The sequence below is a fragment of the Phascolarctos cinereus genome, unplaced genomic scaffold (assembly GCF_003287225.1).
Source record: "Phascolarctos cinereus isolate Bilbo 61053 unplaced genomic scaffold, phaCin_HiC Scaffold_726;HRSCAF=1367, whole genome shotgun sequence".
Lineage (NCBI taxonomy): Eukaryota > Metazoa > Chordata > Mammalia > Diprotodontia > Phascolarctidae > Phascolarctos > Phascolarctos cinereus.
Genome location: NW_027556098.1, coordinates 387,892,929 through 387,965,017, shown reverse-complemented (window position 1 = coordinate 387,965,017; position 72,089 = coordinate 387,892,929). Strand labels below are relative to the sequence as shown.

Below are 72,089 nucleotides of genomic sequence, written 5' to 3'. Positions count from 1 at the left end.
ATGAAGTTAGTGATTTTGATAGTATCTCAAAGCATAACATCTAACTCTGATGATATTTTTCTTGGCCACAAGTGTCTCCCAAAGGGTCATGTAGTGAGTAAAAGTGATATATTCATTGCTACCAGCTTTAACTTTTGCTACAAATCTGACATTCTTGCCCATCATTGCTCCAGCACTGTCTTTACAGACTCTAGTACAATTTTCCCACTGTAAACCTTCATTTGTGAAAAATTCATTGACTTTAAGATACATATCTTCCCCTCTTGTGGGCCTTTCCAAAGGGCAACAAAACAGTTATTCCTCATGTATGCTTCCTTCGTAAGCATATCTTACGTAAAGTAAAAACTGTGCCGTATTAGAAATATCAGTTATTTCATCTAACTGAATTGCAAACATTGGGCTGCCCTTAAGCCTGGTAATAAACTGCTGGAATTGGTCATTACTAATTTCAGAAATTCTTTTGGAAACCATATCATTTGATAAAGGAATTTTACAAATTTCATCCCCATACTTTTCCCCATGAACTATTTCTGCCATTTTAATAGCAGCAGGTAACAAAAGGTCTTTTCCTATCATTTAGGGCTTTTTAGTTTTTGAAATTAAATAAGAGGTTTTGTAAGATGCAAGTAAATACTTTTCATTGACAGTAACAAATTTCTCAAAATGTTGTTTTTTCTTTATTTGAAGATTTTAAAAGTCATTCAAAACAAATCTTTTGTTTATTGCAGTACACTGCATGCTTGGTATTAAGATGTCATTTTAGTTTGACTGGTTTCATGCTCTCAACAGCCAAAACTTCACTGTAAGTTAAGCAAAGAGGTTTTTCCACACCATCATCATTATTAGAAGTAAATCCACATTGCAAAAGTGATTCAATATGTTTTCTTTTTCTTGTCAATTTAGGTGTACTACAACCTGGTAGCAAAGGTTCTGCTTCATTGTCATCAGTATTGTTACCTCTTCTGTCTAAATTACACATACAGCAGTGATAGTAGAAAAATGTTATTAGTTTTCATCTTTACTTGCTGCAAATTAAACACTTATGTTTCCATAAAAGGAGATAATAGCAATTTTAAAAATCAAACATTCTAACACAATACAATTCAAAGACATACTAATTTGATACTTATATGCTGAGGAATGATGGTAGAAAAATATTTAAAATTTTTATTTTCTGTAATTAAACTGTTATGTTTCTGTAAGAGCAGAAAACTTTTTACATACAGTAAAAACACTGCAATTCATAACACACAATAATCCTGAATCTGATCTGAGGTGTTTCTGGCAGTGTTTGTTGGCATTGCATGGCATGATGGCATGTACAGTGCAAAGCACCCATGTTGTGTGTGCAGAGCCAAGGCTGCAGTGAAGTCGTGTGATGCAACATAGACGAGCACTGCCAGAAACACCTTGTATTCATTATATATTGGATTTTAATTAATTTTTAGTTGTTAAACATTCAGAAACCTCTTACTGTTGCCAAATTTTTTGCAGCCTCCACATTCAGTTGTGTGACCCCATATGGGGTCACAACCTACAGTTTAAGAAGCGCTGATTTACTGTATCCAGGGCCATCACCAGCTGTCCAGACCTTTGTCTTGCTGCTCGACTTTGATGACTGCGAGAGTGAAGCTGATGACTTTGTGCCACTGTGCCTCACTTAAAACCAACTCACTCACAAGTCGTGACATCACCCCATGATGTCATTGGTCCTCTTCAAGAACAAAGGATGATTACTAGTTGGGTGACTCTGGGCAAGTCACTTAACCCCAACTGCCTCACCAAAAAGAAAATAAAAGAACACAGGATGAATAACAGCACTCCTGGAAAGGGTAGATCTGTGCTCTGTAACTCTGTTGATTACCTCCAATTTATCTTGTCTTGTTTATATATAGTTGCTGGCCTGTTTTTCTCTCCCATTAGACCGTGAGCTCCTTGAAAGCAGGGACTACTTTTTGCTTTTCTGTGTATCTCCAGTGCATAGTCCCTGGAATATAATGGGAGCTCAATAAATGGTTATTGACTGACTCCACTCACCATCCTGGTGACTTTCCTGACCAAAACGCTCTTCCCTGGCCCTTATTCCATTAGATATGTTGTCTTCCTCTAATAAATCTCTCAACTTTGAGAACCTGGGAAGTCTGCTTCTAGGAGAAAGGGGATAAGTACCTCAGAAAGTCAGACTGTGGAGAATGTGTAGACCTTCTATAATTGCTTCTAGTCAACTAACCAAGTGTTGAAGGATAACTCTTTGATTGCCTTGTGAGGCATTTGAAAAGGGCTATCAGTTTCAGTTCCTGCCTCAGCAGCTTTTGAGGGAGCTTGGTGAGTTAGTGAAGGGAGTGCTGCCTCTAATCTTATGAGTTCAAAAGGTCCAGAGAGCCCCTTCACACGCTGTCACACCAGAATCAAGATCTGCAACCAGTGCCACATTGATACCTCAAGGGGTGAGAAGTCATCCTTGAGACCCAGTCCAGTGGTAACTGGAGTGAGGATTCATCTGGCATTCATGCCACCTATGTGCATGAACTTGGTGGGACTAATGCTATGGAGGAAAAGAACTACGTTTTGAGCGTACTCCTCCAGAGACAGAGGCAGTACAGAGAAGAGGATGTTCCTGAGCTGTTGGGGAAAATATTTGTACTTTGTTTTTGCTAGACCTTTGGAATAAATCTCTTTGTGAAAGCTAATTGATTTTAGGAGGTTAAATGGAATTGTAGTGTTAGTCATAAGCTTCTCACGTTAAGAAGAACGAAGCTGGAAAGGGCTTGACCTGATGGTTGTAGAGAGATACCACAACCCCTGGAACTCACCCCCTGGAACTGTGAGGGGCAAATGGAGCAGCCTGGCTCTGGGAGAGAGGGAACCAGGGCATACACACCAAAGAACCATAGATCTGCCCCTGGAAGGGATCTCAGAGGCCATTTAGCACAATCCCTTTTTTTTTTTTACAGAGGAGAGGCCCAAAGTAGAATGGACCTGCTCTCTTGGGTCATAAGTATGAGAGGTTCTCTGACTGTAAATTGTAAAGTTGTAACCTGTAAAATTCTTTCCCTGATATTGCAAGGGGTTGATACCCAGACATGCGTTTCATTTAGTGGGTTATCTATAATATGATCATCTGAGGGGTTAGAGGAGTGCTTTGACATTTTAAAGTAGTCCGTGTCTAATGCCTCCGATTTATGGATAACAGAACTAAGACTTAGTGAGATTAAGCAACATGACAAGTTCATACAACTTGGACTAGAACCCAGGTCTCCTGACCACCAAGAGAGCATCCTTCCTGCTTCACTGGGGTGTTAAAAGAGGGGAAAACGTCAAATCGCTTCCCCCCAGGCTCCAAACCCAAAGGGCCCTTTTCAGAACACTCTGATGCACGATGTGCAGAGAGACCCAGCGTTTTCCACTGCCAAATTTCCTGTATCGAAATGCAGCTGGCAGAGGTGGGGGTATTGGGTCACCAACAGAAAAGCTGTTTTCTTCCAACTTTATTAACTTTTGAGCCATTTCCTGTTTTCCTGTTGGGGCCAAAACCACCCTCCTGGCTGATTGGAAAACCTGAAAACTTGAATCAGATTCCTGACTGTGGAGTCACCCAGATCCATAGCCCAGAAAAGGAAGTTCTCCAATGGCAGTCAGGGCAGAATTATGTGGAAATAAACAGGAGAGAAAGCTACCTAATGCACATCCTCATCCTAGTCTGAGCATTGGGATCTTTGAGCCTCCTGAGGAAGGGCAGCTTTTGGGAAGTACTCCCTTCCTCCACATCTTGGACTTTCTGAATCTTTCTTGTCCTTCAAGGCTCAACTCAAGTGTCCCCTGTTTCTTGAGTCTTCCTTGATCCCTGAAAACACACACACTCTCTCTCTGTCTCTCTTTCTCTCTCTCTTTCTCTTCTTGCCTTTCTATCTCTGACTTTTTGTCTCTGTCTCTCCCCCTCTATCTCTCTTCCTATCTACTTTTCTTTCTGTGTGTGTGTGTCTCCTTCCCTCTCTCTGTCTCTCTCTCCTTCCTTACCTCTCTATCTGTCTTTCTGTGTCTCTGTCACCTTCCCTCTATCTCTCTTCCTCTCTACTTCTCTGTCTCTGTCTTTCTGTGCATGTGTCCCTCTGTCTCCTTCCCTCCCTCAGTCTCTGTCTCTTTCTCCTCCCTTACTTCTCTATCCCTGTCTTTCTGTGTCTTTGTCTCTCTCTCTTTCCTTACCCCTCTATCTCTCTTTCTGTGTCTCTATCTCTCTCTGTTTCTCTCTGTGTGTCTCTCCCTATCTGCCCTTCTGCCTTTCTGTCTCTATCTTTCTAGTGAGAAATGGATGCCTTTATTATCCCCATTGTCCAGACAAGGAAACTCAAACTCGGAGAGATAGAGTGATATGCCCAGGTTTCCCAAGCAGTCTTAGAGCCCTCAGCCTGCCTTTCACTCCACCCCCTGCCTGATGTTTGTCTAGTCCATTCCACATCCCCCTCAGTAAAGTGTAAGCTCCTTGAGGGCAAAGACTTTCATTTTGGTCTTTCTCTGCAGCCCCTAACACAGAGACTGCCACCTAGTAGGTGCTTAAACAATGGTTGCTGAATTAGATCAGGGTTGGCTATTAGGCTGGGAGGATAAGCTCAAGCTGCTGTCAACTCCAGGGAGTTTTTGGCATTGGGCTTATTCTGTCCTGTGATGCTGCCAGACTCAAATTTCAAATATTTCATGTGGAGTTTTCAAAACACCAACAATCTAGCATATATGCACAGAATATAAACCCATAACATAATGGTCCTGGACCAGATTTTTACAGTTCTAGCACAGGCTGCATGTTCAGAGACCACCCACCCTTTCCCTACCCCCCAGCCTTAGATCCAGGAGGGTGCCATGTAGCTCCTGGACACATACTGGCCATATGATCCTGGGCAGGTCACTTAAGTTTTCAATTCTTCAGGAATATTCTCAGATTATAAATTGCAGAGAAGGTGTCAGCCAGCACTGGTAGAGGGAATTTCCCTTCCTGGGAGTTTCCTACACCAATGAGATCCTAGGTCCAGTCCCTATCCTGTATGCCAGTGACATGCCAGCACATACACACACACACACACACACACACACACACACACACACACATACAGCTCCCACAAAGGTTTTCCAAGGTCTGCCTTTCTCTTGAGGTAAGCTGAGGTCCAAGAATGTATTCAGGACCATGGCACCCTGACTGGAAGATGGATGGCAAGGTTGCTTGGCCTCCTCACTTCAGGTATGAACCTCCAGACACCTTCTCCCTGTCTCAGTCTCTCTTTTCCTCTCTCTCTCTCTCTCTCTGTCCCTACTTGACTTTTCAAAGCTCCTTCCACACTGGGCGGCATTCATTCAGATTGTTTTCTGAGGCAGAAGGCCGGGTCTTCCTAATGAAGGGGCTTTCTGAGAATACCCATGAAAGGGCCCTTCTGTGTGCAATGGGGCCTCCATGGCCTGAACTGGGAAAAAGAGCCACCTCCCCCAACCTTGGTTTATCCATCTCATGCTCAACCTGGATAAAAATGATTCCACAACTCCCCAGCCCCTTGGAGTCCCAGGGGCCCTGTTAGGTGTCACCATTTGCATGAATTGACCCAAACAATAGTTCATTTGGTGGTAGGGAAAGCTAGAGTGATCTGGTGTCACATCGACAAAGTGATTTCAATAGACCCAGGGCCTTAGAAACAGGAGCCCCCGCCCGCCCCCCATCCTTCATGCAGGCCCAGATATGACCCTGGGTGAGAAAAGGCTATTCCAACAGACCCCAAGCTCTCACACAGCGGAAAGGCTTCAGATACAGGCCTGATGACTGAGTGTGGCTATCATTAGAAGACAAACTTAAATAATAATATTTTAAAAGCCCACATTATGTGATCTTGGACAAATTCCTTCCCCTCTGGGCCTCAATTGTCTCATCTGTAGGATAGGCAGATTGGATTAAATGGCCTAGGTCCCTTTCCAGTACAAGATCTTGGATCCTATTATTATTTATTGATTACTTTCCTTTCAATCTAATCAAGTATTTATTAAATGCCTACTAGGCAAAATTGAAACAGTTGCCAACTTTAATGAAGTTACATTGAACTGTTTGGTGATTTACATTTGATCACCAGAACAATTCTGTGAGGGAGGTAGTAATGGTGTTGTCATGCCCATTTTACAGATGAGGAAACTGGAGGTCAAACAGGTAAAGTCATTAACCTTGTTCAGTCCCTCATTTCTCCTCACCTGCCTGCCTCTAGTCTCTCCCCTCTCCAACTCATCCTCCAGACAGCTATCAATAATCTTCCTAAAGCACAGGTCTGACCATACCCTGCTCTTCCTCAAAAATCTTTAGCTGGGGCAGCTTGGTGGTTCAGTGGATAGAGCCCTGGCTCTGGAGTCAGGAGTACCTGGGTTCAGATCCAGCCTCAGATACTTGACACTTACTAGCTGTGTGACCCTGGGCAAGTCATTTTGCCTTGTTTGCCTCAGTTTCCTCATCTGTAAAATGAGCTGGAGAAGGAAATAGTTTAAAAAAAGTGTCTTTGCCAAGAAAACCCCAAATGGGGTCTTAAAGAGTCAGTCATGACTGAAACAACTAAATAACACCATCTCTGTGACCAAGGGTAAGTCATTTTATCTCATGTATCTCAACTACCTCATCTAGAAAATGAGGGATTTCTAATAGATGACCTCTAATGTCCCTTCCAGCTCAAAGGTAGATGATCCTATGATCCCAATCCCTCCCATCATTCATGGTACTGTATTTGTAGGAGACGATGCACATAGTAGGGAACAGACTCATACTCTCCATTCAGACACTGATACAGACAGTATTCAAGAAACTCCAAAGAGTGAGACCTCGAGGCAGCTAGGTGGCACAGTGGATACAGCACCAGCCCCGAAATCAGGAGGACCTGAGTTCAAATCTGGATTCAGACCAAACACTTGACACTAATTAGCTGTGTGACCCTGGGCAAATCACTTAACCCCAATTGCCTAAAAAAAAAACCCTCAAAGAGTGAGACCTCTGGTAGCAAAGAAGAGAGCTAGCTGTGGACTCAAGAGGGAGCTATGCCGGGCAATCAGGAATAGAGATTGGGGGGGGGGGCAGACTCTGAGAGCCCTGCTGGATAAACCACTCAGCAGAGGACCTTTGTCAAGATTTCAATAGAAAAGAAAAAGGACATGGGGATACAGAGTGGCAAGTTGCTTTGGCCACATGTATTCTGTGTATCTATCTATATATCTATCTATCTATATCTATATCTATATCTATATCTATATCTATATCTATATCTATATCTATCATCTATATCTATATCTACATCTATATCTATATCTATATCTATATCTATATCTATATCTATATCTATATCTATATCTATCTATCTGTATCTATATCTATGTCTATATCTATATCTATATATGCTTTACTGTCATTTTACTATTTGTACTTACTCTTGTCATGGATGCTGTGTGTAATTGTAGCAAAATGTGCCCTGGGTTTTTGGTGGGAATAGTTTGTAGCTACCGTTCTATGATGTTTTAGTAAATGTTTTTTGCCATGAGCTAAATGTGTTTATCAGCATTACTATTAATGGGAAGCACACCAGTGGGGACTTGTGAATTACGGTTTAGGAATATAGCTTCATAGGCTACACTTTGAATCTAAGGGAGTAGAAACTGCCCTCTAGACTCAACCTGCACGTGTGGGTGCAAATTGGGGGAGTACCACAGAGGGTCACTACCAGTACCCCTGAAAACACAATCCATAGGTGAATACCAACTCTACTTATATGTGGCCATTGCTGCTGCTTGTGTATAGAAATGAGCAGCTAATCAATGAAACAGCTTCAGAGGTAACTAGGTGGGATGGTCAAGAATGTTCCAAGAAGCATGCTGCAGTGAGGTAGAGAAAAGAATACTGACCCAAGAATCAAGACACCTTAGTTCTAGACCTAGCTCTGCTCTAACTAACCTTGGATAAGACCCTACCCCAGGTCTCAGTTTCCTAATCTGTAAAAGAAGGGAGTTGTTGTACCACATGCTTTTTATGTAGAAGTTACCTCAAAGATAATCTATTTCAACCCATTTTACAGATGAGGAAACTGAGACTGCAAGAAGTAAAATCAAGTTAACAAGTATTTGTTAAATACCTGCTATGTGACAAGCCCTGTGCTAAGCATTGGGGATACAAAGAAAGGCAAACACAGTCCCTGCTATCAAGGACCTCATGGTCGAACAGAGGGAAATGGCATACAAACAGCTATGTGCAAACAAGCTACGTACAGGGTAAATTGAAAATAACAGAGAGAAGGGACTAGTATTAATGAAGATCAGGAAAGGCTTCCTATAGAAGGAGGGATTTTAGATGGGGCTTGAAGGAAGCTGAGGAAGCCAGGAGGTGTAGATGAGGAGAAAGCATTCCAGGCACAGGGGACAGCCAGCTGGAGGAAATGCCCAGAGTAGGGTCGTGTAGATGATAAGTACGAGAGAGTGGATTGAAACCCAGATATTCTGGGTCTAAATCCAGTACTCCTTCAACTGAGCTACTGAATTTTCCACCCAGAGGCACCTTATGATGCTAGGTATCCTTGTTATTAGGCGTTTGACCATGTGGTATCTTAGCTCTAGGACTAATTCCTAGAGAGAGCAGGAAGAAGATAGTAGGAATTCAGAATGCACACTGAATTTGGAGTCAGATGTGAGACAGTTTCTGTTCTAAGAGAGCTTACGTTCCCAGCAAGCTGGGGAGGATGGACCCTGCCATAGATTTTTACACCTGTCCTCTGAGGACTGACAAGTTTGGAAAGGTCTATCAGCAGGTTGGGTGCCAGGTGATTGATTTCTCGGCCCAGTGCTATCCTTTTTTTTTTTTTAATAATACCCTCACTTCCCAAGGATTGATCCTTGCCCAAATAGATTGTAACAAAGAGGTACAACTAAATGAAGGAGGCTGCTAGGTGGCTCAGTGGATAGAGCACCGTGCCTGGAATCAGGGAGACCTGAGTTCAAATCTAGACTCCTACACTTCCTAACTGTGTGACCCAGGGCAAATGACTTAATCCCAGTCCCATCTGTAAAATGAGCATAATGATAGTACCTACCTCCCAAGGTTGTTGTGAAGATCACATGAGATAATACTGGAAAGTGATTAGCACAATGCCTGGCACAAAGTGGGTGCTATATAAATGTTAGCTATTATTGTTATATACCAGTAGTCTTCTACCTCTAAACTGAAAAGGTGTTATTTTGCTGAAGTCATAATTAGTCACTGAACTGATCAAAATTCTTTAATGTTCCCCACAATTCTTGACAGTCATCTATTGTCATAAGTGGCACAGTGGATAAAGAGTTGGACCTGGAGTTATGAAGGCCTGAGTGCAAAACCTGCCCCCGTCACTTACCAGCTGTGTGACTCTGGGCAAGACACTTAACCTCTCTTTGCCTCAATTTCCTCATTTGTAAAATGGGAATACTAATAACATCTCCCTCCAAGGTTGTTGTGAGAATAAAATTAGATAATATTTGAAAAGCATAAACCTTAAAGTATTACATAAATAAAAAAGCATTTTAAAGCATTATGTAAATCCTAGCTATTATTGTTATTATTATAAATAGGCTGCATTGACAGAAAGAGAACCGTATTGACAAAATCACTAAATGTTGAAGTGAGTACCTACTTACCAGGGTTGTCGCAAAACTCAAATGAGATAATAATGGACATGAAACCCAGGGTCCAAGGCTCCCCTTATCCAAGATTCTGGTGTCATATGAACCAGATTAAATCCTGGGCAATGATTCAAAAGGTCAGTTTGTCTCTGGCTTCTTGTCCCTGCTCAGAGTTTACTCCCAAGGAATTTCCAAAACGGTTTGCGTCTAGGTTTCCACAGACGTCGGCAGTAAGAGCCTCATCTCTCATCCAAGCATGCAAGATAACAAATGGGCACGAGTGTAGGACAGCCTTTATCTTTACAAATCCACAGAGAATGCCAAAGATTGAAACGATTCACAGAAGCCCAATAAGTATATATGGAAAGCTCCTGAGGTGCTTGTGATAGCTACCTACCTGCTACAGAATTTGGTGAAAATTTGGTGACACTATGGTGAAAACCTTCTTTCCCATGCATTCCTTCTCAGACTAGCAGGGCCATTCTGTGACATAGACTCTCTCTGGGAGGCAAACCCATTCTGGGACTGCTGAACACACAATCCTCTTCCCCTCAGACTCATATTGTTCAAATAAACCCTCTGCAACAGCCAGGGATAAAAAGGTCCCACCACCACCCTTCCCCACTCCACCCCCCAAGTTATGACTTGAACCTTTACTGCTTTTCCTCCAGGTTCAGGAAGGAAGGAAGGAAATGAGCATTTGTTAAGTATCTACTATGTGCCAGGTGCTGTGCTAAGTGATTTACAAATATTATCTCATTTGATCCTCACAACGATCCTGGGAGGCAGGTTCTGTTATTCTCCTCAATATACAGTTGAAGAAACTGAGGCCAAAAGAGGTTAAGTGACTTGCCCAGGGTCACACAGCTAGTAAAGTGTCTGAGATCAGATTGGAACTCAGGGTTCTTGACCCCAGGCCTATTTCTCCAATAGTCACGTTACTTTCATCCCTGAACACTTATAAGATAACCCCGGGCTAGCCCTGCTTAAAGGATCTTGCAGCTCTGGCTAGAAGGATAGATGCTGGGAATCCATTGCCTGGAAAATCAAAGAACGTATCCCCTTCTCACCAGAAGTTGAGGCTCAGATAGACTATTCAGAAAGTCTCCTCTCAGGTGGGTGGTCTTTGCCACGTGCTTTTATAGAAACTACCTTCGCAGGGACTGCTTCTATCTTCTGAGCTTGGAAAGTCTGGTCTCAAAAAAAAAAATTTAAAAAAAATTAAAGAAAGTCTGATCTCCAGCCTCTGACCTAATAACAATAACAATGGCAATAATAGCTAGCATTGAAATCAGGCTTTCTGTGTGATCTCATTTGGTCTTTAACAACCTGTGAGGTAAATGTGATTCTTATATGCCCATTTTACAGATGAGGAAACTGAAGCAGAGAGAGGGGATGTGACTTGCCCAGGGTCACACAGCTAGCCACTATCTGCTTCCATCCCCAATGCTATCCACTAGGCCACCTAACTGTCTTTCCTAGCTGCCCTTGTTGCCATCATGAGATTTTTCTCAATATTCTTATTGATGAGGGGCAGCTAGGTGGTGCAGTGGATAGAGCATCGGTCCTGGAGTCAGGAGGACCTGAGTTCAAATCTGGATTCAGACACATGATACTCACTAACTGTGTGACCCTGGGCAAGTCACTTAACCCTGACTGCCTTGCCAAAAAAAAAAATTCTTATTGATGATCTGGGGTAAATTAGCTTAGCTGCCCTTCAGTCTGACCTATGAATAGGGAAATGGAAGGGAGAGGAGGAGTGGCTGAACCTGGGATTAAACCAGTCTAGGGAACTCCCAGGTGGGAAATCTCCTTCTACCGATGCAGGTTGGCACCTTGCCTAGAGTCAGATTGCTATCTGAGCACTGAGAGGATGAATGCCTTGTTGGGGCCACACAGGAGGTGTGAGAGGCAAGACTTGAGCCCAGATCTTTAGTCTATGCCATGGAGAAGAAAAGAAAAAAAAGGGGAGCAAAGTGATTGGGTCTGTCTCCTCTCTTATAGGTCAGCAGAGAGAGGTGCTTATGTTGCCCACAATTTTCCTTAGGATCCCAGCAAACCAGTCATTTTAGAAGCAGCCCTGATCCCTAAAACCCAATTGGGTGATGCCTCTGTCCTTCCCACAATGCCCATTATCTTGTAAACAGGCAAGGCTTCGTACCCTGTCAGGGTGAGGGTTGTCCATCCAATGCCCCAAAGGCTCGCCACCCAGGAAGCTCATCCAGTGGATGGAGGTATTCTCTAGATTGGCTGGGAATTCTGCTGGCCCCCCCCCCACAGGCACACAGCTCTTTACAAACTTTCAAGCTCCCTATCAATGTCAGTTACTATCTAGTCCAATCCCCTCAATTTTGCAGAGAAGGAAACTGAGGCAGCAGGATGTGGTAGAAAGAGTACTAATTCTGGATTCCAGGGATGTGGGTTCAACTCCTGCTTCTGATGTTTACTACTTGTGTGACCTTGTGCCAGTTTCATAACCTCTCTGAGCCTCACTTTCCTCACCTGTAAGATGAAGGGGTTGGATTATATAAGCTTGGACATCCCTCTAGGTTTAGGCTCCTATGAGGCTCAGAAAGGAAAAATGACTTGCCCATAGTAATAAAGGCAGTAAGTATATCCTGTTTCCCCTTTATTTCTTCTTTTTTTCTTTTCTTTGGTCATGTACAATCATATACCCCGTGTCTGCCCCATCCCCTGCAATTTTGATGCTCTCATTTGCTGCCTTCTCTCTCTCTGATAACTTCTAGCAAATCTGCTCTCAGGAAAGGCTCTGCTATAAGTCATTTACACCTTAGTATGAATTTTGGTTCACATGCAAGCCAAGCCCCCATCCCCACCCTTTGTCAGTTAAGGATGTCTTATAATAGGAATTGTAGAATCTCAAAGTAGAAAGACCACTGCACTTTAGGATTTGCACTGCCCATCAGTAGGACAAAGGAGGCTGACCACTCTTTGAAAGCTCTGGCCATTATAGAACCCAGGAGTTTTTCGGAGCTCTTCAGAGCTGACTCTTAGAAACAGTTCATGCCAGAACTCAGCTATTCCTGAATCCAGACAAATACTCATTTAGCAGGGTAAGAGTCTGGCAGTTTGCCCATAAGCCCACCCAAATGCTTAGAGCAAACAACTCAAATTTTTTTTTAAAGAAGCTCTAAAATACATATGAAATTTACCAGCAAAAGCAATGCCAGGTTTTGAAATTGTGTTCACAGGATCACAGTCCTTAGAGGTCACATCTAGTAGGTCCTTCTCATTTTGCAAATGAGGAAACTGAGGTTTAGAGAGGGTCAGAAACTTACCAAAAGTCACATAGGGAACAAGTATTAGAGATGCGAGGTGAACCAGTACTCTTCGTCCACACCCACCAGCCCATCCACGTCCACGGTAGCATTCTTTCATCCAAAAGCCAGGCCCTCACTCTTCTACGTAATTGGAAAAGCCAGAACAGCCTTCATTCTTCATCTGTAAAAATGAAGGGTTTTTTTTTTGGGGGGGGCACCAGACCTCTGATATCATTGCTATAGTCCAAATCGCTCTACCAACCCTTAGCCTTCGAAAGCCGAGGAGAGGTAGTTAATTATAATCATAATCATAATCATAATGATGATGATGATGATGATGATGATGATGATGATAAAACAAGTGCTTCCCCTAGCCCACACGACCTTTCCTGACACCCCTAGACAAATCAAAACAAATCCTCCCAAATCTAAGGGCCCTAGGCTCACTTCAGACCCACGCAGTGCAGCTGCAGCCCTGTAACTTTAAACCTGCTCTGAGCTCATAGTTTTCCACACTGGCCAAACAGAAGAGAGGGCGGTCCCAGTGTTCTTCCCTCCCGGAGACCACCTTATGCATCACTGCTCCCTCCCCTCGCTGGAAAGAAGCTCTGCGCCGCTTGCTGACTGGAACTTTTCTTTAGAAAGTTTGGTCCCCAGTTCGGATCTGCCTTCGCTCTCTCGTTTTCTCTCTGTGGGAGGCAGAGACCCACCCATCAGGGGAATCCTCAGAGGCTGGACGCTCTCTGACTCCCCCCCATTCTTGCCTTCCCTCCCCCTCAGCTGGTAGGATTTGGACTAATCCGAGCTGGAGACGAGGCCAGTTTGCGGTTCTCCTGAAAGAAAGCATCCCCCTGGCCTGCACTATTCAGGCAGAAGAAGATGTGGCACTTTCAAATCCTGCTACTGGTCTTAGGGAGCTCGCCCCTCTGGGTGATCACAGAAGGTAAGGGTCTGATATGGCCAGGCGCTCAGAAGCAGAGACTTGCCTTACTGAGGGGGAATTGTTTGTGTCTGGCTGTTTGGAGCCGCGCTTGTGATCGATGCGGAGCTGGAGGAGGGAATGTTTAAGGGTCTGAACACTTTAAGGTGGAGGAAGAAGAGCCTGGGGTCAGGGAGAACCTCATTCCTGCGTGAGAAGGTTGCTAGAACCTTACAAAGGCTTTGAATCCTCGGAGTGCCTGGCAGAAGAGATAGCTGGGAACGGTGAGTGGGTGGGCTGAGGGTAGCCTTGGAGGAGCATCTCTTCAGGCAGCCTTGTGTGACCTCCTCTGTTGGGTGAACAAAACGGTTCAGAATCTGATAATAAGATGGTGGCCTCCTCATCGACCCAGGCATCCTAGCTCTTCCACGAGGCAGAGACTGGAAGATAAACAGCCCCATTAATAATGATAGGGTTGGAGAGAGGGAGGTTAGATTGGAGCCAGAATTCATCCAGGTACCAGAGATCAGTCTAATTTCTTCTGGCTTTGGGCAGGCTTTACCTTCTCTGAGTTCATGAATTTGAAGTCAGAGGAGACAGGTTCAAATTTTACCATTGCTATTTATTACCTGTGCAACTATGAGCCAGTCACTTCATTTCTCTGGGCCTTGGTCTCCTCATCTGGAAAATGGACGAGTTAAACCAAATGGTCTCTGAGATCTTTCCAGCTTCTTGTCTGTGATTGGGGCATCTTCTCAGGGTCCTCCAGATTTCTCACCATACCTGAGATAGTCTGTGGAGTTAGCCATGGGATTGCTAGAAGGCCTCTTTCACTGTATAACAACAACAACAACAACAACAACAACAATAATAATAATAATAATTATTATTATTATTATTATTATTATTATTATGAAAGGAGGAAACTCCTCTTGAGTGTGGGGAACTTGAGGGGCAAGGAGGGATATAGAAAAGTCAGGGGCAGTATCTATACTGGCAGAGCAAAGGGAAGAGTTGAGGTAATTATCCACATAATTAAGGTTAAAAAATTATTTCAGGGAAAAAGAGAGTTGCTCTGGGACTTCATTTTATCCAAGCTGGTTGTCTTCAGTGACTGAATAATCATATAATTGTTCAACCACATTGCTGTACTTAGAGTCAGTCAGCTGATGATGGCTGTGTGTGTCTGGTGGGGGGTACCTGTGGAGTGGGGAGGATGGTGTCTTGATATTAAATGAGAAGTATCAGGGCCTGTAGACAGTGCAAGAAAAGCCTCCATTTCAAATCTAGCTCTGGACACATATTAACAAATCACTTCATTTCTCTGACTCAGTTTCTTCATCTGTTAAGTGAGGGGTTAGCTACCCAGTGGTCTAGAAGAGCCCTTCCCACTTCTAAAAGTAGGAAATGCTCTTGAACAGAAGAACAGACCATCCAGGTCAGCCAGTTATTCCAGAAGCATTTTTAAGCCCTACTAAGCCCTGGAGGTAAGAAGAAAGGCCAAAAGCAGTCCCTGTTCTCAAGAAGCTCGAAGCCTCTTTCCAGGGAGAGATTTGTTTGGGGTCTTCTCTTGTCATCATGATCCTTTGTCTCTTCCTTTCTCTCCCCTTCATTCCTTTGGCTTAACACCCAGCACTGATAAAGTATTTTGTAAACCTTAAAAGGAATTTAGAAAAGTCTATTACTACGAATACCTCTTTTTCTTCTAATCTCATCAAGGGCGCCCCAGGAGCAGTCCTGGGGCAGTAGCAATATCAGTTCAAGGTTTATACAGCACTTTACAAAGGTTATCTCTCGTGATCCTCAACATAACCCTTTAAGGGAGATGCTATTGTTATCCCCATTTTACAGATGGGGAAACTGAGGCACAGAGCTATGAAATGACTCGTTCAGGGTCATAAAGCTAGCATTTGAACTCAGAGTTCCTCCTGGCTCCAAGTCTAGCATTCTTTCCACTGAGTCACCCACCAAGTTGTTCTCCTGCTATTATTACTTTATGTTTAATGTAGACTATCGAGCAGATGACTAAAACGATTGCTTTTTATGATTGAATAAAAGTGTTGAGAAGCCAGGTGATGGTCTGGCAAGAGAACCAGATCTGGAGCTACAGGACCTGAGTTCAAATCTCAGCTTGAGATTTGGGTAACTTGAGGCTTGGGTAACGTTAGACAAATCCCTTCCCCTCTCTGGGCCTCAGTTACCCTACCTGAAAAAATGAAGGGATCGGCTTCAAGGGCTTCTAAGATCCCACCTAGCTAAGGCCCTGCTGGGGTGTGGGTTCATGGAGAGGCAATGCGCTCGAGGTATAGAGCACTGGTCCTGGAGTCAGGAAGATCTGAGTTCAAATGTTGCTTCAGACGCTTCCTAGCTGCTGTGTGACACTACTGTTAAGAAACTTAATCTCTGTCTGCCTCAGTTTCTTCAACTGTAAAATAGGGATAATAATGGCACCCAACTCTCAGGGTTGTTGTGAGGATCAAATGAGATAATATTTGTAAAGTGCTTAGCACAGTGCCTGGCACATAGTAGGCGCTTTATAAATGTTTATTCTGCACTGCTCCCCCCACCCCCCACATAAAGCACTGTACATACATGGATCATTTGATCCTCCCAACAAGCCATGAGGTAGGAATTGTAGATATTGTCATTCTGTTTTGCTGATGAAGTGATAGAGGCTCAGAGATGTGTGATTTGCTCATGGTCCTACATCAAATAAATATTAGAGGCAGAATTTGAACCCAGGTCTTCCTGAGTCTGAGTCCAGCACTCAATACATGATATTGAACTTGTTACTCTGATTACATATTGAAGAGATCGAGAAGTGACATGCCTAGTATCACTTATCAAGTGGGTGTCAGAGGCAGAATTTGAATCCAGATCTTTCTTATGCCAAATCTAGTCCTCTATTACACAAAAATTTATTCCCCTTGTTTTACAGATAAGGAAACTGAGGCTTGGCGGGAGAAAGTGACTTGCCCAAGGTCACAGGGCTGGTGGGGTAGAGCTGGGACTCCAATCCAGGCCTCCTGACCACCCCCAGCCCCTGAGTCCCAGTGTTCTTTCCATCAGCTGCTCTACGGAGAGACAGGAAGCTCATTCATCCACTTTTAGAAAACAGACAGAACACTAGAGGCAGTCACCCTGCTGGGCAGGCTGGGTGGGCAGGGGTGGGGGATGACCTGGCCTCGCCTTCACTTCACTAATTCTGTGCAAGGACAAAAATACCTCCACTTCAGAAAATTGCACCCAGCACTGTGTTCTCAGGCTGCTCAGTTCAAAGAGAGTGTGTCTGACCAACCCTCTTTGGAGGTGCCACATGACTGACTTTGGAGGCACTATTTTTAGGGGCCCTTGCTTCCCCCAGAACACATACCATTCTCTATTTCAATTATATCTCTTTTTTGGAGGCAAAATGTGCAAATTAGACTGTTCAGTGCTCCCTAGACGAGGGATGTGTAGGTGGCACCCAAATTAACTGACATTCGAGGCTCCACCGAGGAAGGGGAGGGAGAGACATCCTCTGTTCTTTACTGGGGAAAGAGCTAGCTGTAATCATGGGAGACCAGGGAGTAGATAGCAAAATTGTAACTCCAAAGTGGTGTTCAGTCTGGTCTTCTCATAAACAACCCCTCAGCCTTCTTCCTCCCAACCGGCAGCACTCAGCTGCTAAAGAAAGAAACGTGAGGAGACTAATAGAGAATGTTCAGGTCTGCTCAGCTGCTGGGCTGGGAAGTGGGGGATTGTCCTGGAAGAATGCAGGAGCCAACCTGAATATGGGTGAATGACTCTATTGATCAAAACTATTATGGGAAGAACCTCGGCTTAGGAGAACATTGATGATGAATCTCATTATGCCTCTCCTGCATCCTCATCCACCCTAGGGCAACTTCCTGGTCTAGTTTTGTGAGGTCCAGGGACCTTGTGTTACCACACCGTATGTGAGCAGATTCAGAGCAGGAGGACTCTCCCCAAATGATTGGCTTATTGCCAGGTCTCCTGTTTTTCTCCAAATCTTCGGGGCCCCACCCTGACCTTGAACTGAAGATCTCAGGCAGACTGCAGGGCTCTGGAGTAGGCTAACTTATTTCAGCAGATTCTGCAGTTCTTTGCAGAAAATGCACATGTGTTTTCTAGTATTTGTCCACCCAGGATTAATCATCGCTGTAAATCCATTTCCCTGTGATTTCCCCCCAGACCTTGCCAATAGTGCGTTCCACCCTGGCCCTTGGGCTCCTTCCGTGAGCTCTGCGTTCCAAGTCCAGTCCTAGCAGATGTGTTAGGTATGAATGTAGGCCCTTCCTGCAGCAGGCCTCCCGGTCTTCCTTGGATATCAGAAGCCAAACCTCTGGTCCAAATGGGACATTCCACAGAATTGGCGAGAGGAGGAAATAAAATAGGAGAAAAGGGGCCTAACGTACATGGAAGCTAAGTCTGGGAATGGTCAATATTGCTTAACAGAGAGGGACTGATTTATCTGTGATTACTCCTTCTTCCTTTGTTGCATAATAATATCACTAGCTAACATTTATATAGTGCTTTGAAGTTGTAAAACATATCACAAGTATTATTTCACTTGATTTTTCACAACAACCCTGGGAGGTGGGTGCTGTTATCTCCCCCATTTTACAGATGAGGAAAGTGAGACAGACAGCTGTTAAGTTACTTGAACCAGGGTCAGATAGCCAATAACTGTCTGAGGCTGGATTTGAACCTGGGTCTTTCTGACTCCAGGTCTAATACTCTATCCACTACTATCCTTTCAGTTGTTCAGTTGTTTTTCAGTTGTGTCCAACTCTTTGTGACCCCATTTGGGGTTTTCTTGGCAAAGATACTGGAGTGGTCTGCTTTTTCCTTCTCCAGTTCCTTTTACAGGTGAGGAAACTGAGGCAAACAGGGTGAAGTGACTTGCCCAAGGTCACACAGCTAGGAAGTGTCTGAGGCCAGATTTGAGCTCGGGAAGATGAGTCTTCCTGACTCTAGGCCTGACACTCTATCCACTGCACCACCTAGCTGTCTACCACATCACATAGCTGCCTCATCTTTCCCTAGAGCAGAAGGGATGTGAGAAACATAGTATCTCATCAATAACTTCTGTATCAATGCCTCCCAAGGACCCAGAAGCCTGCTATTAAGATGGAGAAGTATTCCTGATTCTCCTTGAGGAGAAAACAGTCCTAAACTAACCTCTGCAAAGCAGTTCACAAACATTTTCTTTTCTTTCTTTTTTATTTTTTAAGTAGCATTTTATTTTTTCCAATTCCATGTAAAGATAGTTTTCAACATTCATTCTTATAAGATTTTGAGTTCCAAATTTTTCTCCCTCTCCTTTCCCTTCCCCAAGATAGCAAGCAATCTGATATAGGTTGTACATGTGTAATCATGTTAAACATATTTCCACAATTAATCAATTTTCACAAACACTTTCCAACTAGACCTTCACAACGACCCTTTGAGATAGGGACCATGGTTATCACATCCATTTAACAGATGAGAATCAGAAAGGCTAAGTGACTCACCTAAGACCGTACAACAATTGTATATAAGAGATGGGATTTGAACCCAGGTACTCTTGACTCAGTGGTCTCCGTCTCTAGGTTAAGCTCTGTAAAACTCTACTTTAAGCCCCGGGTTCTTAAACTGGGGTCCATGGATAGATTTCAGGTAGTCCATGAACTTGGATGGGAAAAAAAGACATCTTTATTTTCACTAACCACTAACTGTAATTTAACATTTCCTTCAATTACAAATTTTTTAAAAATCCCAATCTGAGAAGCGGACTATTGGCCTCCCCAGGACTGCCAAGGTCAAGAAGCTGTCCTTTAAGCAAACTCAGTGAATAAAATCCAGATTTCTGCACAAGATAACTAGAGGGAAAGGGGATGGGTAGATCATTGGACCACAGATCTGGAGCCAGATGGCTCCTTCAACATCACCTAGTTTTCAACTGCTTCATTTTACAGATGGGGAAACTGAGGTGCATTAAGGGACAGTGCCCTGCCTGGGTCACACAGACAATATGCACAAGAGGCAGGATTTAAACCCAGGTCATTTGACTTCAGAGACAGTGCTCTCTTTTCACTGTATGATGCTAGGTAGGAAGTGTGTATATATGTATGGATATGTGTTGCATATGTGTACATATGTGTACTATGTTGTACAAGTATATGTGTATTATATGTACGTGTGTGTATGTATGTATGTATACAGGGTCATGAAGAGTCAACCACAACTGAAAAATGACAAATGGAAAAAAAAAAGAACTGAATGTGGTGTAGTAGATAGAGTATTAGAGTATAGTAGATTAGAGTATTAGTTTAAATCCAGCCTCAAACATTTATTGACTGTCTGACTCTGGGGCAACTCACTTAATATCAGTATGCCTCAGTTTCCTTTTTATCCCCAGGAGCTAGCCCAGCCCCTTGTACACAGTAGGTACTTAACAAATGCTTGTTAGATTGGATCAGGTCTTCCTGGAATTGGAACACACCTAATTGTGTAAACCAAGGTTCACTTGTAATCTCCATGCCCTTTTTTGTTATCCTCTTAGCAGGAGAAGAGTGGACTTGGACGTTACATTCCACTGATTCATCTCGGAATATTTCTCATATTTGTGCACTCCAGCTCCTGCATGCTGGCATGCCAGGTTATAACTCATTGTGGGGGAGGGAGTGCCCAGGGAGAGGGTAGAGAAGATGTCCGATGATCTCAACTGCTGTTGTCCAGACTCCCTCCCAGCCCCTACTCATCTCCAACATACTTGACAGTCTGTAAATGGTTGCTTCATCAGGGTCCTCCGAGGGAGCCATGGCTGTTCCTCAACGACCTCTCAAGAATCCCATTACAACAGTTCACAACAGTTTACAACAGTTTACAGGACCTCAGATCAGGAGGTGGAAGGGACCTCAAAGGCCATCCTATCCCATTATCTCATTTTGCAGATATGGAAAATCTTGCTCCAAATCCAGTGCCTTTTCCACTGGCCCAGTTCTGTTTGAAGTAGACAACGCATTTACAGATGTCCCCCAGCTCGTGGGACCTCATGCTTCTAAATATTTCTGAAATCCTAAAGTGGTTGTTTAGTCATTTTTCAGTCATATTCCACTCTTAATGACTGCATTTGGGGTTTTCTTGGCAAAGGTACTGGAGTGGTGAGTGGTTTGCCATTTCCGTCTGCAGCTCATTTAACAGATGAGGAAACTGAGGCAAATAGGGTTAAGTGACTTGCCCAGGGTCACATAGCTAATAAGTATCTGGGGCTGGATTTGAACTCAGGTATTCCTGACTCCAGGTTCAATGTTCTATCCACTGAACCACCTAGCTGCCCTGAAATCCTAAAATCATATATCTAATTTTATCCTTCCTATGATAACCAGGGGAAGCTTGGTACAGTATAGTGAGTACTGGGCATGAAACTGGGAAATCCTGGGATCAAATCCTGCCTGCTGCTACTTATTAGCTATGTGACCCTGGGCAAGTCCCTTAAACTCTCAGAGCCTCAGACAACTTCATATCTGCCTTGGTACAGGGAGTTTCTACACTAGAAACTTCCTAGACCAGGGGTTGGGGAATCTGTGACCTCAAGGCCACATGTGGCCCACTAGGTCCTCAAGTGTGGCCCTTTGACTGAATCTAAACTTCAAGAACAAATCCCAGGCTAAACCTCCTTAGTTCGTTCAATAATGTCCCACATAGCATTCCTAAGACGATCATTCCAGTACAACTCTCTTCCTTCATTTTGCAAAGGAAGTACAATTCATGGCAGAGCCATCCCCCAGCCAAAGAAAACAACAACAGTAATAAACAAGACAGTTAGGTATCACATTGGATAGAGTGGATAGAGCCTGGAGATCTGAGTTCAAATGCAGCCTCAGACACTTACCAGCTGTGTAATAATGGGCAAGTCACTTGATGGTCATGTGGTGTAATGGCTAGAGTGCTGACCTGGAAATTGGGGCGATCTGGATTCGAAACCCATCTCGGACATATATTAGCTGTGTGACCCTGGGCAAGTCACTGCCTCCTCTGGGGCTCAGTTTCCTTATCTATACAACTGGACTGGTGGCTGGAGTAGGTGATTTCTGAGATCTTTTCCAAGTCTAAATCTATGTAAATTGGAACTGGCCTCCATTTGCCTTAATTTCCCCAATTGTAAAATGGGGATAATAATGGCACTTACCTCCCAGGGTTGTGGTAAGGATCAAATGAAATCATAATTGAGAAATGCTTGGCACATAATAAGCACTACATAAATGTTAGCTATTACTAGTATTAATAATAATAAGAAGAAATTATTACAGCAGTACTAACAGCATCTAACCTAGCTCACAGCGCAGGTTTGGCTACTGGCCAAGCTCAGCCCAGGGACCCACCATAACATTCTGAACATTCCAAACCACCTTCATCCTCCTGCTTTTACAGCCAGGCTGTCTGCAGGCTAGCTTGTTGGAAAGTAAGATCAGATCAAAGAGGGCTTTACTTTGCCTTCTTGTAAGACCCGGTACTTGCTCTGCCAAAGTACCTGTGAAGGAATTACTGAAACACAAGGAATTTTGGCTTCTATTCAACTTTCTCAAAGTTGATATGGCCCAGGAATGGGGAGGGTGTGTTGCAATGGAAAGAGCTCTGAATTTGGAGTCAGAGACCGAGGTTTAAATGGCTCTGCAACTTATGATTTAGGTGAACTTGAGCAAGTCACTTCTCCCTGGGCCTTACTTTCCTCCTCTGTAAAATATGAGCCAATGCTGTCATAGAGCAGTTCAGAGAGCTACTGTGGCATTAAATGAGAGAGGTAACAGTGTCCAGAACAAAGGAGCACAAAGTCCCCTTGTTTTCTCCCTTCACTAGATCATATTCAATTGTTGTGTTCAGTTCTAGGTGCCATGTTTTAATAAAGACATTGATAAATTGGAGAATGTGCAGAGGAAGGCAGGCAGGAATGGTGAAAGGCTTCATTCAGCTTCATGCCATAGGAGGATTAGTTGAAGGGATTGGAGAGGAGAAGAGAATGTATAGGGAGGACTTGACTGCTGTCTTCAAGTGTCTGAGGGGCTACCGTGGGCAAGAGGGAATAGGCTTTTTCTTCTTGGCCCCAGAGGGCAGAATTAGATGTAAAAGATGAAAGTTTTAGAGAAGCATATTTATGCTTGACATCAGCAAAAACTGGCCAACGCTTAGGGCTTCCTTGAAGTGGAATGGGCTGCTTCGGGAGGTGGTGGGTTCCCCCTCCTCGGGAGGTCTTTGAGCAGAGCCTGGATTAGCACTTACCTTGTATATTACGGCCTCTGAGGTCCCTTCCACCTGAAAATTCCGTGGATTAAAATGGTGACTAGAAGAAAGATACCATGCTGGTGATCTAAAGTCACAAGGTGTTGGAGCTTATCAAGTCAAGACAAATTCTGAGCCTCTAAGGTCTCATTTTTAGCCAGGTATTTTCCAATCCTCACCTTACACATTTTTAAAAATCTATTTCCTAGGGTATGAGAGAATCTCAAATGACTTCCAGTAAGTCCCAGGTGACATCCTATTATCAAGGAGCAACAGGGTTTTCTCTTGTTAATGTGTGTACAATCAGGCAAAGTAGCAGGTAAAAAAAATCACCCAAGTGTCAAAATGAGACTCGGCTGTCAACAGAACAATCTCCTATGTTTCTTGCCTGGTGGGAACATAATTTCTAACTCAGGTGCTCGCCCAAACCCTAGAAATTCTCATTGAAATTCTGCCATTGTCATGGCCTACTTCCTTCAGTTAGAAGTAGTATAGTTCCACGGGAAGGCCATTGATTGGAGAGTCCAGAGACCTGAATCCATTCTCAACTCTGTGGTAGAAACTTTAGGGCCTCAGTTTCCTTCTTTGTCAAACAAAGGAGTGGGGGGAGATTTGTTAATGTCTAAAGTCCCTTCCAGCTCTAACATTCTATGTTTTAAGAACATGAGACTTAAGTGTGTTATAGTGGAATGTTCTCTTAACCTAAGAACATTAATCCTGCTGATTGTACACATAGCTCACTTATGGAGGGGGTCTCCATACGCCCTAAGTTCGGCTCAGCTTGTTGGTACCATCATGTGTCCCAAAGTGGAATTAGCTGGCTCAGGAGGTAGTTGGCTGTTCCTTGGAGGAGTGACTGACCACTTGGCAGGGATATTCTAAAGGGAATTCTTGGTCAGGGAAGGGCTGTGCAAGAAGACATTGGAGCTCCCTTCCCATTCTGAGATTCTTGAATTCTAAGTAACCTGCCCAAGGTCACTCAGCTAGTAGGTAGCAGAACTGAGATACTCAATGAATAATTTAATTTAAATCAAATCTCTTATTCTTTGGTACCACCTGACACATGTCTTTTTTATTCTTTGATATGTCCTAGTTTCAGCTGTAAGCATTCAATTTTCCCTTTGTTTCCCAAGTGAGGCAACAGATAGTTTAGGAATCTCATAGAATCATACATCTAAAGCTGGGAAGGACCTTCAAGGTCATCTATTCCAACCCCTTCATTTTATAGATGGGAAAACTGAAGCCTAGAGAGATTAAGGAACTTAACCAAAGTCACACAGAGGTGGGATTCAAACACAGGTCCCCTGACTGCAAATCTAGTGCTCTTTGACACTGTACCCCATTGCCCTCCCTCTGACGCAGGAGAACCCACTGACTTCCCATAGGAAACACTTCTCAGCCATGGAATCAAGTTAATTTCGGTTTTCTCATCCATAAAATGAGAATAATCAGTATTTATGAAGTATTCATCGTGAGCACCATAGTAGGTACTGAGGATACAGTGACAAAATGAGATAAATAATAGCTAACACTTACATAATAGTTTAAGGTTTACAAAGTGCTTTACATATGTTATCTCCTTTAATCCTTTTATTTACCCTCTGAGGTAGATGCTTTTATTTTTACAGATGGAGAAACCAAGGATTAGAGGCTAAGTGGCCTACTCAGGGTCACTCAGTCCTTGCCCTCAATAAGTTTACATTTTATTGGGAGAAACATGTACGTACAGAGATAGAAACAAAATAAATAACAATTTGGAGACAATTTGGAGGTTGAGGGCACTGGAAACTGGGGTGTTGGAAGCAGGAGAGACTTATTATAGAAAACAGTGCTTGGGTTAAATTTTGAGGGAAACTAGGGATTATAATAATAGCAGTAATGATAATGGAGGCAGCTAGATGGCTCAGAAAGACCTGAGTTCAAATACAGCTTCAGACACTTACTAGCTGTGTGACCCTGGGCAAGTCTCTTAACCTCTGTTTGCCTAATCCACTGGAGAAGGAAATGGCAAACCACTCCAATATCTTTGCCAAGAAAACCCCACACAGGATCATGAAGAGCTGGAAATGACTGAACAAAAACAAAATAATAATAATAATAGTTAACAGAGTATTTTATCACCTGCAAAATATTTTACATGTGTCATTTCATTTGAGCCACACAATAACCTGGGGAGATAGGTATTGTTATCCCCCCATTTTACAAATAAGGAAACTGAGGCTGAGAGAAATATAGTGACTATCCCAAGGTCATACAGCTAGAAAAGATTTTAACTCAGGTCTCCCCAACTGCAGAGGCAGGTAGGTGATTCAGTAGATAGAGTGCTAGGCCTGAGGGAGTCAGGAAGATCTGAATTCAAATCGGCCCTCAGATATCTACTAGCTGTGTGACCCTGGGCAAATCACTTAATCTCTGTTTGTCTTAATCCACTGGAGAAGGAAATGGCAAACCACTCCAGTATCTTTGCCAAGAAAACCTCACAGACAATATTGATGAGCTATGGTTCATGGGGTCATGGGGGGTCAGACATGACTGAACAATAACAACAACCTTCCAACGGCAAGTCCAACGCTCCATCTAGAGGACCACTCAGATGAGGATGAGGATGCTGATAATACTATTACTATTGTATTGTATTAGTAATTACAGTGGTACTATTACTATTGTATTAGTAATTACAATAGTACTATTACTATTGTATTAGTAGTAATAATAGCATTGTATTAGTTATTATAGTAATACTATTACTATTATATTAGTAATAATAATATATTAATAATACTAATAATAGTATATTAATAATACTAATAATAATAGAATTTGGAGTATCTACCTCACATGTCCCTGAGAGGTTCAAAAGAAGATAGTGAATATAAAACAAAGGTGAAAAAGTTAATCCTACACTTGAAAAAATGTCTTTAACAAAAAAAAGTCGATGGAATTGTTCTCAGAATGCATTCATTGGCGGCTTCCTTCATGGTTGCCTCCAGCTCTGGATCCTTACAAGAAACCTGACCAAATCCAAACATGCAGATTCTAGAAAGACCAGAGACAAGCCCAGTAGTGGGTGATGTTTGCCTCACCTGGACCCCTTGGCTCTGACATGGCGTCAATTGAATTTCCTGAAAAAGGCATACATGGGAGCAATGTACAACATGCTGTCAAGTCTCATTGCTTGACTGAGCTCTTGGACAGTTGATGAACTTGACACAATGTGTGGGCACATTGCTTCCTATTACCAGTCAAACAGCTGGGCAAGAAAGCTAATCTCCAGATGTGAAGGGGCTCTCCTTTCATTCAGAGTCAAGGGTGCTCCAAGTTGGAAGGGACCTCAAAAGCCAGATAATTGGATCTGTATCTGCCTGAAGGAGAGTCCCTTTTATGACAAATCCAACAAAGTAGTCATCCAGCCTCTGCTTGAGACCTCCAATGAGGGAGAAACTAAAGCCAGAGGACTTGGGTTCAAGTCCTGGCTTTGTCACTTATCACCTGCATGACCTTGGGCAAGTTACTTCACACCAATTACCTCATCTGCAGAAAGAACAGCTTGGCTTAGATGACCTGCCGTCTTGCTCCAAATCTATGTTCCTCCAGGTCAAAGACTTCCCAGGGAAACTCATTCTCCTCTGAGACAGCATTCATTGTAAGGAAGTTTTTCTTTCTATCAAGCCTAATTTTGCTGCTTGGTTCCTGGTTCTGCCTTTCAAGGCCAGATAGGACAGGCTGATTCCCTCTTTCGTGTGACAGCCCTCTAAAGAACTGAAGGCAGCTACCCATTTTCCCTTGAGCCTGCTCCTTTCCAAACCAAACATTTTAATGTCCTTCAGTTGAAATGAACTAGACATCCTTCACCATCCTTTGTGCCTTTCTCTGGATGATTTTAGACTCATCTGTTAAAGGGACCCTATAGGTCATCTAGTCCCAACCCCCAGAGTAACTGAGAGTGAATGGGGTGGGGGTGGGGTAGAAGTTATGATATCATTAACCACTAAAATATCAAATTCAGGGGGGACACAAGAGGAGACAAAGCATGTGGTTGGTTTGGTGCTTGGTGAATTTGAGGTGACAGCATAATAGATCCCAGACAGATGCATCAAGATCATAGGCTTTTACACATGGGGAAGTTGAGGCCCAGAAAGGTAGAGTTACTTGCCCAAGGTCACACAGCAGAATGAGAATTTGAATCTAGGTCCTGTGATTTCAAAGCCAGCACTTTTCCTATGGCTCTCTCTACCTTTTATCAGTGTCCTTCCTAAAATGTGGTACCCAGAATTAAACACAGTATTTCAGGTGTGACCTGACCAAGACCAGGGTCCTGCTTTCTCATCATTGTTTGTTAAGCTGATTCTGGGGAAGTAACCCAGTCAACCCTCACTTACTCATACTCTTCAAGGAGCAGTGTCAAAGGAGAGAGATCAAAAACAATCCAAATTATGACAGGAGGGATTCTCAACCTTTTTGAATATGACAGCCTCTTTTTAAACATCAACAGATTTCACATATCTCCACATGGTAATATCTGTTGCATTAGCAAACCTGGGCAGTCTACCAGTGCCATGCCAGGAAACTGAATGACTTCCATTTGAATTGTCTTAGGAAGATTCTGAAAATCTGGCAAGATAAAGTACCAGACACTGAGTCCTCTCTTGAGCTGAATTGCCAAGCATTCAAACTCTGTGGCAAAAAGTGCAACTCTCATAGGCTGGCCATGTTGTCTGAATGTTAAATGTAGGTTTGCCTAAAAGACTGTTTTATGGAGAAATTACACAAAGCAAACACTCACACAGAGGTCAGAAGAAGCAATACAAGGATGCTTTCAAGGTCTCTCTGAAGAGCTTTGGAATCAAATGTGAGATGTGGAAGATGCTATCGCAGAACCGCCTAGCATGGTGTGCCCACATCAAAGAAGGTGCTGTACTCTCTTAGTAAAGCAGAATTGCAGGAGCTCAAAAGAAATGTGAGCTGTCCAAATTTAGAGACATCCCCACTCTAAATGTTCATGTGGACTATTTGTGCCCGATCTGTGGTAGAGCCTTCTGAGCTAGTATTGATCTGATCAGCCACAGTTGGACATACTGTACCTTGACCCCGACATAATGCTGTCATTTTGATCCTCTTCAAGCACGAAGGACAACTACTACCAACATTCTGATCCTCTTCAAGTATAAAGGATGGACAACAACAGTATCCATCAACATCAAATTATTATTATTATTTATTAGTTAAGAAAATACATCATAAGAACATGGCGTAGTATATAGAGTTTGGGTACTTGGGGTCATAAAGACCTGAGTTAAAATCTGGCCTTGCTACTGTCCAGCTATAGGTCCATGAGTGAATCACTTCATCTCCGTAAGCCTTAGTTTCTTCATCTGGAAGATGAGAATGTTAGCCACCATACAAGACTGTTATGAGGCTCAAATGAGATAAGATATATACAGCATTTTGTGAACCTTAAAGAACTATATACATGATATCTATAAAAATAATATTGATGATAATAACAATTGCTATGATGTTTATTTTTAAAAATGCGTAATGGTTGTATGGCTTAGTAGTAGAAAGAATATAGGACTTGGAGCCAGGAAGACCCGAGATTGAATCTGGCATTTGCAACTCTCTAGCTGTGTGACCATGGGCAAATCGCTCAAACTCTCTATGCCTCAGTTAACTCATCTGAAAAATGGGGATGCTACCTGTACTATCTACCTCTTAGGGCTGTTGTGGGGCTCAAATGAGATATGTGTAAAGAGCTTTGCCATCTTTAGAGTTCCATAAATGTCTTGTTATTATTGTTATCATGACAAAGCTATGAATTCAATAATGATCGAAATGAATTTGTATTTTATTTATTACAGTAGCATCAACATACATTTCAAAACTAAGAATTGGTTCCTGCATGAGGCATATTGTCTACTCAGTCTACATAAGGGCCATTTACTAAATAAAGATCAAAATGAAGTTCTTGGCACTATATACATTGGTAGACTCCTTGAAATACCTCCTCAGCAGCCCACAGGTGGGCAACCACTACCCTTGGGTTAGACTGCATATCTTTTGAGGCTCCTTCCAACTCTGAAATGCTATGAATCTATGAATGCAATGTACTGTGTGATTTGTGGGAACAGCAAGTTTACTTGGGCTAAAATCAAAACAAATTTGCATTCCCAGAACATCCATAAAACTGTTAGCCAGCCCAGGGCTAAATTTTCCATGGATAATCCCCAAAGTCCATTGTCTCCATGTTCCTCTTTGGAAGTTGCCTGTATTAACCATAGAAGTACTTTTGATTCATGTGGTCATTTACCCAGAATCTACTGAAAGACTGTAAAGGTGAAGCCTGAGCCCCATCCAGAGCCATTAGCAACCACAATCCTGGGTCTGGAGACAGTGGTCAGCCTAGTAGCCATGATCAGGGAAGGGCATTCCTCGTACCAAGACTCTAGGGGACTCCAAGTCAACCCATCAGAGAGCAATGACTGACCCCTGTGGTGTGGCTGGTCCAGCCCATGAGTTAGAGTCAAGGGTGCAGGAACTTGATATTTAGAACCAAGTCTTAAGTTTCCCAACTTTTGATGGAAACCTACTCAATAGCAAATAAGTGAGCCTTGTCCATAATAATTTTGTCCATGATAATTTTGGATTGAGTGAATGGAGATGAAAGTCTAATTGAGGGTAAAGAACCATAGAGTGGGTGGTCCCAGAGAGTCAAGGAGCTCCTGGAACTATGAAAGCTCACTTCTTGATATGATTTAGAAAGCCTTTCAATTCAACAGTCAGCAAGGACGGGTTATGTGCTAAGCAAATAAAATAGTCCTATTCCTGAAGTGTGTCACATTCTACTGGGAGGAAACAATGTTTACAGAGATAAGTCAATACAAAAGTGTATATGCAAAGTAAAACCAAAGTAATTTCAGAGATCAAAGACTGAGAGGCTTAGGAAGAGCCTGCTGAAGGAGGTACTATTTGAACTAAGCCTTGAAAAGAGCTAAAGACTCCAAGAGATTGAGGTGAAGAGAGAGAATGTGTGCAATGGGAAATGAAATGTCGTGTATGGCAAATAGCAGAGAGGCCATTTTGCCTTCTTTAATTTGTTAGCTGTGTTAACGAGGCATGACATAGCAAATTAACATGGCAAGGATAAGTATTTTAGGGAAAGAAGTTGTACAGTGTTCCTCTGGGGCTTTTAACATTTTGTGAATATTCCTGCAGAACTCTAGTCCTGAGAAAAGTAGTGGGTTCTTTATCATTGGAAATCTTCAAGCAAAGGCTAACTGGTGAGCTCTAATTTTTTTTTAATGAAGCATCTCTATTAGTAAAATAAAATTGAACATGGATTCTTAATAGGTGTATATTTATTTTAAATTAAATATATATGTAGTCTTGGGGAGGGAGGTGGGAAGGGAGGGGGAGAAAAATTTAAAACTCAAAAGCTTATGAAAGTGATTGTTGATAAATCAAAATAAATTAATTTTAAAAATTCAAATATATATATACTGTACAAATATGCATTATATACTTTAGATATCCTATATTATATTATACACATATACATTATATATAATTATATACATTATAAAACTTTCACAAAAAATAGAAATTTTTAAAAGGGTGAAATAAATATAAAATAATATTTGATCTTGGAGGTGAGAGGGCCTGGACTTTAGGAAGGTCATTTTGACAGCTATGTGGAGGATAGATTTGAGAGGGGAAAGATTTGAGTCAGGGAGACCAAATTAAGAAGCTGTAACAATAGTCTAGGCAAGAAGTGATGAAGATCTGAACTAGGGTAATGACTCTGTGAACAGTGACAAGGAGAAAGATACCAGAGACATGAGGGTAGAAGTGACTAAGCAATAGACTGTATATGTGGAGTGAGGGTGAGTAAGGAGTTAAGGATGACACTGAGGTTGTCTAAAAGAATAACTGGAAGACTAGAAGACTGTTGGTGGCCTCAGCAACCAGGGGGGAATTTGGAAGAGGGGAGAGTTTGAGGGGAAAAATAATGTCATGAACCCTTTGATCCAGATCACAAGCCATTCACACCTGTTGATTCTGTGCAACTCACTCTGTCCCATCCAGAACAAAAAAGAGGCAGTCGGGGCTCCTACCCACGGAGTCACTACCCTCCAAGGAGTGTTGACAACTGTGTAGCCACCAGATAATCTGGCGGGGGGGGGATGGGGAAGGGCAAGGGTGGATGTTTTTACACTTGCACGCACCACGGAATTCACTTTGAAGAATACCTTAGGAATTGTACTATTTGCAATCAAATCATTCAACAAGCAATTATTAAGTGCCAGCTGCGTAAGAGAAAAGTGAAAATCTTTCCCCTCAAGAAGCCTGTATTCTACTAGAGAAGACAATGTATTTAAATATAGACAAAATAAATACAAGCTGATTTTGGGGTGGGGAGAAACTAGCATGTAGAGGCATAAGGAAAGGCCTCCTATTTGGAGACGTCCTTTGATTCCGTGTTTCTCCAACATTTAATCATGAGGGGAATGGGGAAGTTGATAAGTATTGTTTTTGTTTGTCATCTTGAAACCAGACAAACAACCAGAACAAGCCGGAGACAACCAGAAACCTTTTAAAGGAAACAAATTCGAACGAGCTATTCTATTTCATGAAAACTCTTAAGAGATGATTTCAGGGCTGTTTGATCTCTCATCTTCCCGGCCTTATTTGCTGCACTTGGACAGGCTGAAGAAGACATCAGACATTAGAAATGTTTGAGTAACCTAAAGATCACTGCCTCCTTCCGTCGATGAACACAACAGGTCCGCTTCCAGAGCTGCCAGTAAGCCTTATTACAAGGAAGATGACGTACTTAGGTTAACGCAGGGCTTAGGGTTTCCCCTCCTGTTTTGCAAGTTCAACCACAAGATGTTTAACTATTCAAAGCAGTTTCAGAATAACATCCACATTGCACAGACATAAAAACACACCCCACTGCTGTTGAGTTATGAAGCAGGGGGTCTAGCAGCAATGGGACTGGAATTCAGACACTCGCCCACATGTGGTGATCCGAAATGAGATCAGGGCCAGCTGCACAGACTTGAAAGTGGGGGTTCTGAACTTCTGGCCTATCATGGATGCCTTTGGCAGATAAGTAAAGCCTATGGCCTTTAGAATAATGCTTTATGGACTTCAAAATCATATTTTATATACAAAAAATAAAGTGCATAGCATTACAAAGGAAACCTGTTATAATGAAATATGGCTGTCAAAGTTGTTTTTTTTTAAACAAGTTATATATCTATCCATGGCCCAGGTGAAGTGTGTCAGAGTTCATGGAGAGCTGGACTTTTTGAGTCAGGAGGAATCAGAGTTCAAATCTCACTTTTGCTAGTTTTTAGCCATGTGACTGATGGCAAGTCATTTTCACATATCTGATCTTCAGTTTCCCCTTCTGTGAAATGCAGAATAATAGTACCCAGAGTACCTACCTCACCGGGTCATTTTGAGGCTTAAATGAGCTAATGTGTGTTAAATACCTGGCAAATTTTATACTATATTCTATAAATGTCAGTTATTATTTTCAGTGAGCCAGGGCTCCTAATCCTTGAACCTTAAATTTCCTTGCCCTCACCCTCAGAGTTTCTACCAGGGATTTATGCTGTCCAAGAGAACTCTTTAGAAGCTACAGTTTAGAGGGATTCCATGGCACATTCCTTTTTAAAGCAAATGCTCACCCTTTCCTGGCTTACATATTGCTGTCCTTGTTAGCCTAGATTTTCAGGGACTGAATTTCCCTGAAATTCCCACCCTAGGGAGGCCCAGTGGATGAGAGAGGAGGCACATTCACCTAATCCACATGTCTTCTGGAGTGTGAATAGCATCAGGGTTGGGGGTTGGGTTATGAACAGAAATTGGAGGAAAAGTTGAGCTCTATGAAGAGGCTGGAAGAAGATTACTAAGTCTGTCTAGAGTACCAGGATCCAGGAGGAATTCTTGGCTGCCAGCATTTAGGAAGATACGGTAGGGTGGGAGTAGAGACAGCTGCCCCAGTGCCATGTTAGAAGAGAGGCTGAAGAAGGAAATCATTCTGGGAGGAACGGGTCTGCACCAGTCACCTTCCCACCTCAGAGCTGCCAGAGTGACATTTCTGGATACCCAGAAACTGAATCAGAGAATGTCAGAGCTGGGAGAGGCACTTAGAACACAGGATGTCAGAGCTGGGAGGGCCCTTAGAACACAAGAGTGTCAGAGCTGGGAGAGGCACTTAGAACACAGGATGTCAGAGCTGGGAGGGATCTTAGAACACAGGATGCCAGAGTTGGGAGGACCCGTAGAACAAAGAACGTCAGAACTGGGAGGGGTCTTAGAATGCAGAATATCAGAGCTTGCAGAGACCTTAGAGATCATCTGTTCCAACCTTTCTTCCCTGACTTTACCTTAAATTGAGGACAAGAGAATGCAGCAGTCAGGGGCAATTAATTGTCCCAGATCACACTGAGTTAGTGGCAGAGGCAGGCCTGGAGCCCAGTTCCCTTGACTCCCAGAACAGGTACAGTTACTGTTCCACCCAGCTCCTTGCTAACCTGTTGTCGAGTCTTCAGAAGTCATTGCAGTGCCAACATCGACGCATGCATGCTTTGAAGGTGCCCAGAAAAGATTTAGGGTCCTGCCTGCTTGACCTCCCTTGCTCTATGCATCCCTCTCCTCCATGTTCTCTTCCTGGGCTGCTGTGAGCCCTGTGGCCACCCCTTACTGATCCCACCAACGGTCAGGCTATGAGAGGTAGGAGAAGAGGGGCCTGTATTGAGGAAAGACCAGAGGGGCTGGAAGCAGCCCAGACAGAAGCTGACAAAGAGGGTGCTGTTGTGTCCAAGGCGGGGATCCTGAGCATCCTGGGCAAAGTCAACTTCATCTTAATCCTCAGCCTGAAAGATGGCTCCTGTGTCAGGAGGGTTGGGGGTTGGGAGAAGAAGGCAGGCCCTCATCCAGACCAAGTTTGTTTCAAAACAACAGCTGGATGCAGCAGTGAGAGTTCTTACGAACCCCAGGCAAGTTTGAGAGCATCTAGACTTGAAAATAGAACATGGCCCAAACAGGAAGGGGAATTCTTAAAGTATTCTTCCAAGAGGATATAAGAACTAAACATGCACTAATACCCGTTTAGATCTGCAAGAGGTCTCAGAGGCCATCTGGTCCAACCCCTTCATTTTACAGATGGGGAAACTGATACCTGAAAAGATTAATTGATTTGCATGATTATAGATTTTGAGCTGCAAGGGACCCTATAAATTATTTAATCTAACCCTCGCCTCCATTTTTCAGAATTGATGCCCAGAGAGGTTTAGTGAGTGGCCTGTGATCACATGGCACATACATGTCAAAGGCAGGATTCAGAATCAGGCTTCCTGACTCCAAATCCAGTGGTCTTTCCACTGTGCTGATTCTTGCTTCTCCAGTATGTGTTATTTTGTCCTTGAGCAAATGTTCTTAACCTGGGGTCCGTGAACTTAAAAAAAAACATGTTTTATAAGAATTTTCCAATATAGTTGGTTTCCTTTGTAACTCTATGCATTCAAAAATGTTGTTTTGAGAAGAGAATTCTCCAGACTTTCAAAGGGGTCCATGACCAGAAAAGGTTAAGAACTTAGAGATTGAATTCCTGTTGCTACTCAGTGAGTAAAAATGTCTGGACCCTCCTTTTAGGATCATAGATTTACAGCTGAAAGGGACCTGAGATGTCATCTAATCTAAGCCCTTCATTTTACAGAAGGGGAAATTGAGGCCCATGGAAGTACCATGACTTACCCAGAGTCACCCAGGGAAGAAGCATCTGAGTTCGGATTGGAACCCACATCTTCTTGAGTCCAAGTGCAGTGCTCTATCTATTCTACCGGGGTGCATTTCCTCACGTCAGAACCAGGAGGGGCATTAGACATCATCTAAGTCCATCTTCCTTGGGAAACTGGTGTAATGAATGGGGAAGTGACTTGTCCGAAGTCATACAGAAAGTTAATGGAAGAGCTGAGGATAATAACATTTACATAGTGTTTTATAATATAGAAAGGGCCTCCTTCATAACAGGGTGAAATGGGTAATACAACATTATGGTCTCCATTTTACAGATAAAGAAACTGAGAGTCAGAATAGCTAAATGGATCAGAGCTCGACCTCAAACCTAGATCCTCTGACTCCTAGTCTAGCACAATTTCCAATATTATAATCCCGAGGATGGCCGGTCTGAATTAGTAATCAACCTGGACTATGGAAAATATTCAAGAAATGAAGTGTGATTACTTTCAAGGACATAAAGTAATGTAAACTTAGGTAACAGGGCTTCCAAGCAGAAGTCTTCAGGGACTTATTTTGGTGAACAGATCAATTGTTCTTAATTAATATATTAATGCAAATAAAGGTCTGCTAGAGTATTAGAAGAGTTTGTTCTCAAACACCCCTTCCCCCTAACAGTTTTCTCATTAAAATGTATTTTGTATTCATTTCAATGAAAGAGGTAGCATGGTAGAAAATGTGTGAAATTTGGATTCCAAGGGTCTGGGTTGGAATTCTGACAATTACTACCTGTTTGACCTTGGACAAGTATCTTCACCTCCCTGAACCCTGAACTTCATTTTCAAAATGGGGTGGGGGGTTGGATTAAATGCTTTCTGGGCCCACCCAGCTCTAGATCTAAGACTCTGAGATCCCATGATCCTAAAACATCTGTTAATCCCTGTGCAAGCACTGGGGTCTCAAAACCAAAGTGAAACAGATCTTGCTGTCAAAGAGCTTATAATCTATCACATTATAGGTAGACCAAAAGTAAGATTGGCCCCAAACTCATAAGAATAATCACCAGTTCAAAATTAGAACTTGAGTAAAGAGATTGGTCCCATGCTGGAAAATTGCCATGAGATCTCACCAATATGCAAGGAGACTGAGTTGGGCATGGGAAAGGTAGAATAGGCTAGATGGACCTTGGAGGCTAATGTGTGCGTACACAGCTTGGCATTGGGGTTCGATGTTCTTAGAAACATCCACAGCTACTGGTTTTGTTTTAAGAAGGAAAATGGTTTTGAGCATGAAAGCTGCACTACATAACCCACACTCCACAATGGAGAGGAAAAAGATGGGAAGGCAGGCTGAAATCCAACAGCTGTGCCCAGCAGGAACCTGTAATGCCGGGACAACAGGGACTATTATCACTGAGGGATGGGTTGGGATCTCTCATTAAGAGCAACTTTCCCATGAAGCCGAGAGAAAGGGAGGTCATGGAGACAAAAGGAACGCCCCCTGATCCTGTCTGTCATTCAGGACCTTGCCTTTGTCTATCCAGAGTTGAAGTTTGTATTGAGTGGGTTATAGGAGAGGGAAGAACAGGGAGAAACACCAGAGCTCCCAGCACAGTAACCTGCTCCATTCTATACTGGGATTTAAAATGCATGTGTGTATGTTTATATACATGTATGGTATGTCATATGCATATGTATGTAGGCTTGTGGGAGTATGCATATATTTAGATACATGTAAGTAGGCATCTAAATACATCTAAGTATATGTATATAAATTTGTGCACATGTGTAGGCATGTGTGTAGTGTGCACACACATGTATAGGCATATGTATGCACATACATGTGTTTAAGTATGTATTCATTTGTGTTCACTGCTTTTATGTATGTGTCTAGTATATGTGATGTGCTATACTTATGTGAGAAACAGTGTGGTGTAATAATAGTTCACATTTATATAGTGCTTAAAGATTTGCAAAGTATTTTCCACTTTACATTTATTACCTTAGAAGCCTAGATTCAGAGGACAGAGGGCTCTTAGAGGTCCCTCATTTTACAGATGAAGAAACTCAGTTGCCGAGAGGCTAAAACCACTTCCCATCATCATATAGGTAGCAAACTGCTGAGCCAAGATTCAGACATAGGTTCTCTGAATCCAAATTCAGTGGTCTTTCTGTAGTAGCACACTGCCTCCTTTGAGGAAACTGATCATTTGAGATGGTAAGATCACTTTTTGGTGGTTATATAGCTAGCAGGCCTCAGAGACAAGATATGAACTTGGGGTTTGTTTTTTTTCCAAGATTTTAATTTTCATTTCTTGTTATTCCAAATTTGACAAATCCCAACAAACATGAACATTTCCATATACAAAGAACAGAAAAAGAGAGTTCTTGTATTTGGAACCTCAGATCTGTTCATCTGTTGTATAAAGCTTGCTGTTGGGATTTTGTTCTGCTTTGTTTTGTTTTTAGTATGTAACGAATTCAACCAAACCCAGGTTTTCCTGACTCTGAATCCAGCATTTTATCAACTAGGGCTCAAAGGGTTCTAAGGCTGGAAGGGAACTCGGAGGTCAGCTAGTCTAATCCCCTCATTTTTCAGATTGAGAAACTGAGGTCCCAGGGAGATAAAGGGACTTTCTCAAGCTCATACAGGGAGTAAGTGGTAAGAGCCAGGATTCAAACTTGAGTCTAGTCATCCCAAGTTCAAGATTCCAAGTCCGAGGGTTTTTTTTACATGGCACTGCCTGGCTGTGCTGACTTTCCATATATATTATATCTACACACACACACACATACACATACACACACACACACATATATATGTATGTATATATTGTATGTATGTATGTATATACCTATATGCCTATTTATCTGTGTATATTTCTATAAATATGCACATTTCTATTGATGTTTCCGTGCTATTTGGGAGTTGACAAGCAACTCTTAGAATCAATACAGAATACCTCCAGAAAATACTTTTAAAAATGCATTGTTTGGTACGACAGCTTCAGAACTCTAGTTCTGAAAAGGAGGGCAATGAGATGCTTGGCTCCTTCATAAAGGGTCCTTGTCTGCCAAGGAGCTTTTCTCCTCCCCTCCTCCCCCAAGCACACAGCTCGACTCGACATTTGTCTTCAATAGGCCCCATCAATCCCTCTAGCAGCCAAACCTTGACCTCCAGTGAATGGGGGTGGGGGATGGGAGAGGAGGGAAGCCATCCCTGGGGTCCAACAATGATTTGACTATGGCTCCTGGTGAAACCCTTTCCCTCAGAGACTACAAATAAACCCACACGCTCAGACGCTTGATTCCATGCTATCCATCTTCAGGGATGGGGATTTAGAGCATCAAATGCAGAATGAAAAGCAGAAGCAGGGAGGACGCCAGAGACTTTGCTCCTTCCTATGCTGCCAGAAAAGTTCCAATCAAATATTTATTAGTTCTTGTCTTGGGCTTGGCTGTCTGTGAGCATATTTATAAGGGAAGCAGAGGGGGAGAAAAAGATGTCTTTCAACAGACAGAGGTGCTACCAGTCTCAGAGCCCAGCTGCTCTTCCATGACTCATAGAGATCTCCAAACAACCCCCTTCTCCTCCCCTCAAAGGCACGTGTTTTCTCTCCTGTTTTGCAAGATGGTTTGGTCATGAGATTTCGGGAACCTTATCCCATGCCAGGGGACGGGGCTGGGGCTCATGAGTCAGACTGTTAACTCTTCAAGTGGGCATATATTGTGTTTGTAGTGAAGTTGTAAAATCACTGATTTAAGGCAGGAAGGGACCTTGGAGGCCATTAAGTCCAAGTCCCTCATTATACTGATAAGGACACTAAAGTGACTTGCCCAAGGTCACACAGTCAAGGGGAGGTGAGATTTTAATTCAGGTCTTCAAGTCCAGGGCCGAGTCCAACTGTGCCATGTTGCCTTTCAAAGACTGGGGCGAGTCATCCGTCACTACTCAGCAGGGCTTAGCAGGCTCACAAGTGATTTCTAAGAGTCACTGGATGGCTAGGTTCTCACATTTTTCCCCCATGCATGGGTGGAGAACAACCCAAGAGGGTCCAAGCCTTCCATGCCAGGAAGCAAGGTCATTCCAAATGGAGCTGGTGAAAAGCCAAGGCCAAAGGGCAATGTTTTCTCCCAATAAGACATAAATTCCTTAAGGACACGGACTATTTAATTTTTGTCTGCGTCCTCAGAACTTAGCACATAGTAGGTGCTTAATAAATGCCCATTGAATTTCATTGATTTGAAGGCAGAACGATAGCTAGAAATTCTTGTGCTGAGCAAATTCAGTTGGAATACAAAGCAAAAGCATGGATGACACCTGGGAAAGATATAAGGTGGGAACCCAAGACACAGTCGCAGTACAGTTGGGTCAGAAAAGAGGGCAGCCTACTGGCTTTCAAGTGGAATGAGAGGAGGGAAAATGTCACAGGGAGAAGAGGATGTAACAGTAGGCAAACAAACATTTGTTAAACAATTACTCATATTAGAAACAGTGCTAAGAACTGGTGATACCAAAAGAAAAGGTAAAAACAGTCCCTTCCCTGAAGAAGCTGACATTCAGTGGGCCCAGGAGATGGGTGCTAGTAATGCTGATGGAGTCTTGGTGGAGGACAATTGAGGCTGGACAAGGGAATGTGGACTATAGTACAGGGTGGCTCTGAACTGGTCAAGCACAGAGAGGCTTTGAGACCCTGGCCCAGAGAAGTACAGGCCACCCCAATCTGGAGCCCCGGGAAAGGCTCGAGTCACTCCACCCTGGGGACAGCTCTGTCTGAGAGGCAGATTTGGGGCAGATGGAGTCAATAGGAGGTAAGCAGGGAGCCTGGTGCCCATAGAGGGAGGTAGATTCCTCGCTTGGATGGGCAGGGAGCCTAGAGTGCTTGGCTCTGGTATGTGGGAGGCAATAAGGTGTGTGCACAGGTCAAGCAGTGGTGATTGGAGCCAAGGTCATTTCCCACTGCTTCCGGGGCCATCTCCAGTCATCCTAATCCACATCTGGCCACTGGACTCAGATGGCTCCGGAGGAGAAAGTGAGGCTGGTGACTTTGCACAGCCCTCCCTCACTTAAATCCAATTCACTTGCATGTCATGGCATCACCTCCCTGATGTCATGGTCCTCTTCAAGAATGAAGGATGAACAGCAACCTCTGTGGAGACAAGAACAGTAAACCAGGGCCACAAAACAGCAGGGTGGGTAGGAGACACCATTTAGTATATTACAGATGCATTCCACTCTGTTCTCATCTGTGAAATGGGATGATTAGTCTACGATCATAGGCAGTGTGTGTGGTACATTGGAAAGGAAGCTGGGTTTGGAGTCAGAGGACCAACTCCCAGCCCTACATGTGTAACTTTGAGCATGGTAACTGACTTGTCTGTGCCTCAGTTTCCTCCTCTGTAAAAGAGTGGATTGGTCTCTGAAATTCTTATTTCTATGATCTTGGGATTTTCTTAGAAAGAAAGAGAGAAAGGAATACAAAATGGAAGAAGAAAAGAAGAAAGGAAGGAGGGAGGGAAAGAAGAGAGGAAGGAAGGAAGAGAGAGAGAAAAAAGAAAGGGAGGGAGGGAGAAAAAAGGAAGGAAAAGAGGAAGAAAGGAAGGGAGGGAGGGAGGGAAGGAGGGAGGAAAAAAGACGTAGAGTCAGTGGGTATGCAGATCATAGTAAGACATCTGTAGCCTAGTGGAAAAGTTTGGTGGAAAATGCCTTAGGCCCAGAAAAGCTAGGAGACTTGCCCAGGGTCATGAAGCTAATAAGAATCATGGGTAAAATTTGAACCCAGTTATTCTAGACTGTAAGCTCAATGCTCTGTCCACTATACCACATAGATACATATATAAATGAATGAACATAAATAAATGAACAAATAAATAGATAGATGAATGAATCAATGAATCAATGAATGAACAGTAGTATTTTCTGAATGGTCATGCAGCATAGTAGTAATAGGGAGTGGGCCCTGGAGTCAGGAAGACTCAGGCTAAGATTCTAGATGTGTGGCCCTCAGCCAATCATTTGCCTTTTCTGAGCCTTAAACACCTGTCTAAGACCGTAAGTTACAAGTGGGTTGAAATTTGCATTGTTGGAGGGGTTTCCCACTGAGAAAATGACAGGTTTTTGCAATACTGAAGTCCTGTGTAGCTCTCCAGGTCTCTGGGGAAATGGTCTCTGGAGGTCAGGTCTCTGGAGCAGCAGAAAGCCCACGAGATGACTGGAGAGAAATGTAACCCCCCACAGAGGAAGGGAGGAATGGAGAGTTTCCAGCGTGGAGTTCTGACTCAGTCTTTCTCCTCCAGCCAGCACAACCTTACCAGAAGATGGCATGACCACGGCAGTCTCCAGTGACTGGCATCCTCGTGGTTCTGATGATGCATCAACACCGGTGGGTATCTCCAGCCTCATGCCATCTCATTTTCTTGCCAGGTTTAATTCTTGGAGCTGAAGGCTGGGTCGAAGTACAACAAAAGGCAAGGAAGTAGGTGGCTCTCTATGGGAGTTTGGGGGAAGGGGTTGAGAGCTCTATCTTCCAGTATCCTAAGAGTGACAGCAAAGCCTAGTGGCTAGGACACAGAGCTTGGAGTCAGGATGGCCTGCCTGGCTTCAAATCCTCCCTCACATACTTGCTATCTGTGTGGCCCAGGTAAGTCTCTCTGCCTGTAATGTCTCTGCCTCAGTTTCTTCATCTGTAAAATGAGGAGGTTGAACTCTATGGCCTCTAAGTCCCTTCCAAATCTAAATCTATAATCCTATGAAGGACTGTGAAGCAGAAAGAGGAAAATATTTGTTCCTTCCAGTTCAAGAGAGAAGAACTAAGAAGGGAGGGGGAGAATTGCAAGGAGGCAAATTTAGATTTGATGCCAGAAAAAAACAACTTCTCAACGATCGATCAACATTTATGTCATTTATTTATGTCACCTATTTTTTAAATGTCACCTGTCATCCAACAGTACAGTGCTAAGTGCTGGCAATCCAGGTATAAAGAATGAACCAATCCCTCTGTAGAAAGAGCTGACATTTTACCAGGGGAGCCAACAAGTACACACAAACACACATACACACATATCTACACACATGCGCACACATACATACACATATACATGTGTGTATGCGTGTGTTTGTATGTAAATACATACACACATACATGTGTGTATATCTGTATCTACTGGCTGTTCCACAAACAAGACCCTCCATCCCTTGACTCAGGACATTCTCTCTGGTTGTCTTCCATGCCTTGGATGCGCTACCTTCTCCATTTTGACTACTGAGCTCCCTGGCTTCCTTTAAGTCCCACCTAAAATCCCACCTTCTCCAGGAAGCCTTCCCCCATCCCTCTTAATTCCACTGCCTTCTCTCTGTTAATTATTTCCTATTTATCCTGTCTAGAGCTTGCTTTGTGTATATCTGTTTCTATGTTGTCTCTCCCATTAGATCATAAGCTCTTTGTGGGCGGGGTGTCTCTTGCCCTTTTTTTGGATCCCCACTGTTTAGTACAGTGCTTGACACAGAGTCCAGAAGGTGAAGTTTGGATTCAATTAAAGAGCCACATTGAGGACCTAGAGGGCCACATGTGGCCTCGAGGCTGTGGGTTCCCCATCCCTGGAGTGGACTCAATAAATGTCGATTGAATGAACAAATACAAATATGTACAAAATCATTTGGGAGGGAGGGCACTAGGAGTTAGGGAAGTGGACCAGGAAAGGCTTCATATAATGGGTAATGCCTCAGCTTCGTCTTAGGGGTGAGAGGGCCTCTGAGGCTTAGGAAAGCGGAGAGTGCATTTCAGGCCTGGGGGACAGCCTGTGGAAAGCAGTGAGTGTGGGCATGGCGCTGTCCCAAAGTGGAATGGACTGCCTCTGAGTTAGTCGGTTCCTCCTCTTTGCAGGCCAAGCAAAGGCTGTGTTGTAGATGGGTTTGCTTTCAGGGGTGTGGGGTAGAATAGAAGACCACTGAGATTCCTTCCACTTCTGGAATTCTGGGGTAACTACCTGCATAGATCTCAGAGGAGTTCCGGGCTTGGAAGGGATTTTCCAGGGGCTGTGATTTGTTCTTCCTGCCCATAATTATTCATTGACTCTGAACTTTACGGAGGGAAAGGGAGGGGTCTAAGTTTAATTGCGAGTCCATGACCCCTAGTCTTCTCCCACCCACCAGTGGATCCAAGGCGGGACCTGGGGGGCAGTGCCCGTCAATAAATTCTAGGGCTTCCCTTTGGTGATTTACCATCTGGGTCCAACTCGGGGAGAGAGGTCCTTGGCTGTTCACACTTAACACTATCCTGAGCCACTGCGTAACTTTGGCGTGGCTGCGTAACTGGAATCCATATTGAATCCCTCGGCATCTCAAGGTGGCTCAAAGCCCTCTGCCCTGCCCATGGAGTTGGTGGAGCAACAAGAGTTTGCATCTTTTATGGAGAGGACACTCCCACTGCCTTCCAAACTGAACAGTCTACTCAAGAATCAATGTGTGGTCCAGTGGAGAGAATCTTGGATTTGGAGTCAGCAGACCTGGGTTCAAATCTTAGCTCTGTCACTTACTACCTATGTGACCTGGACAAAACACTTACCCCCTCTGGGTGTCCAGCTTTTCTCACCTTTAAATTGAGGGGGTTGGGCAGAACAACTTCTGAGGTCCTTTCCAACTTGGAATTTGTGATCCTGTGACCTGGGTACAAAACCCAGTTCTTTCACTTACTCCCTGTGTGACCTTAGGCAAGTCATTTTCTCTTTGGGTTTCTTCATCTGTAAATGAAGGGATCAGACTAGAAGGACCTTCAAGTTTCTTTCCAATCCAACATCCCTATTCCTATAACCTGGATTAGGATTTTAGCTCTGCCTCTTACTACCTATGTGACCTTGCATAAGTTGCCTTTCTGGGCTTCCAGGTTTCATCATCCATAAAATGAGGAAATTGGATTAGGTGGACCTCGAAGGTCCCTTCCAACTCTGATCTCTACTCCTATAATTTCTCCTTCCCACCGCTTTCAAACAGCCAACAAATATTGGAACCCTTCTCTGTACAAAGCACTGTGATGGGTATTCTAGAGAAGAAGATCAAATATAAAATCCTCTGTTTGGTGTTCAAAGCCCTTTCTAACCTCCTGCCCCCTCTACCTACATTTCCAATCTTCTTATGCCTTATACCACCCCCTTCATACCCTGATCCAGTGAGGCGTGGCCTTCTTGCAGTTCCTCAAACAAGACCCTCCATCTCCAGACTCCAGGCATTTCCCCTCACTGTCCCTCATGCCTGGAATGCTCTCCCTCCTCATCTCTCCCTCCTGGCTTCCCTGGCTTCCTTCAAGTCCCAGTTAAAATCCCCCCTTCTACAGGAGGCCTTCCTCAGTCCCTCTGAATTCCAGTGCCTTTCCTCTGTTAATTATCCCCTATTTATCCTTCAAGTAGCTGGTTTATACATAATCATTTGCACGTTGTCTCCCCCATCAGACAGGGAGCTCCTTGAGGCCAGGGGCTGTTTTTGCCTTCTTTGTATCCCTAGGGCTTAGCATAGTGCCTGGCACATAGTAGGCACTAAAATGTTTGTTGACTTGACATTTTATTTAATTTTTGTGCCTCAGTTTACCTTTATTTCTCACAGAACACAGCCAAGATTAGAGGCCTGAGTTTTCTCAAATAAAATTAGCCTTTATAGAGACCAAGCTTGAGGCCACTGCAATGTTATCAAATACTGTGGCTTATGCTACAGAAAGAAGTCTTGTCCTCCGAGCATTATGAGATAAGATGCGTTTGCACAGAGAGCAAGCCTGTAGTAATGGAAATGTTCTGAGAGAGACTGTTTCCTTTGGCTTGATATTTTCAAAATGTAATACATGCTCTCTGTCCTCAGGGAGCTTACAATCTAGCTGAGGAAGAAAAGACAACACATTAATTTTGTGCTGATGGTTCTTTTGTTAGAACTGTGACCCACCCAGAGGCAGATGTGTGATACAGATGATAAATGCTATTGAAAATTCTGGCTGAGGTGGTACAGTCAGTGGAACTCAGTCCCCAGGCACGAAAAGTAGTACAAACAAGTGTCCTTCATCCTTCTGTGAGGCTGCTTACTGGCTTTTTTCCTGGTTTTCCCACCTGCTCCATAGCTGCCCCCAAGAACCATAAGACCCCACCATACCACAGGAGCCGATGACAAACCCACTCCAGAGCCCACAGTCCACAGCAGAGAGAACTCCACGGACTCCAGGGTTATAACTGACCATCCCAGTGGTAAGAGACTAGTTTATTTGTTTAAAAAAATAATGTCAATTATGTACTTGCTATAAAACTTCAATTATGTACTTACTATAATATGTAAAGGGAAGCCAAGTGGTACAATGGACAGAGCACCAGACCTGGAGTCAGGAAAACCTGATGTCAAATCTGGCCCTAGACATTTACTGGCTGTGTGACCCTGTTTCACCCTGTTTGCCTCAGTTTCCTCATCTGGAAAATGATCGGGAGAAGGAAATGGCAGTCCACTCCAGTTTCTTTGCTAAGAAAATTCCAAAATGAGGTCACAAAGAGTTGGACACAACTGAAATGACTGAGCAATGACAATAATGTATAAGACATTTTGCTAGGTCCTAGGCACACAAAGACAAAACCAAAATATCCCTATCATTATTCCAGTGGGATAGACATCAGGTTCCTCATTTGCAAAACTTTGCCTCCCACCATTTGCTCTTCGCTACAACCCTGTGAGGTAGGCTATTCAGGTGTTAAGAAAGTATAAATCCAAGTGCCTGGCACATAGTAGGTGCTCATCAATAGATGAGGTTGATCATCTCCATTTTATAGAGGAGCAAACTAAAGCCCAATAATCCTAGAATAAGAATTGGAAGAGACCTTCAAGGTCATCTAGTCCAACCGTCTTGTTTTACAGATGAGGAAACTGAGGCTCAGAGAGGTTAAATGATTTGTCCAAGGTCGTACAAGTAATAAGAAGCTGGTCTTTGAACCCTGATCCTCTGATTCCAGAGCTAGTGGTTTTTTCTCATAGCACCAAATCACATACTGTGATTTTTCCCACGGTCTCAGTTACAAAATGGTAGAACTGAGAATGGAACCAAAGTTATAGGATCTTGAGATTATAGTTTTAGAATTGGAAAGGACCTCAGTGCCTGTCTAGTCCAATGATCCTCCCCACCCCAACCGATTTTTCTCTTCTGTTGGTAGAAATTTTCTCACTGGAAATTCCCTAGACTAGGGGTCAGCAAACTATCCTGTGGTTTGAGGGCCAAATCCATTCATCTCCTCTTTTTGTTTGGGAGTTAAGAATGGTTAAACCAACCAATAAATAACATAAAACTTTATTTTAAAATATAAAAAACATTCTTAAAGAGATAGGGTAGATTTGCCCTGTGGGCAGTAGTTTGCCAATTCTTGGACAGACCAATGAAATCACAGTTCAAAAAGTATAACAATATGAGGAAAGAGACAACACTGCCAACTTGAGGTAGGCTATCTCAGGAAAGGCTTCCTGGGAAAAAAAAATGTGACTGGCCTTTATATAGAGCTTTAAAGTCTACAAAGCCCTTTACGTGTATTGTCCCATTTGAGCCTCTCAACAGCCTTGGGAAGTTGGAACTACAGATACTATTTATACCCATTTTATAGTTTAGGAAATTGAAGTTCAGAGTGGTTGCAACTTCTCCGTGGCCACACAACTAGTGTCAGAAACTGAGATTTGAACCCAGGTCTTCTTCATTTCAAATCTGGCATGATCCACTGCTCTGCAGGGGATGGCACATGGGCTGAACCCTAAAGGGAACTGGGGTCTTTTGAGAGGAGGAATTGAAGAAGGTGTGTGTTCCAGGGCAGCCATGGAGGTTGACCCATTTTGACTCCAATCTTTAATGTTGATTGGCCACAGACCATCTTCACTCAAGTATGAATGGAATTAATGATACTGCAGGGTCTCTGTTCAGATAGACCACACCTCCTCAGGCCAACTGAAGATTCTAGGGGGAATAAGTCTGCTGCCATCCATGTGTAGACAGCCAAAATCTAAAGGATCCTTACTTTCCATTTCCTATAGGCAGCAGGAACCAAATTCATGGATTTACATTGGCTCATAGAAAGCAGAAACCCTGTCTTGGTGAATCTGTTTCCCCCATCTGCAAATAATGTGAAAACTCATCCCACTGAGATGTTAAGGACTTACTACATGATGAGATCAAGGAGAAACTAAAAGAGAGAATGACCAACCTGATTAGAAAACAAAATCCAGCAAGAGATAAGCTAGAGAATTTTCAGTTTAAGTGGAGTTTGAGCATCTTTGCTCAGGAAGTAGGCAGCACAGGAAAGCTTTTACCTCTTTCAGAAATCGTTGATTAGTCCAAAAGAGTATCTCCATTGGATAGAATACTGAACTTGGAAGACTTAGATAGAAATCCTGCCTCTAAGCAGTTGTATGACCTTGGGTAAATCACTAACGACCTTGAGCCTCAGTCAGTCCTCTAAGACTGCAAATGCAATCTAATAATGGCTAGCTGCCATTTACATGGTGTTGCTGTTCAGTCGTTTCAGTCATGTTTGACTCTTTGTGATCCCACTGGGATATTCTTGGCCCAGATGCGGGAGTGGTTGGCCATTTCTTTATATCTCCAGCACTTGGCACTGTATGTAGCAGATGTTATTGTTGTTTGGTCATTTTACTCTATTCCAATTCTTTGGGATCCCATTGGGATTTTCTTGGCAAATACACCAGAGTGGTATGTCATTTCCTTCTCCAGCTCATCGCACAGATGAGGAACAGGAGAAAACAGTGTTGAGTGACTTACCCAGGGTCACAAAGCTAATATCTGAGGCTAGATTTGGACTTAGATGTTCCTGTCTCCAGGCCTGGCATTCTATCCACTGCTCCACCTACCAGCCCAATCACTTACGTAGCACTTTAAAATTTATGAAGTACTTTACAAGTATTATCCATTTTATCCTCAAAATAAAACTCTATGAGGCAGGTGCTAGTATCATCCCCATTTACATATGAGGAAAGCAAGGCAGGTAGAAGTTAAGTGACTTCATTCCCCAGTTGATAAATAGTCAAAGGATATGAACAGACAGTTTTCAGATGTAGAAATGAATGCTACCTATAATGAATAATAATGCTATATGTATAGCATATATAATAATGAATAATAAAACTACACATACGAGAAATGCTCTAAATCACTACTGATTAGAGAAATGCAAATCATCAGATTGGCTAACATGACAAAACAGGAAAATGATAAATATTGGAGAAGATGTGGGAAAATTGGAATACTAATGCATTGTTGGTGGAGTTGTGTACTGAACCAACCATTCTGGAGAGCAATTTGGGACTATGCCCACAGGACTATAAAGCTGTGCATACCCTCTGAACCCAGCAATACCACTGCTAGGTCTGTATCCCAAAGAGACCACAAAAAAGGGAAGAGGACCTACATGTACAAAAATATTTACAGCAGCTCTTTCTGTGGTGGCAAAGAATTGGACATTGGGGGGACACCCACCAATTGGGGGATGACTACACAAGTTGTGGCATATGAATGTAATGGAATGCTATTGTTCCATAAGAAATGATGAGCAGGCAGATTTCAGAACAACCTGGAAAGACTTACATGAACTGATGCTGAGTGAATTGAGCAAAAGCAGTAGAACATTGTACACAGTAACAGACTCACTGTGCAATGACTGACTTCGACAGACAGCTCTTTTCAGCAATGCAAGGATCTAAGACAACTCCAAAAGACTCATGAAGGAAAATGCTATCCACATCCAGAGAAATCACTATGGAGTCTGAATGCAGATCAAAGCATACTATCTTCTTTTTTTTGTTTTGTTTTGTTTTTTTTCCTTTCTCGTAGTTTTCCCCTTTTGTTCTGATTCTTCTTTCGCAACATGACTAATGTGGAAATATGTTTAATATGATTGTACATATAACCTATATCAGATTGCTTGCCATCTTGGGGAGGGGGAAAAGAAAGGGGGGATTGAAATTTTGGAACTCAAAATCTTATGAGAGTGAATGTTAAATATGAAATTTTAATTAATTCATTAATTAATAGAAAAAATATGTTTAGTGACTTGTCCAGGGTCACATGGATAGTAAATGTCTGAGGAGAAATTTGAACTCAGTTCTTCTTGAGTCCAGACCTAGGACTCTGTCCATTGTGCCATCGAGCTGCCTAATGGAGATAGAGAGACAAAGGTCAGAAAAACCTAGGTTTTAATCTTATCTCTGACAGTAACCAGCTGTAAGACCACGGACAAATCTCTTAACCTCTCTTAGCCTCCCTCAGTTTCCCTTTCTGTAAAATGGGGACTATAATACTCATAGGACTTTATACAGCATGGTTAAAAGGCTTAAACAAGAAAATGCAAGTAATTCTTTGGAAACTGAATGTTTTTGTTTAGATGTCAGTTATTACATTAAACATCTCAAGGAGAGGGATTAGATTTCCTCATCTGTTTCCCTTATCTCCCACTACAAAAGCTTAGGACTTAGTACCTCAAACAGTGGGAATTCTATTAGTGATACTAACTCTTTATGTTTAGTAGTGATAAGTCCTAGGTGACCTAGTTTCTAGGTCCTATTTACCAATGATATTGTATGATCTTGGGAAATTGACGATCACTTCTGTGTCTTTTTTTTCCTCAGTTCTAAAAAAACCCAAACAATAGAATATCTGCTAGGTTGATTGTCCTACCTTCTAAAACAGTTGAGAATAAACAAGATATCATAAGTTAAAGGGTTATCAACTTTTAAAAAGGTACCTTAAAAGAGGAAAATGGAGGGATTAAGCTAGTTAATCTCTTAGCTCCTCCCTGCTGGGATATTTTATGTTTTAAGATAGAACAGTTTTGATATTCTGTTTTCTAAAGTCCCTTCAAGTTCTGACGCTCTATGTTATAATATTCTGTATTTTTAGGTTCCTTCCATCTTTGATATTATGTATTCTAAAGTCCCTTCTAAGTTCTAATGTTTCATGGTCGAGGGGATGTCCCAAGTCTAACATTTCATGTTTGAGCGTCCTTTCTACCTTTGTCGTTATATGTTCTAAAGGTCCTTTTAGCTCTGACATTCACATTCTAATGTCCTTCCCAGGTTCTAAGGTTTATTCCAACTATAAATCTTAAAAACATTCAAAACATTAATAATTAAGACCAATAATGAATGTTAACGTACTTCTAAAATTTTCGTTGTGTTTTTCTTAGCAAAGTCTCTTGCTCCTGTCTTTGTTGTCTCCTACCTAATCTGCAGTCTATCTGAAGCAATTTCCCCTCTAATCATGATTAAATCCCAGTTACTAAACTTTCTAACATCATTCTGTTGTTACATCTCTCTCTTTACAGAGAAAGTGGGTGGAGAGACAAAGACAGCAACTGAGAAAGGTAGGCTAGAATGAGTTACCCAAAGACATCCACTTGTCATCAACTGTATTCCTAAGCTTTAGAGCACCTGCAGGACGAGAGTTTTAAACTTTGAAAGAAAGCTCAATTAAATGGGGGAAAAGAAATAAAGCAAATTCTGGGTAGTTTGCTTTTTAATCAGAAGACAGATTGGGAGATTTTTTAAATCTCTCAGTTGTGAATTCAGTAATTCAATTCAAACCAATCCATTGAGGGCTAGTCAAGCAGTTTAAGACTTTGTACTTGTTCAAGACTTTGTGCTAAGTATGGTAAGCTACAAACACCAACAAAAAAAGAGACCTGTCCTCAAGGAGCTTGCATTCTATTGTGGGATGCAACATTTGCTCAGATAGGTAAATGCAAAGTCATTTCAAGAGAAAAAAGACTACTAAAGACCGAAAAGGGTTTCCTATAGGAGCTGGTACTGCAGATGAACCTTAAAATAAGCTCAGAATTCTAGGAGATTGAGGTGAGGACAGAGTTCGTTCTAGACATGGGGTTGACCTGAGCAAAGGTACAGAAACCAGAGATGAGGAGGGAGTGTTTAGTTTGGAGAACAGCAGGTAGAGCCATTTGGCTGGAAAGGAGAGTGGGTATAAAGGGGAATAATGTGAAATAAATCTGGAAGGCTAGACTGAAGCCAGATGGGAAACAGCTTTTAATGCCCAAGATGGCAACTTATGGTTACTAGAAAATCATGATTATCTTAATAGCCCTATTAAAACTCTTCCTAATAATTAATAGCAATGTTAAGATGTTCTTAAGCTCAATAGACAAAAGCCTATTTCATAAGGATCTTGTTTGTACCCAGATAGTTTAGAATAGCTCAAGGTCAGCCATTATATCATGCCCCAATTCTAAATCCATCCATGGGTGATGAGAGGACAATAATACATTTTGGAAATTTGCTGCTATGATTATCTGGGGCCACCTGTAAACCAACCATCCTTCTATATGTAGCTTAGTACAAATCCATCCACACTTCAGACTAGAATGTTGACTCAAAGTAGAGATACTACTCCTAGTGCATGGGTGTTACCCTTCTCCATCTCTTTTTGGAAGAAATACCAATATTGCTTCTTTCTTGCTTCTCTTTCTCTATATTAGGAGGCTTGGAGACTGTAGCATTGGTGGGAATCATTTTGGGAATCGTGATCGCCATTGGTATCATTGCTGGAATCGTCATTGCAGTCGTGAGGAAAATGTCGGGCAGGTACTCGTAAGTAAAATACCTATACACTGACATGATACATGCATGATTAGTGTGGTTTTCAGGAGACCCTTGAGCTGCAGTAGAAAGAACACTGGGCTTGGACTTGGAAGAGACTTGCTTTTACATCCAGTCCCTGAGAATTCCTAGTTATATGACCTTGAGCAAATCCCTTAGCTTCTCCAAGCCTTGGTTTTCTAATCTATAAAATGGGGACAATAAGGCCTTTAGTAATTTTTCTTACCTCAGAGGGTTGCTATGAAGAGAAAATCAAATTATCTATATGTGATTATTTTGAAAACTTTAAAGTGCAAAATAGATATCAGTCATTATCATCATCATCATCATCATCATCATTATTCCTATCAGTAGTGTTTGGAGGTCATCTGAACCATCTCTCTGTCTCCCACTGGGCTGTGTTTGAATTTGCTAATATTAGAAGGTATATGCAGTCATTCTAAATATCTAGGAAGAGATTTAGTTCAGGACATGGGCATTTTGTGAGCATGCATTGAATGCTTGTTCAATTTTGAGATCCTGCTTCAAGCTAAAACTTGAAAGGAATTAGGGTGCATCTATGTGCCACTTAAATACAGAAGTGTTGTTAGGCTTAAACGAGATAATGGATAGAAAGTACTTTGCAAACCTTAAAGCACTGTGTGAGTGCCAGTTAGTATCATTGCTACTGCTCTATAGGCACCAGGCCTGCAATCTGGTGGTTGCTTCGTTCCCTGAGCCTTCCACTGAACTCTTCCTGAGCTCAAGCGTTACTTATGGAGCAGTGCAGCACTATGCTGATAAATGTTGAACAGCCAGGCTCTCTGGAGGGGGGACCTGGTGGGGGGGGATGTATGCACACACACTTTTAAATTTAATCTACATTATTAACACTTTCTTAAGTTTAGAAATCAACAAAACAATAAATCAAGCCCTGATTTGTAGCCATTTCTGGATTTCTGAGATGTAAGATCTCACACTGAAACTTTGACAATTAATTAGCTTAAGAACTCATTCCAGCACCTACCTACCTATCTTTTCCATTGTTTCAGTCATGTCCTACTCGTCATGATCCCATTTGAAGTTTTCTTGGCACAGATGCTGAAGTGGTTTATCATTTCCCTCCCCAACTCATTTTACAGAGGAGGCAACTGAGGCAAATAGGGTTCAGTGACTTGTACAGGGTCACACAGCTGGTAAATGTCTGAGGCCAGATTTGAACTCAGGAAGAGGAGTCTTCCTGACTCCAGGCCCAGCACTCTATCTATTGTACCTTCTAGCTGTTCAAAAAAAAAAATAATAATAATGACAACTAACATTTATATAGTGCTTGCTATGTGCCAGACACTGTGCAAAGTGCTATACAACTATTATGTCATTTAATCCTCTCAATAACTCTCAGAAGTAGGTGCTATTATTATCCCTGTTTTACAGATGAGAAGACTAAGGTAAACAGAGGTAAAGTGGCTTGTCCAGGCTCACATAGCTAGTAAGTGTCTGCAGGATTTGAACTCGGGTCTTGACTCCAGGCCTGGCACTCTATCCACCATGCTACCTAGCTGCCCAAGTTTCTTCTGAATTTACTCTTTTGGGTGCCTGGAAACCCCTCTCTAGTTGTGTATAAGATCAGGCACTAGAAATAAGGGGAGGGGAGCACCGTATCAGACCACAAGTACTTAGTGAGGGAAAAGACCACGTGGATTATAAAACTGTGGATTTACAACTGGAAGAGACCATATGGGTAATCTAGTCAAACCTCCTCATTTTGCAGATAAAGAAACTGAAGCCTAGGGAAGGTAAGTGACTTGCCCAGAGTCACTAAGCTAGCAACCATCAGAGGCAATATTTGAACCCCAGTCTTTCTGACTCTGAGTCCAACCCTCTATTTATAGGTAGTTGGTATGCCAACAATCAGTCAAACAAATTAATTGACCATCTCCTTTTTCTTATTTTCCCACAGGCCATAGATGACTGGAGAATCATGTCCTTCTGCCAACTGTTTTATTTTTTAAAGAGAGCTCCTATTTTAGCTTCCCATACCCATGTGAGAAGATGATCTGTGGAAGAGCTGCTCCCCCAGTTCGAAATCCATGGTGATCCTGAAACTCTCCCAGGGGTTCCTGAGCTGAAAATGAGAAGGCTCCTCCAGCCTGTGACTCTGAACCTATGTTATTTTTCAATCATTTTTTTTATTTTTATATATACACATTGTAAAAGTAGGTGACATGACTCAAAAAATGTCTAACAGTGGATAGGAAACAAGGAAACAATGACCAGTGAGCCCATATGCAACCAAAATGGCAGCAACAGAATCCCAATGGTATTGGAACGCTCTTAATGTGCTCAGTTGCTATTGAAAGCAAAAAGGAATGTGGAAATATTGGCATTCACTCTACTCAGCTTGTACTGCTGTTAAATGGGTCAGAGGGTCATAATTCTAGAACTGGGGAGGGGGGGACATTTGTAAGGGCCATTGGGGCAGAGGGGATAGAGCCTTGTGTTTATACCTTGCCTCCAATACTTACTGGCTATGTGACTGTGGGCAAAGCACTTCACCTTTCTCAACCTTAGTTCCCTTATTAAAATGGGAGAACAGAGTCATAGCCTTAGAAAGGAGGGGCATAGAGGTCACCTAGTCCAACTCATCATTTTACAGATGAGAGAACTGAGATCAAGTGAATTTCCCAAGCTGACACTTACCTATGTCATCACCTAAGGTTGTGAGGATCAGATAGACAATATATGCAAAACATTTTGCAAACCTTAGAAATGTCAGCAATCATCATTAGAGGTTACCTAGCCCAAGCCCTTCCTTTTATAGTGAAGAAACTGAGGCCAGAGAGGTAAAAGGACTTAACTCAAGGTCGCACAGGCAGTAAGTGACAGTGGTAGGATTTGAACCCAAGTCTTCTGATTCCAAATTAAGGACTCTTTCCACTGTACCATGCTGTTCCAGGAGATAGCTTCACATACTCTGATGGGCTGAGGTGCGCAAGACCTTAGGCTCCTTTTTCCTTAGAATTTGGAATGAGCAGTGATCAAAAAGCGTCCTAAGCCTTTGTGATGTAGTGAACAGCTGTTTCTAGTTGATTGGGATAAAATACTTCAAAGACTCCCTCATGGAGTCAACCATTGGAGATAGTAAACAGGAAATCCATGATTCTGGGAAGACAAGTCCTCCCCTCCCCCCACCAAGGCCTCCTGGGCTGCTTAAAAAATTTCTCCAGAAAGGACTTGTTGACTCAATGTTTTGAGCTGACAGCCTCCCATCTCTGCATGTTTTGAAGTGAATGGGTCCAGGGTGGTCCTCTACTTAAAGGAAGGTTGGTTTCTGATTGGCTGCCAATACCACATCACTATAACCCCTCTGATCCTTAGCATGTGGCCCTGCTGGGCTAGATCATACATTGCAGCCACAAAGCTGCCAGCAGCTAACATGACTCAGGCTTAAAAGCATTTTGCTACATATCTCTAAATCATGAAGGACCCTTGTACTGGGATACACTGCAAGTAGCAGAACGTGTCAGTTTTCCTGCATTTATTTGCCTCCTTAACCTTTGTCACATTGGAGAGATGTATGAAATGGAAAACGAATGTAGCTAGAGTTAAATTTTTAAACAGCAGTAAGGTTTTAAAGCACATATGACTCAAAAACTTTTCCAGTTCTTCATTCGTTGACTTCACATATTGAGAAGTGAGTCAAATTTCCTGATTATCTCATTATTCCTCATTATTAGCTCATCATCCCAGTAGTGTCAAATGCAGCACGCCCTTTACTGAATGTCCATTGAGTTATTTTTTTTTTCAAAAGGCATCATCATTCATTGACACATATCCTGGAATGACTGGATATAGTTTCAGACCTAAGTTCTTTCAAATTGTCCAATGAATTGGTATAGGACGGGAAGCCATTACCTGAGAAATACAGCTTGTTCTCCTGGGTTTCTTGTCTTATATCAACGTTTGGATGTTATTTTATATAATCTACTCTAGGGTGAAGCTACCCATCAGCACCATATTACAAATTAAACACACAAGAGATGGAAGCAGACGGTCTAATAAAGTGTGATTGAAAGAATTTATAAACACCATGTCTTTTATCTCCCCTTCCCCCCCCCTTCAAATTTCTGGTTAGTGATTTATAACCATTCCCTTAAAATTTTTGTTTCCTATCACTTCTCCTTTCTTTTCCTCTTCCCCACTCTATGAAAAAAATAAAAGAGTCTATCTCAAATTATACACTGGACCCAGTGCCTGCTGGGACAGGACAGTGGGTTTCTTAACACTGTTTAATGCAGTGTAGACAGTTTCAAATAAAGCAGATAGTTATGTATAATAGAGAGTTGGTGTATTTATTGGGAATCTCCATGGAGTTTGGGGTGGGGGGAGTCACCCTTGGGAACATTCCAGAATGAAATTATGAATTGCATTAAAATTTGCCATGGTGATTTGAGGTCCCAAATTGACCATTTGTAATCATGGAATGGGATGAGCTTACATGCCTGTAAGAAGCCAAAAATACCCCCAAAGGATATTTCACTAAGCCTATGATCTAGTTCTCTCTCCACTGAGCAAAGGAAGCAAGGTAAGTGGGAAGTTTTGAATCATGACCTACCAACCCAACAATGTTCCAGGATGTGGGCCAGAATCCGTATTCGTGACGATCAAAAGAGAGAAGAGGATGATAGCAATTTGGGTACCTCTTCATTTGGTGGAGAAGTCAGAAGCACTTAATGTGCAAGTTTGCTATTTTGACTGACAGTTTTTGCTAGCTAAGGCACAAGGCTCAATGTTTCTATAACCATGCCAGTGACATCAGTACCTCCCAAATTTCATTACCTGGGTCAAAGCCCCAGTTGTTCTGCCCTATTTACATCTCTGGTGAAAAGATGGCCCAGGCAGACTATATATTTCCTCTCAATAAAATGTAACATACTTTAGGACACAGACTATTTTGTTTGCTTAGCTCATAGTAGGCCCCTATTGCTTATTAAATTGACTGGCTTTCTAAATCATAGCAAGAAGTGAACTTCCATAGCTCCATGAACTACTTGACCTCTCTGGCACCACCTACTATAGTAGGTCCTCTATCCTCAATTACACTTTCATCTCAATTTATTCAATCAAAATATTAGTGTGGACAAGGTTTACTTATTTGTTATTGAGTAGGCATCCACAGAAAGTTGGGAGATATAAGTCTTGGGTTCTAAATGCGAACTCTCCTACTATGCCCTTGACTCTACCGTGTGTGTATGTATATATGTTTGTATGTGTATACCATGTATATATGTATGTGTATATGTGGATAGATAGACAGACAGATAGATAGATAGATAGATAGATAGATAGATAGATAGATAGATAGATAGATAGTTAGATAGTTTCATTCTGGGAACCACAATTTAGGAAGACCATTGAAAAGCTGGAGAGTCTTAGAGAAGGACATTGCTTGATTGAAGACCCTTAATTCTATAACATATGATAAATAGTGGAAGGAACTAAGGGTATCTGGCTTGGGGAAGAGGAGACTGAGGATTATAGTGGGGGAACCTAGATTAGAGAGAGAGACATGATGAACCTCTTCAAATATTTGAAAGATTTGTCATGTAGAAGGATAATAAGACTTCTTTCTATTTAGCCCCAGAGGGCAGAACTTGAAACAACCAATAGAAGTTGGGAAGAGGTGAATTTAGGTTGGATATAAAGGAAAACACCCTGACTATGAGAAACACTCCAAAACCAAGTGGGTTGCCTTGGGAGTCAGGGAAGTTGTCCTCTCTAGAGCTCATCAAACACAGGCTAGATGACCAGTGTGTAGAGAGGATTCTTGTCTAGGTGTGATTTGGACTAGGGGGCCATGAGTCCCCACAAGCTCTGAAATCCTGGGGTCCTGTGGTTTTGCCTCCTGAGGGAGTATTTCTTCAAACAGACCCTCCCCGTCCAGGTCAATGTTTTGTTTTGTTTTCCAACTGAAATGTCTATAGATCATTTTCTTCTTGGTGGTCCTTGAACATCAAGCCTTTCAGTCCCATGACTGGAATTTCTATGAAGTTCTGCATGTGTCATATCAGAAGATTTATGATATTTGGAAACGCCTGGGCAGAGGTGGAAATAGGCACAGAGAGAGGATGTTGGGATGGAGCTTAGCTTCCTGGTAAAACGTTTCCATCCTTTTGGCAGAGAGGAAACAAGCATTAGCGCAGCCCATGTATGGGTCAGAAGTCATGCCCCCAGGTTGGAAGAGGGATCATTAGTCTCACTCTGCCTGGTCCCACAGGGCAGAACCAGGAGCCAAGGAAGGAAGCTACAGAGGGACAGATGTAGGTTTGAGGTAAGAAAAGTCTTCCTGATAGCGCTCTCCCAAAGTCGAATGGTTTGCCTCAGTAGGTGGTGGGTTCCCCCTCCCTGGAGGTCATCAGCCAGATCCTGGGTGACCACTGGTCAGGTATGGAAATAGAGAGGATTCTTCTTCAGGTAGGGTTAAGACTAAATGGCATCTGAAATCTCTTCCAGCTCTGACATTCTGTGATATTAAATGCTCAAGCATGGACAAGACACAACCTCTGAACTTCAGTTTTTTAAATTGTAAAATGGGAATAACATATATTATATATTATAGCATTATTATATAGTATAATATGTTATGGTTAGTAGATATAGTATAATATATGTTATATATACTATGTCTAGTGTATATACCATAGAGCATACTATGTATCATATATGCTATATATTATATACTATATATATTACATATTATAATATAGCATCTACCTCAAAAGTTTTGTGTGAGGATCATATCAATCAATAAACATTTAGCAAGCATCTACTATGTGCCAGGCACTGTGCTGAGCACTGGGGGTACAAAAAGAGGCAAAAGATAGTCCTTGCCCTCAAAGAGCTTATAATCTAATAGAGGAGAAAGCATGAAAACAAATATATACAAACAAGGTACATGCAGGATAAGTAGGAAATAATTGACAGAAGGAAGGTCCCAGAATAAAGAAGGGTTGGAAAAGACAAGATAGAATTTTAGTTGACACTTGAAAGAAGCCAAGAAAATCAGCAGGTGGAGTTGAGGAGGAAGAGCATTCCATGAGTGGGGAACAACTGGAGAATATCAAGAGGGGCTAGTATCCAGGACCAAGGTAATGACTGTCCTAATTGTCCTCTGTCCTTCTCACATCTCATCTCTGATTGATTCTGGGCAGCACAATTGAAGGACATCTATAAGATGGAGAATGTCCAGAGGAGGGGATGGCTATCAACATGATGAAGTACCATGAGTCCATGTCATATGAGGAGTGCTAGAAGGAACTGGAGATGTTGAGCCTGGAGAAGAGGAGAATCCGTAGAAACATGAAAGTTGTCTTGGGAATATTTGAAGAGCTGTCACGTGAAGGAGAGATTAGATTCATCTCTCTCGACCTCATAAGGAAAAATAAGGAATAATGAGGAGACCTTCCTAACAACGAGAGCTGTTCCAAAGTGCAATGGGCTGCTCTACCTGGAGAGATAGTGTGTCCCCCATCAGTGGAGGAATGCAAACAAAGGCTAGATGACTGCTTCTCTACTGTATTATCATGGGGATTTTAAAAAGATTTCAGTCGGACTAGATGGGTCCTGAGGCTCCTTCCAACTGTGAAATTCCCTAAAATTAAACTGGTTATAAAGTGCTTTGTAAACCTCGAAGCTCCCTCTGGCAACTATAATTAAGCATTATTATGATTAGATGCTTCAATGTTTCTTATTGAAAAGAATGAACATATATGCCTCCGCTTGCCAAGAGGAAATTTGTCAAGAGAGAAGACGGCTTTGTTCAAAGCCTTCCTTCCTGGGCCCTCTCTTGTGAGAGACTTTGAGCATACAAGCCATGCTTTTCCAAATCCCTCTAAATTCTAAGGCATCAAATAAAGTTACCATAAATTCAAGTCAATCCTACAAACATTTATTAATTGCCCAGCAAGTTTCATACACTGTGATTAAGTGTTAGGAAGGCTCTTCCCTCAAGGGGTTTACATTCAGGGATCTGCTGGAGGCAGTTGATTGTAACATTTTCAGTGTGAACGTTTTTTGTTGTTGAGTTATTTCCATAGCATCCAACTCTCCATGACCCCATTTGGTGTTTTCTTGGAAGAGATACTGGTTTGCCATTTCCTTCTCCAGCTCATTTGACAGTCTGAGGCTGGATTTGAACTCAGGAAGGTGAGTTTTTCTGATTCTAAGCCCAGTGCTCTATCCACTGCGCCACCTAGCTGCCCATGTGAACATTTACACCTTAGAAATTGGCAACAGAAAAAAAAAGAAAAAAAAAAGAAAAAAACCAACCCTCTCCCCTGCCATAAATCAGGATTTGATTATTTTGTTGAGGAAGAGATAAAGATGCAGATTAAAGTTAAAAGTGTGTCTTGCATACATTTACTTTTTTTCTGAAGACTCTTTACCAGCACATGGCTGAGTTGCATCTCTTTGATGAGGGTTAGGAAGAGGAATCCAGCATTAAAACAGATAAAGAAATACAAAGAAATTCGAGGAGGAAGGAAAGAGACACTGACCATTTAGAGGAGCTGGGGAAGGCCTCAATGAGTAGATAGTCCCTACACTGAGACTTACAAGAAAAGAAAATTTTGAAGAGTCAGAGGCAAGGAAGGAGTGCATTACCAGCCCGAGGGAACACCTGCGTAAAGTCACAGAGGTGGGAAGCATAGAGCAGAGAAAAAGGATTTTCCCAAGATTTTCCCAAACTACTAGTCAGTGGCCACCCAAGGTCTCCGACTCCAAACACGTTCTACTACTCTGTCCTACCTGCCTTATAAAAGCCACTGAGATGGAAATAAATGTAAAATACTTGCTGATTATGCAAAGGACTCCCCTACTGTTGTTAAAAAGAGTATGGCCCCATTCCAACATGAAGTGACCTAATACTAATGTTAATGTCAACAACCAGACATACATTTGACATTTAATTAAGTAATTTAATTAAGTGTGCTGGGATCCTTTTTCTAGATCCTCATCCTTCTTGACCTCTCTGCGGCTTTCAAACCTATGTCTTCTCTCTGGGTTTTCATGACACTGCTCTCTCTTGGTCCTCCTCCTACCTGTCTGATGGCTCCTCCTCTGTCTCCTTTGCTAGATCATCATTCAAATACTGCCCTGATTGTAGCCAAGTCTCTGCCTTGGGGTTTCTTCTCTTTGCCTCTAGCTCCATACTCCTTTTGATGATCTTATCAGGTCCCATAGGGTCAATTATCAACCCTCCATGGATGATTCCAAGATTGGTTGTCACCTCATGCCTGGAACAATCTCCCTTCCTTCTCCCCTCTACCTCTTGGAATCTTTAGTTTCCTTCAAGACTCAATACAAGGAAATCTCCTGAAGACTTTCCTGGTGTCCTTAGATGATACTGCCTCCCCCTTTAAGGGTGCCTTGTATATGCTTTATATGTGGGTGGTTTGTGTGTGTGTGTGTGTGTGTGTGTGTGTGTGTGTGTATACATATATATATATGTATATATATATATGTATATATATATATGTATATATATATATATATATACATCTATCTATATCTCCATCTCTATCTATCATGTAGGCACGCAAGCTTTCTCCACGTTAGAATATTAGCTTCTTGAGGACAGAGAATTACATTTTTATCATTTAGTCCTTAGAGACTCACACACTGCCTGGTGCATTGTGGGTAATTGGAACGTCCAGAACTATAGTCTCTCTCTGAGCTCCAGAACACATCACCAATTGCTTATTGGGTATTTGGAATTAGATGTTTTTTAGGTATCTTCCACTCATCAGAGCCAGAACAGAAGTTGTTACCTTTCTCCTCGAACCTACCCGTCTCCCAAATGTTCCTATTCCTGTCCTTCTGGTCATACAGGTTTGAAATGCTGGCACCCTGCTGGACCCTTCCCTTTCCTTCACCACCCCTGCCACATTTAATTACCTAACAGATCTTGTCAATTCTCCCTCCACAATGATTCCTGTATCGGTCCTCTTCTTTCTACTCGCATAGCCTTAATTCTGGCTCAAGGCCTCATCACCTCTCAGCTGAGCCTCCTCCTCATTGGTTTTCCTGCCTCCAGTCTCCTCTGTCTCCCTTTCACTCCTTCAGAACTGTCAAACTGACATTCCTAAAACACAAATCTGGCCATGCCATTCTCATAAGCAAAAATCTTCAATGGCCTCCTGATTGCCTCTGGAATAAAAAGCAAACTCAGGCTGGCACTTAGAGCCCTCCACAATAATAAGCCATCATTACACAGTATCTTAAGGTTTGCATTTGAAGGCTCCTTTGATCCGAATAACAGGCCTGTGGGGTAGGTTTTACATCGACTTCCCACCTGCCTCTTTGGTCTGACTGCTGTTGTTTCCCTTTCGTGACCTCTCCTACCCGTCAATCTGACCTGTGATAGCTGTTTCCAGCGAGTAATATTCCACCCCCTGCCGTTGCACAGGGTGTGCCCCATGCCCGGAATGCACTCTCTCATCATCTCGACTTCTGCAAATCTCTAGCTTCCTCCAAAGCACAGCTCAGGCATCACCAGCTGCAGGATATCTTTCCTTATTCTCTTCAGTTATTATCACTCTTTTTCTTTGATCTATTTTTTTTCAATGAATAAAAATCTATTTTCTCTCCCTCCCACCTACCCCATTCAATGGAAAGAAAAAAGAAAGCCTTTTAACAAATACGTGTGATCAAGCACAATGTCTTCTTGCGTTGGCCACGTCCAAAACACGTGGCAGGCTGTACACTGAGCCCATCGGCTCGTCGGGAAGTGGGCAACATGCTTCACTATGGGCTCTCTGGAAACATGATTACTTATTACATCGATCCGAGTTTTGAGTCTTGAGGTTACTTTTATAACTTGGCATATACTTTTTATTCGCTTATTTCCACAGTAGAGCATAAATTTCCTGATGGCAGGACTTGCTCTGCTTTTGTCTGCATCCCCAGAACCCAGCCCTGGACATGGAGATACTCAATGTTTGTTGAATTGAATCAAATGAGGGACATAGTCATCCTTGTATGCTTTGCCCTAGTCAGACCCCATCTGGAGTTCAGTTTTGAATGAACTCTACATTTTGGGCAGGTTATTGATAATCTGGAGAGTGTACAGAGGAAAGCTGAGGGGCTACAGACCATGCCAGATGAAGAGCCTTTGAAGGAAGAGGGAATGTTTCTCCTGAAGCAGAGAGGATTCAGCATGAGGGTGGGAGTAGGGGTGGAGAGCAGGCCATTGTAGTGATGTAGAGGACCATCATGAGGGAAAGGAATTGATCTGTTTTTCTTGGCTGCACAGGGTAAAATGAGGAACAATAGAAATAGCAGAGGGGGAGATTTTGGTTTGATGTGGGGATAACCTTCCTAACAATTAGGGCTTTCCAAAAGCAGAATGAGCTGTTGTAGAAGTCAGTGAGTTTCCTCTTACTAAAAGTCTTCAAGCAGAGATTGGGTAACCCCTTGCTTGGTCAGGTAGAGGTAGAGCTAACTGGTTTTTGAGATTCTTCCTGATTATGAGATTCTGAAGTTCTGATATTGCCAAGAGGGAAGAGAAGGGAAAGGAAGGAAGTCTAGGGCACACCCTTTGAGAACACTAACACTGAGGAGTCAGGAATGATTAATGAGAATCCAGGAAAGAAGATGAGAATGAGTGGTCAGATAGGTAGGAGACGGAGGCAAAATGGTTCAATGGAAAGAACTCCGGATTTAGAGTCCAGGAATCTTCGTCCAAATTATGGCTTTGATACTACCTGTGTGACCTTGGTTAAGTCACTGAACTTCCATGGGTCTCAGGGTTCTTATCCATATATGAGTCGGTTTTTGTTCTTCATTCTCAAAGAGGACCAAAATGACATTACTACGTTGGAGTCAATGTACAGTGTGTCCAACTATGGCTGATCAGACCAATACAAGCTCAAAAGGCTCTACCACAGGTCGGGCATGAACAGTCCACGTGAACATTTGGAGTGGGGATGTCTCTAAATTTACACAGCTCCCACTTCTTTTGAGCTATTGCCATTCTACTTTGCCCAGAGAGCACATTGCCTTCTTTGATGTGGTACACCATGCTGGATGGCCCTGTGCCAATATCTCCCATATCTCACAATCCATTCCAAAGTTCTTCAGAGAGACTTTGGGAGTGTCTCTTCTTCTGACCTCCATGTGAGCTCTTGCCTTGTGTGAGTTCTCCATAAAATAGTCTTTTAGGCAAATGTACATTTGTGACTAAACAACCTCTCAGGTCCTTTTCAGATCTAAATCTATTTTTCTTGAATGTGATGTCTCTGAAACAGAGGGAAAAGAGAGTATCCATTGTAAGAAGCTGGTTAACACAATCAGAGCTTTTATGAAGTCAAGGAGAACATAATACCCTATTTCTGATGCTCACTTTTTTGTGTGACTTTGAGCAAATTGGATAATGTCCTGGGGCCTCAATTTCCTCATCTATAAAATGACAGAGCTAAAATAGCTGGTTACCTACTTCTAAGCCTCCAAGCCCATAGAAGACTGAAAAATACCATTGAGAGAAGTTATTATTTTTATTAATAATTAATTATTACTTAGGATCCCAGGCTTTTTATTTCCTCATTCAAGGCCCAGGACCTGTAGAAGGTCAGTCTCTGAAGGACATGGCTGATTGATAAAATTGCCTCTAACCCTCAGAGAACATACTCCTCAATCTTGGGCCAGAACCCACCCAACAAGGATGGGGGGAGTATAAACAGAATCCATTCCGGGTGAGTTCTTGCCTCAAGAAGAACAACTGTCCTTGAAATCCTCCATTAGAATTTAGAGTGACCCAGTTCATGAAGGAAAAAACTAACCAGGGTGGTGGGGGGATGAAGATGGATTATCCTTTCTGGATTGCTAGAGGCAGGGGAGTCTCATGATCAAGCCATGTTTTCAGCAGGAGAAGCTAAAGGCTCCTACCCCACCTCCTCATTAAATATCCACCAATCAGGGTTGATTTTCACCTGTCAAAGATACTTCCTTTTCCAACAGTATATTAAAGCTTTCAGTCTCTCCATGGTTTGGCCTTTGGTTACCAAGAGTAACCACCAACCATCAGTTTGTTGATTATTAGCTAGTCTAATTAATAAAATGATTATTAATTACCCAGAAACTGTCTCTTGGGTTTTTCATTCATGTCACATTACTGACAATTAGAGAATTATGAAGGGCAGGAGAGAGAGAGAGAGAGAGAGAGAGAGAGAGAGAGAGAGAGAGAAACAAGTTAAAATGGCATTTAGATCTAGAAGAATTCCTCTGGTTTGGCATTCTGTATATAACAACAACAGTAAGAATATCTCACATTTTTATAACATTTTCCTTCTAAAGTGCACAGTGTTTGGCACACAGTAAGCACTTCATAAATGCTTGTTGACTACTGGAGTTGGTTTGCTCCTCAACGTGATGCCATGAGCCTCATTTTAGAGATGAGGAAACTGAGTCTCAAAGAGGTTGCGTGAATGGTCCAGGGTCACAAAGGCAGAAAAATGTCAATGAGAATGAAAACTAGGTCTTCTTGACTCCAAGACCAACACTCTAGGCACTACTTCTCTAAATAAAGATTGCCCTTGCCCATAGCTTAAAACCATCTTTAAGTGAGCACAGGCTTGTATTTTCAATTATTGGTCAGCATTGGGCAGAATGAATGAATGCTCCATTGGTGCTGAAGAGCAGTGAGCAAGCCCATTGAATGGTCCTGATCACAGCAATGGTTTGCCACATAGGGAAAGTGTCAGATGAAATCCATCAAACAGTTGTTTATAAGCTCTTTCACAATCCTCAGGGAGCATTCCATCAGTCATTGGCAAGCAGCCACTTCTGGAGTGAGGCAATGTGGGCTTTATTTCTCTGCATAACAGGACACTAGGCAGTACTGTATAGAATACTGTACTGTGCTTATTAACTGACCCCTGGCTCTTTCCCACCTCCCTTCTCTTTAGCTGCTTTCTTCAATTCTTTCTAACCCTATCCCTCTAATATACCATGAGTGTAAAAAGGAGAGGCACACTGGGTTCACTTTACCCACTGCAGACTGGCTTCTGACCCCATTGCTCTGCTGAATTGCTCTCTTCAAAGTCTCCGTTGACCTCATTATGAAACTGAGCACAGTGTAGTGTAAAGAGTGCTGAACTTGGAGCCAAGGGACTTGATTTGGAAACCTGGCTCTGTCTGCCAATTACTGCCTGGGTAATCTTGGGCAAATCCCTTAACCTTCTCATAAGGTCACAGATTTGGAGCTAGGAGGGACCTTAGAGGCCATTAAGTCCAAACACTCCTGCCACCTCAATTTTAAAGATAAGTAAACTGAGGCACTTAGATGTCGGGTGACTTGCTCAAGGTCATATAACTAACAAATGTCTGAGGCAAAATTTGAAACCAAGTTTTCCTGACTCCAAGCCCAGTACCCAATCTACTATGCCATGGTGCCATTGTCCTCTTTCTGGTCTTCGGTTTCCTTATCTATAAAGGAGGGGAGTGGAATCAATGTGACTTAAGGTCCCTTTCATCTTTGGATCTCTGATCTTATTATGATCCAGTATTTTTCTCAGTCTTCATTCTATGTTAACTCTGCAGAATGGCACAAGGTTGGACGATTCAATTGAACTAAATAAATATTTTTTAAAGTAACTCCCACGTACAAAGTACCATAGACAAAAGCATTTTAATCTATGACCAGAAAAAGGGGGCCTTCTACTAGTAGGGATATGGTATTATACTATATCTATAATTTCATTGGTATAAAGACAGATTAGCAAAGAAACTCACCTTATCAATATAGATCTGCACAGAGAAGAAACTACGGAATAAAATCAGTCTACTGCAATTTTATATGCCAGTAAAATGGAGAATTTTTTTAAAAGCAAAATCATTTGCAAAATATAAAATACCCAAATTAATAAAACACAATTTTAGAAAAGGAAATTGAACTAGATACAAAAGAATTTTTTTAAAATTCCTGATCCAGACAGAGTTATAGATGAATTATAAGAAATGTTGAAAGAAAAATTAATAATCATAGAACCTAAATTATCCTCAAAATTGAGAAAGTACTCTACAAAGCTCTTTTATGAGTCAATCTTCTCCTAATTCCTAAACCAGAAGGACAGAGAAAATGAATAGAACTTATAGATCACTATCACTAATATTGATGCCCTAATTCAGACTCTAATCCTAATTTCAAGCAAGATTCTCACAAGAAGATTACAGCAATATTTTTTTAAAAATTGCTATTTTAAAGTTGGACGTGTACCAGAGATCTAAGGATAGTTGGATATTAAGAAAATAATTAAGGGAATTCATCATTTATTAAAAACAAAAACATACCAAACCTTGTGATTATATCAACAGATTCACAAAAGGCCTTTGGCAAAACCCACACCCTCCAACAAAACACAAGCACAAAAGGGCCATTTTTAATATAAAAGGCACATAACTGAAACAGAAAATTAATACCATTTTCAATGAAGAAACACTAGAAACTTTCAATAAATCCCAGAGTAAAGCAAGTATCCCTCCTTTCCCCACTTCTGTTTGGCATAGTTCTAGAAATTCTAGCAGTGACAATAGGACAGGAGAATGAAGTTAAGCACATAAATATAAGCAAAGCAGAGAAAAATCTGTCCCAATTTGTTGATAATGTGACAATTTACTTAGAAAACCCCAGAGAATCAGCAAAGCAGATAATCGAGACAATAACTCCAATAACAAGGTAAGATACAAAACAAATGGACAAAATAAGCAACATAGATTTATGACTACTTTGTAACTTAGAGTCCAGAGTTCTCTGGAATCACAGAGAGCATAAATGGCTTGCTCTGAGTCACATAGTCAATATGTGTCAGAAGTAGGACTCGAACTCAGGCCTTTTGCTTGTAAGACCACTGACAGATTCCCCTGACTGGGTAGTCCAGATACACTTCTACAGTTGGTAAAAGGGAGACTGATCGCAAACAGCTGCCGTGGGATTCAGAGAAAAAGATCCAAGATTTGAAGGCCAGGAATCTGGGTTTAAATCTCAACTTTGCCATGCACTGTTTGCTTGACCTTATATAAATCATTTGATAGCTTTGGGCCTTGACCTTCTCATCTGTAAAATAATGGTGTTGGATTAAATGGTTTGTAAAGTTCTTCCAACTTGGGGTCTATGGTTCGGTCAGTGTGCTTCAGACTCCATAGCCTTACCAGATAATTACCCAGCAAGCACAGTTCAGTCTTTTTGCCAAACTTAGATAGGTGGTCTCCAAACTTTTTTGATCACATATCCCTACCAGTAAGAAATGTTTGAGCACCCTCCAAAATGTGTATATTTATCATAAGTTGCATGCATGCATTACTGTACCAATAAGCATGTGCATTATAATACACAGAAATAGGAACTTTAAAAAGTATGAGATAAAGATAAAATTATATTAGATCCTAAAGTCAATAGGAAATCACTGGAGTTTATTGAATAGAGGAATGACATGGTCAAACATGATTTAGGAAAATTACTGTGGCAATTATGTGTCAGATGAATCATAGAAGTGAGCAACTGTAGTCAGGGATACCAATTAGGAGGTTATATTACATTAATCCAGATGAGAGGGAATGAAATGGGGTGGTGGCCATGTCAATACTGAGAAGGGGACAGATACAAGAGGTCTGGACATAGAAATGACAAGATTTGGCATTTGAGAGGATATGTGGGATCGTAGAAAATGAGAAATCAAGGATGACATCAAACTATGGACCAGGGTGACTGGAAGGATGGGGATGGTCATAACAGTAAAAGTTTAGAAGAAGTGTCGCTTAGGGTGTAGGTGGGGGGAAGATAATATAATGAAATCTGCTACATGTGTTATAACCCATTCATGTCTACTCATCCTATAAACTCATTCTGTCCCAACTTAAATAAAAAGTGGGTGGAGTGGGCTGAGTCACCAATCACTGACCCAGAATATAGAGCCATTGGATTGTGTCAAGCACCCCTCAGCCAAGGAGGATCTGGTGGGCAGGATGTGTGGGGAGAAGGGAGAAGAGATTTTCCCAATAGTAACCACAAATCATCGTTGCTATTGTCCACCTTATGGTTGTTATAACTGCAGGGTCAATACCCAACTCAGAAGGGAGAAGACTGATAGATTTAGAGCTGAAAGGGGCTTTAGGGAAAATGTAGTCCAATATACTCATTCTGCAGATGAGGAAACCAAGGCCTAGACTGGTTAAGTGATTTGTCCAGGGTCCCATGTATAGTAAGTATCAGAGCCAAGATTTGAACCCAAATCCTCAGCTGCCAAATAGCTAGTAATTGTCAGGGGGGACATTTGAACCAAGGTCTTCAATGCTAAGTCCAATACACTAGCCACTATGCCAGGCTGCTTCTCAAATGGGTTGATTTCTCAGAAAAAGAAAAGTTAATTTCTAATAAAAATGCAATCTAGTGAGATTTGAAGCCAACATTCTTAAAATACAGAGATGTGGCTCAATCAGAGGGCTAAAAAGGTTTTACTTAATGTGCAATGGAATTTTAAATATGAGAAAATTGCTTCCTTAGAGAAACCTATGTTGTTTCCTAAGGGACGGAGGGATTAGACTAATCTTGTTTGGTTCCAAAGGGTAGAACAAGGCTCAAAGGGTAGGAATTGCAGAGAAGCAGGTTTAGGTTGGATGTAATTAAACAACAACAACAGCTCACTAATAATTAGAGCTGCCCACAAACGGACGGAGATGCCTTGGCAGCTAGTGGTTCCCCTTCATTTGAGATCTTCCAACAAAGGCTGGATGGCCACCTGGGTCAGGGATATTCTAGAGGGGATTTTTGCTCTGGTACAAATGGGACTAGATGGATCCTGAGCTCCTCACTTTGAAATTCTGTGATTCAAAAAGATTTGTCAGGGAAAATGAAGGGAGAATTATATCAAAAGGGCAAGATTTCATACCCAACACATCTTTGAAATGAAAAAGAATGACCAGCTGTGCCAAATTCAATTCAACTTTTCTCTGGATAGGTGGAAAAGAAATTTCCCATCCTTTGGAGAGGAAATTTTCTCCACTCATCCTTTTGACTGACCTGGCTTTCTGAAAATAGTATGAGTCCATTTATCTGTTGACCCCACCTGAGCGATGTCTGTGTGAGATCAACTCCTTCCCTGCAGCCTGTCCAGTGATTAGTCCCAGCTTCAAAAGCCACAGTGATGCTTTTGAACTTTGAACTGGAGCCATTGCCTTGACTGACTCCATGGAACAATATACTGGCAGGCACCTGGATTTCCTTTGCGACTAGCAGATGTTATTGGACCTTCACATTCGGTCATGTCAGTTTTTCAATAGGGTCAAAGAAGGAAGTGGTGAAAGAAATGTAGCCTAAAACAATGGCCAAAACACAGAGAATGACACAGGGAAGACATAGGCAGACGCCATACAGTCATTCCTCCACCCAACATTGTGAGTCATGCAAAAAAACCCAGACTCGCCATTTCCGCTGGGGTAACTGATGTCCCAGATGAGCGGTTAACCCAGTGGAGAAGAGATTGAGGATTGAAAAATGATCCGGGAAGGGTACAATGTCGGGCTGAATCTGAGAAGAGGAGATTTACTAGGGCTAAATGTAAAGTCTCACATGTGGGGTCCAAAAATCAACTTCGTTAGCACAGATACAGAAGGCAGAGTAAGATATCTACTCATTCCTTTAAGTCCCCACTAAAATCTCATCTTTTACAGGAAGACTTTCTCAACTCCTCTTAATCCTAGTGTCTTTCCTCTATTAATTATTTCCTATTTACCCTTTGAATCGTGAGCTCCTTCAGGACGGGGACTGTTTTTTGCCTCTTTTTTGTATCCCCAGAACTCAACACAGTTCCTGGCACTTAGTATGCACTTAACAAATGTTTATTGATTGATTTGGAAAAGATCTGAAAGCTTTAATGTACTCCAAATTCAACATACGTCCACATTGTGATCTGGTCATCTAAATAGCAAATGTGACCTCGGACTGTGTTCAAAGAGGCATCATCTCCAGGACAAGTGAAGCGATATTCCCACTGTGATCTGCCCTGGTCATTTCAGATCTGCAATAGCATGCTCAGTTCTGGGAATTATGAAAAGGCATTGAAAGATACTGACAGTGACCTCATCGGTAAAATGAGAGGGTTGGGTTAGATGACCTCTAAGGTCCCTCCCACTTTTAAATCTCTGAGCCTATCATCCTATGATAAGCCAAAGAATGTTTAGATGAAGGCAATGAAGATTATGAATCAGCTGAAGAAACTAGAGATATTTAGCCTAGAGAAGACAAGACTCAGGAAGGACATGATAGCTATCTATGAGTTTTTGAAGGATTGGGATGTGGAAGAGTGAAGAGGAATTAGACTATTTGTTATTAGATTATTTTGGTCCTGGAGGACAGAACTATGATCAGTGGGTGAAGTTGTACAGAGGCAAATTTCAGCTCAATGTAAGGAAAATCATAATAATAATCACAATCATTATAATATTTGTATATGGCTTTAAAGTTTACAAAGTGCTTTGCAAATATTATCTCATCCTTATAACAACCCAGAGGTAGATGCTTTGATTATCCTCATTTTACAGATGAGGAAACTGAGTCATACAGGTTAAGTGACTTACTGAAGGTCACATAGCCAATGAATGGTTGATTTTGAACTCAGGTCTTCCTGATTCCAGGAATCAACTGTATCTACTGCACCACTTACTTGCCTCTAAAGATGAAAGCTATGCAAATATGGAATTGTCTGCTTGGAGTGGGGAGCAGTAAGTGGGTTTCTCCTCTCTGAGTAAATGACCCTGTGTCAGGAATCTTGCAAGGGGATTCTTAGGCAGAGTTTATGCTTGATGGCCTCTGAGGTCCCTTCAGATTCCAAAGGTCTGTAATTCTCACATGCTGTTACAAATAAATATTTGTTGAATTGAGAACTTGGGGAATCATAGAATATGCCCTACACTTTAGTAAATATTTTAAGGTAGAGATGCTTTGTTATTGTAGATAAAGCAACACTTAATCATAAAATTTCCTAAAATCTTATAATATATTCGAAAAGAAATTAAGTTAATCCAGTCATTCTCAAATTATGTCTCCTTGATCTATTTTCCAGGTCAGTTGTTTTTTTTCCTATGAGATCTTTTACATTTTATTCTAATTTTCATTCTTTTGACTTTGTTTGATTGTCTCTTGATGTCTCATAAAGTCACAGGCTTCCACTCTCCCAATTATAATTTTTAAGGAATTATTTTCTTCAGTGAACTTTTATACTTCTTTTTCTATTTGATCAATTCTGTTTTTTAAGGAGTTCTTTTCTTCAATGTATTTTTGTATCTCTTTTTCCACTAGGCCAGTTCTGGTTTTTAGCGTTATTTTCTTCAATATTTTTTTGCCTCTATTACCAAGCTATTAATTGTCTTCATAATTGTCTTCTTTTGCTTTCATTTCTTCACCTAATTTTTTTCTCTACTACTGTTATTTGATTTTGAAAATCATTTTTTAGCTCTTCCAGGAGTTCTTATTGGGCTTGTGTCCAATTAGCAATTTTTCTTGGAGGCTTTGCTTGTAGCTATTTTGACTTCAATCATCTTCTGAGTTTATGTCTTGATTTTCCCTGTCACCATAGTAGACTTTT

General features: G+C 42.1%; 1 protein-coding gene across 3 annotated transcripts; it reads left to right on the top strand.

The window, feature by feature from the left end:
- Nucleotides 1–13,502: 13,502 nt before the first annotated feature.
- On the top strand, nucleotides 13,503–55,792 carry PDPN (podoplanin). Of its 3 annotated transcripts, none has more exons than XM_020973497.2 (6): nucleotides 13,503–13,872; nucleotides 41,157–41,242; nucleotides 44,957–45,080; nucleotides 50,193–50,231; nucleotides 51,357–51,468; nucleotides 53,417–55,792. In XM_020973497.2, exons 1-6 carry the CDS (start codon nucleotides 13,809–13,811, stop codon nucleotides 53,421–53,423), a joined length of 432 nt encoding a protein of 143 aa, XP_020829156.1. In that variant the 5' UTR covers nucleotides 13,503–13,808; the 3' UTR covers nucleotides 53,424–55,792. The 3 variants fall into 3 exon arrangements, with proteins under 3 accessions (XP_020829156.1, XP_020829167.1, XP_020829174.1); XM_020973508.2 differs by having other exon boundaries at nucleotides 13,504–13,872; nucleotides 51,357–51,462; XM_020973515.2 differs by lacking the exon at nucleotides 50,193–50,231 and having other exon boundaries at nucleotides 13,504–13,872.
- The last annotated feature ends 16,297 nt before the right edge of the window (nucleotides 55,793–72,089 follow it).

Excerpts from the sequence above, each read along its gene's own strand:
- PDPN (XM_020973497.2), top strand. The coding sequence starts at position 13,809 with ATGTGGCACTTTCAAATCCTGCTACTGGTCTTAGGGAGCTCGCCCCTC. Across the intron at positions 13,873-41,156 it reads CCTCTGGGTGATCACAGAAG|CCAGCACAACCTTACCAGAA; the intron begins GTAAGGGTCTGA and ends TTTCTCCTCCAG. Across the intron at positions 50,232-51,356 it reads AAAGACAGCAACTGAGAAAG|GAGGCTTGGAGACTGTAGCA; the intron begins GTAGGCTAGAAT and ends TCTCTATATTAG.